General features: G+C 49.5%; 2 protein-coding genes across 2 annotated transcripts in view; one reads left to right on the top strand and one right to left on the bottom strand.

The window, feature by feature from the left end:
• Nucleotides 1-22130: 22130 nt before the first annotated feature.
• Nucleotides 22131-54602, bottom strand: ERH (ERH mRNA splicing and mitosis factor). The gene is made up of 4 exons (XM_075331206.1): nucleotides 54474-54602; nucleotides 50974-51061; nucleotides 28859-28979; nucleotides 22131-22578 (listed from the first exon to the last, which is right to left on the bottom strand). Exons 1-4 carry the CDS (start codon nucleotides 54474-54476, stop codon nucleotides 22476-22478), a joined length of 315 nt encoding a protein of 104 aa, XP_075187321.1. The 5' UTR covers nucleotides 54477-54602; the 3' UTR covers nucleotides 22131-22475.
• Nucleotides 54603-62637: 8035 nt separating this feature from the next.
• The window catches only part of SLC39A9 (solute carrier family 39 member 9), a 34793-nt gene continuing 25341 nt past the window's right edge, over nucleotides 62638-72089 (top strand). The window contains exons 1-2 of the mRNA XM_075330811.1: nucleotides 62638-62809; nucleotides 67581-67703. Of these exons, the coding sequence (XP_075186926.1) occupies nucleotides 67608-67703 (96 nt within the window). The 5' untranslated portion in view covers nucleotides 62638-62809; nucleotides 67581-67607. The remainder of the gene's footprint in view (nucleotides 62810-67580; nucleotides 67704-72089) is intronic.

Genomic DNA, 72089 nt, shown 5'->3' with positions numbered 1-72089 from the left:
TGCGGACACCACTTGCGGCCATGTAGAAGACACGCTGTGTCCAGGACGCAGCATGTCTGGATCGTGTGCACATACCATTATTATTATTATTATTTATTATTATAGCGCCATCAGTTCCATGGCGTTTTACATGTGAAAGGGGTATACATAATAGGGACAAGTCCAATAATCATAAACAATACAAGGCACAGACAGGTACAGGAGGAGAGAGGTCCCTGCCCGTGAGGGCTTACAGTCTACAAGGGATAGGTGAGGATACAGTAGGTGAGGATAGAGCTGATTGTGCGGCGCTGCATCAGACTGAGGGTTACGGCAGGTTGTAGGCTTGTCGGAAGAGGTGGGTCTTCAGGTTCCTTTTGAAGCTTGTCAAGGTAGGCGAGAGTCTGATATGTTGAGGCAGAGCATTCCAGAGTATGGGGGAGGCACGGGAGAAATCTTGGATGGTGGGAAGAGGAGATGAGAGGGCAGTAGAAAAGGAGATCTTGTGAGGATCGAAGGTTACGTGCAGGTAAGTACCGGGAGACGAGGTCACAGATGTAGGGAGGAGACAGGTTGTGGATGGTTTTGTAGGTCATGGTTAGTGTTTTGAACTGGAGTCGTTGGGCAATGGGAAGCCAGTGAAGGGATTGGCAGAGAGGAGAGGTCGGTGAATAGCGGGGGGGACCGGTGGATTAGCCGGGCACCATAGTTTAGAATTGATTGTAGGGGTGCGAGACTGTTAGAAGGGAGGCCACAGAGCAGGAGGTTGCAATAATCCAGGCGGGAGATAATAAGGGCACGTACTAGGGTTTTTGCAGCTTCTTGGGAAAGGAATGTACGGATCTGGGAAATATTTTTGAGTTGGAGGCGGCAGGAGGTGAAGCGGGCTTGGATGTGTGGCTTGAAAGAGAGATCAGAGTCTAGGAATACTCCCAGGCAGCGAGCACGTGGCACTGGGGAAAGTGAGCAGCCATTGACATTGATGGATATGTCAGGTGGAGGGGGTTGAGTGATGAGGAGGAAAGACAATGAATTCTGTTTTGTCCATGTTCAATTTTAAGAATCGAGCAGAGAAAAAGGATGAAATAGCAGACATACAAGGTTTTTATCAACATTTTATACCCCAAAATAGATGAACACTTGCAAGAACATCAGATCCGACATATATCACATCCAAATCGGAGAAAGGGTTTAGGAATCATAGCTCTGTAATGCCTAGCCTCCTCTTTTTCAAGGGACCAAAAGTAATTGGACAAGGGACTCTAAGGGCTGCAATTAACTCTGAAGGCGTCTCCCTCGTTAACCTGTAATCAATGATGTAGTTAAAAGGTCTGGGGTTGATTACAGGTGTGTGGTTTTGCATTTGGAAGCTGTTGCTGTGACCAGACAACATGCGGTCTAAGGACCTCTCAATTGAGGTGAAGCAGAACATCCTGAGGCTGAAAAAAAAGAAAAAATCCATCAGAGAGATAGCAGACATGCTTGGAGTAGCAAAATCAACAGTCGGGTACATTCTGAGAAAAAGGAATTGACTGGTGAGCTTGGGAACTCAAAAAGGCCTGGGCGTCCACGGATGACAACAGTGGTGGATGATCGCCGCATACTTTCTTTGGTGAAGAAGAACCCGTTCACAACATCAACTGAAGTCCAGAACACTCTCAGTGAAGTAGGTGTATCTGTCTCTAAGTCAACAGTAAAGAGAAGACTCCATGAAAGTAAATACAAAGGGTTCCCATCTAGATGCAAACCATTCATCAATTCCAAAAATAGACAGGCCAGAGTTAAATTTGCTGAAAAACACCTCATGAAGCCAGCTCAGTTCTGGAAAAGTATTCTATGGACAGATGAGACAAAGATCAACCTGTACCAGAATGATGGGAAGAAAAAAGTTTGGAGAAGAAAGGGAACGGCACATGATCCAAGGCACACCACATCCTCTGTAAAACATGGTGGAGGCAACGTGATGGCATGGGCATGCATGGCTTTCAATGGCACTGGGTCACTTGTGTGTATTGATGACATAACAGCAGACAAGAGTAGCCGGATGAATTCTGAAGTGTACCGGGATATACTTTCAGCCCAGATTCAGCCAAATGCCGCAAGGTTGATCGGACGGCGCTTCATAGTACAGATGGACAATGACCCCAAGCATACAGCCAAAGCTACCCAGGAGTTCATGAGTGCAAAAAAGTGGAACATTCTGCAATGGCCAAGTCAATCACCAGATCTTAACCCAATTGAGCATGCATTTCACTTGCTCAAATCCAGACTTAAGACGGAAAGACCCACAAACAAGCAAGACCTGAAGGCTGCGGCTGTAAAGGCCTGACAAAGCATTAAGAAGGAGGAAACCCAGCGTTTGGTGATGTCCATGGGTTCCAGATTTAAGGCAGTGATTGCCTCCAAAGGATTCGCAACAAAATATTGAAAATAAAAATATTTTGTTTGGGTTTGGTTTATTTGTCCAATTACTTTTGACCTCCTAAAATGTGGAGTGTTTGTAAAGAAATGTGTACAATTCCTACAATTTCTATCAGATATTTTTGTTCAAACCTTCAAATTAAACATTACAATCTGCACTTGAATTCTGTTGTAGAGGTTTCATTTCAAATCCAATGTGGTGGCATGCAGAGCCCAACTCGCGAAAATTGTGTCACTGTCCAAATATTTCTGGACCTAACTGTATATAACAAAAGCAGTATCCTGAAACGATATGTGCTGGAATTGTATCTAAATTACCCCGTGACTATATTAATCCTTCCTATCCCAAACAGAGCGTGCGATACATGAATCATTAATATTGCATATACCTCATTATAAAGCTCTTACTTGCCATATTGAAGTCAGTTATAGATATCTATGGTCTCAGATGCCGACGTCGTGTCTCTCGCTGTCAATCATCCGCTCTGCTGACACCAACTGAACTCTGGAAACTGTTGGCCCAGTGGAATTCTGAGGATGGCATCATTCAAACCGTTCAATCAGAAGCTGCCAACTCAGTCAGCGTTCAGTCCTCTGGGCAAGGCTCAGATAAAAGCAATGGCCATATCTACCCGTGTGTGATATTGTCACGCTGTATACAATTACTATAAGATATTTAATCACATTATTTTATAAGTGGCTAAATGTGTGGAGCTATGTAGCTTAACAAATTTAATTGTAAAACCATATTTGTGTATCCTTCTTATTATGCGGGGACTGAGGTGCGCATGCGTCCCATGTCTGACCCTCTCTGTGCCCTCAGCGGCGTCTTTCAGCCTTTGCATGCATTGGTAGCCCTATTGGCTGCTTTGCGCATGCACTGACGCCTGCTTGGGACACGAGCGATGGCTGCCATGTGTGCGCATGTGCCATACTTACTTGCTTTGGCAGTACGACCGATCACATGACCCATCGTCTGGGTGATTTAAGGTCCTGCAGTGCTAGAGGGTATATCCCCATGACTAAGCGTAGTTACAGACACGTGAAACGCGTGTCCTGACTTGTCTACCTCTGTGCTGGCACTTGCACTTTTACTGGGTATGTTTACCATTTAACCTTTCAATCACTGCCTACGTTGTCTTTGCATGTTTACATGCTGCAATGCTCTGTGATCCTTTCTGACTGTGATGCAATCATTGAATGCTTTGTATTGACCCAGCCACTATCTGCACAGATAGACTTTCCACCCACTATGTATTTACATGTATTGTCTTACAAGTTTGTATGCACTTTGTGCACTGTTTATCAGTTTATATCTCAATAAATCTAATAATTCTCCTGCTTTACAAGGATATATACTAATTAGCAGAGACTGATACTATCCATATAGATAACATTGGCTACAGTCTGGGTGAACTAAACAGGACAGAAGGAGGGTTCACATTTTTGGAGTATACAGTGCTGGCCAAAAGTATTGGCACCCCTGCAATTGTCAGATAATACTCAGTTTCTCTTGAAAATGATTGAAATCACAAATTCTTTGGTATTATCTTCATTTAATTTGTCTTCAATGAAGAAGAAAAAAAAACGTCAAAAAGCCAAACTGGATATAATTCCACACCAAACATAAAGGGGGTGGACAAAAGTATTGGCACTGTTTGAAAAAAGAGAATTTTGTTACTTACCGTAAATTCTTTTTCTTATAGTTCCGTATTGGGAGACCCAGACCATGGGTGTTTAGCTTCTGCCTCCGGAGGACACACAAAGTACTACACTTAAAAGTGTAGCTCCTCCCTCTGAGCTTATACACCCCCTGGTAGCCAGTCCTAGCCAGTTTAGTTCAAAAGCTGAAGGAGAATAGCCACCCACAAGTAGAACCGAGAAAGAACCGGAACAACCGGAGACTCTGTCCACGACAACAGCCGGTGATAACACACGGAACAAGAAAATTGCCAACAGGCAACAGGGAGGGAGCTGGGTCTCCCAATACGGAACTATAAGAAAAAGAATTTACGGTAAGTAACAAAGAAGGGAATTTTGTTTACTTACCGTAAATTCCTTTTCTTCTAGCTCCTATTGGGAGACCCAGACAATTGGGGTGTATAGCTTCTGCCTCCGGAGGCCACACAAAGTATTACACTCAAAAGTGTAACCCCTCCCCTCTGCCTATACACCCTCCCGTGCATCACGGTGTCCTCAGTTTTGGTGCAAAAGCAGGAAGGAGGAAACTTATAAATTGGTTTAAGGTAAATTCAATCCGAAGGATGTTCGGAGAACTGAAAACCATGAAACAATTGAACATGAACAACATGTGTACACAAAAGAACAACTAGCCCGAAGGAAACAGGGGCGGGTGCTGGGTCTCCCAATAGGAGCTAGAAGAAAAGGAATTTACGGTAAGTAAACAAAATTCCCTTCTTCTTTGTCGCTCCATTGGGAGACCCAGACAATTGGGACGTCCAAAAGCAGTCCCTGGGTGGGTAAAAGAATACCTCGATAACTAGAGCCGACACGACTCCCTCTTACAGGTGGGCCACCGCCGCCTGAAGGACTTGCCTACCTAGACTGGCATCTGCCGAAGCATAGGCATGCACTTGATAGTGCTTTGTGAAAGTGTGCATACTAGACCACGTAGCTGCCTGACACACTTGTAGAGCCGTTGCCTGGTGCCGCAATGCCCAGGACGCCCCCACGGCTCTGGTAGAATGGGCTTTCAGCCCCGAAGGAATCGGAAGCCCCGAAGAACGGTAAGCTTCAAGAATCGGTTCCTTGATCCACCGAGCCAAGGTTGAAAAAGTGCGTCTGCTCGCGCGGGGGGCGGGGATGTTCTGAAAAAACGAGTCGGAGGACGAGAGCTGAACTCTATCCTGTAACCGTGAGACAGGATGTCTCTCACCCATCGGTCTTGAACATGTGGCCACCAGGCGTCGCGAAAGCGGGAGAGCCTGCCACCGACCAAGGATGCGGTTCGGGGATGCCGTGAGTCATGAGGAGGCCGCCTTGGAGGCGGTGCCTCCGGCGGCCTTTTGGGGGCGTGACTTAGACTGCCACGCATAGGAGTTCCTCTGGCCTTTGTCCTGTCTATTGGACGAAGAGGACTGTGGCTTGGCGGAGGGACGAAAGGACCGAAACCTCGATTGTATTTTTCGTTGCTGAGGTCTCTTAGGTTTGGACTGGGGTAAGGAGGAGTCCTTTCCCTTGGATTCCTTAATAATCTCATCCAATCGTTCGCCAAACAATCTCTCGCCAGAAAACGGCAAACCGGTTAAGAACCTTTTGGAAGCCGAGTCTGCCTTCCATTCGCGCAGCCACATGGCCCTGCGGACTGCAACAGAATTAGCGGATGCCACCGCTGTACGGCTAGCAGAGTCTAGGACTGCGTTCATGGCGTAGGAAGAAAACGCCGACGCCTGAGAGGTTAAAGATGAAACCTGCGGGGCAGACGTACGTGTGACCGCGTTAATCTCAGCCAGACAAGCTGAGATAGCTTGGAGTGCCCACACGGCTGCAAAAGCCGGGGCAAAAGACGCTCCCGTGGCCTCATAGATGGATTTCACCAGGAGTTCTATCTGCCTGTCAGTGGCATCTTTTAGTGATGAGCCATCTGCAACCGAAACCACAGATCTAGCCGCCAATCTGGAGACTGGGGGATCCACCTTAGGACATTGAGCCCAACCCTTAACTACGTCAGCGGGGAAGGGGTAACGTGTGTCAGTAAGGCGCTTAGTAAAGCGCTTGTCCGGAACCGCTCTGGGCTTCTGGATGGCATTCCTGAAGTTAGAGTGATCAAAAAATGCACTCCGTGTACGTTTGGGAAACCGAAACTGGTGTTTCTCCTGCTGAGAGGCTGACTCCTCTATAGGTGGAGGCGGGGGAGATAGATCCAACACCTGAGTGATGGACGAGATAAGATCATTTACTAAGGCGTCCCCTTCAGGTGTATCAAGATTGAGAGCAACATCAGTGTCCGAGCCCTGAGCTGCAACCTCCGCCTCCTCCTCCAGAGAGTCCTCAAGCTGGGAACCCGAGCAGCGAGAAGAAGTCGGGGAAGATTCCAAGCGAGCCCGCTTAGCTGGTCTGGGACTGTGGTCCGTGGAGGAGTCCACCACATGAGACCTAGGGCCCACCCCGGCCGGGGTGTACCGAGAGGGACCTTGAGACGCCGATCTAACAGGGTCCGGGGCCTGAGTAAGGACCGGTCTGGACTGCAGGGCTTCCAGCAACTTGGCAGACCATTTGTCCATAGACTGAGCCATGGATTGTGAGAGTGACTCTGAGAGCTTTTCAGCAAAAACTGCAAACTCTGTCGCTGCCACCTGGACAGTGGAAGCAGGGGGGTCTGCCTGAGCCGAGGGGCCCACTAGTGACCGAGGCTCCGGCTGAGCAAGCGTAACAGGGGCCGAGCATTGCTCACAGTGAGGGTAGGTGGAACCCGCAGGTAACATGGCCCTACAAGAGGTACATGTCGCAAAAAAACCCTGTGCTTTAGTGCCCTTGCTCCTTGTGGTCGACATGCTGTTGTGTCCCAGGAGCGTGATCACTGAGGGTATATAGAAAAAAGGGTATACCCCAGCCGAACAGAAATAAGTATATATATACGTCTCTATACCGGCACCCAGGGGGACCCACACCGAGTGACCGGTGCGGCTTACCGACCGCTAAAAAGCGGGGTGTGTGTGCTCCAGATTCCCTGCCTTGGTCTCCCAGAGCTGCAAAGCTGTTCTCTGTGATTCTCCACCGGCAGAATGTCCTAAAGATGGCTGCCGGAGCTCTCAGGGGAGGAGTGAAGCCATGGGCGGCGTTATGAAAAGTGCGGGAATCTGGGGTCCCCACAGTGATCAGTGAGGGGGGAGGGAGCATACAGGATGCCCTGGCCCTCACATCCGACGTCAGGTCGGCTATCCCGCCCCTATCTCTGATAGACAGGCCTGGGGGCGGGAGTTTTTTTCCACTAGGCCGCGATGAAGCCGGGGACTAAATTTAATACCGCGGCCGACAAGCAGGCGCGGTAGTCCCCGGTCTTCACTATTCAGCAGTCAGATGCGGCGTCTGGGAACCAGGCGCTCCATACACCGTCCCCATAGGGATACAGAGTACCTCGTGGATGCAGGGCCCTGTCCCTGAGGATAGATAAGCTCCTGTCCAGCAGATTCCCTCAGGGGCTGCGGAGGGAGCACGGTCCCAGAACCTGGATGACCGCTTCGGATCCCACTTCTACCAGAGCCCTCAGGGATGGAGAAGGAAAGACGGCATGAGGCTCCGGCCGTCGTAACCGCAATGGGTACCTCAACCTTAACAGCACCGCCGACTTAGTGGGGTGAGAAGGGAGCATGTCGGGGGCCCCGTGGGGGCCCTCTTTTCTTCCAACCGATACCATCAGCAGCTACTGCTGACTAAAATGGAGATGTGTGAGTGGATGTGTGCCTCCTTCCACACAAAGCATAAAACTGAGGACCCCGTGATGCACGGGAGGGTGTATAGGCAGAGGGGAGGGGTTACACTTTTGAGTGTAATACTTTGTGTGGCCTCCGGAGGCAGAAGCTATACACCCCAATTGTCTGGGTCTCCCAATGGAGCGACAAAGAAATTCTCTTTTTCTTTATCGTTCCTTTGGGAGACCCATACCATGGGACGTTCCAAAGCTGTCCCTGGGTGGGAATAAACAGAAAAACTAAGAAGTAGGCGGAGCCTAACTTCACAAGTGGGCGACAGCCGCCTGAAGGATGCGTCTGCCCAAGCTCGCATCTGCCGAAGCATGAGCATGCACTTGGTAGTGCTTCGAAAAGGTATGCAGGCTAGTCCAAGTGGCAGCCTGACAGGCTTGTTGAGCCGTAGCCTGGTGCCTAAAAGCCCAAGAGGCACCGACAGCTCTGGTCGAGTGTGCTTTGATCCCCGGCGGGGGAGGCACCAGAGTACTCTGGTAGGCGTCCGAAATGGTCGATCTAATCCAACGGGCCAAGGTCGGCTTAGAAGCAGAGAGACCCTTGCGCCGCCCTGTGGTTAGCACAAAAAGAGAGGTGCACCGCCTAAGCGCAGCGGTGCGAGACACATAGATCCGGAGAGCACGCACCAGATCTAGAGTATGCAGCGCTTTCTCAAAGCGATGAACAGGGGCCGGACAGAAGGAAGGCAAGGAAATATCCTGGTTAAGGTGGAAGGGAGAGACCACCTTAGGAAGAAAGTCCGGGGTCGGACGGAGAACTACCTTGTCTTGGTGAAAAACCAAAAAAGGTGACTCCGAGTAGAGCGCAGCCAAATCAGAGACTCTCCTGAGAGAAGTTATGGCAACTAGAAAGGCCAGAGAAAGACGATACAAAGAAACCTCCCTAAGGGGCTCGAAAGGGGGTTTCTGCAATACCGTGAGGACCAAGTTAAGGTCCCAGGGATCCAAGGGCCGCCGATAAGGCGGAATGATGTGAGACGCACCTTGCATGAAGGTGTGGTCCTGAGCCAGCCGGGCGAGACGCCGCTGGAACAGCACTGATAGAGCTGAGACTTGTCCCTTGAGAGAGTTGAGGGACAGTCCTAGCTGCAGACCGGACTGTAAAAAAAGACAGAAGGGTCGGCAACGAGAATGGCCAAGGAGAATGGCCGGAAGAGCGACACCAGGACAGGAAAATTTTCCAAGTCCTGTGATAGATCTTGATGGAGGAAGACTTACGGGCCCGAGTCATAGTGGAGATGACTTCAGGAGGAATACCAGAAGCCGTCAAAATCCAGGACTCAAGAGCCACGCCGTCAATTTGAGTGCCGCAGAATTCGGGCGGAAAAACGGACCTTGCGAGAGCAGGTCTGGACGGTCCGGAAGATGCCACGGCATCTCCACGGACAGTTGGAGCAGGTCCGGATACCAAGCTCGCCTGGGCCAGTCCGGTGCAATGAGGATGACTCGACGGCCCTCCATTCTGATCTTGCACAGGACTCTGGGCAAGAGAGCTAGAGGGGGAAACACGTAGGACAGACGAAACTGGGACCAGTCTTGAACTAGAGCGTCCGCGGCGAAGGCCTGAGGATCGTGGGAGCGAGCCACGTAAACCGGAACCTTGTTGTTGTGACGGGATGCCATTAGGTCCACGTCCGGAGTGCCCTACTTGCGGCAGATTGACTGAAACACTGCCGGGTGCAGGGACCACTCGCCACCGTCCACGGATTGACGGCTGAGATAATCTGCCTCCCAGTTTTCTACGCCAGGGATGTGGACTGCGGATATGGTGGACTTGGAGTCCTCCGCCCATTGAAGAATGCGTTGGAACTCCAACATTGCCAGGCGGCTGCGTGTCCCGCCTTGGTGATTGATGTAGGCAACCGCTGTCGCGTTGTCTGACTGGACTCGAATGTGCCTGCCCGCCAACAGGTGGTGAAAAGCTAGGAGAGCTAGAAGCACAGCTCTGGTTTCCAGCAAGTTGATTGAAAGGGCTGACTCGGACGGAGTCCACGTGCCCTGTGCTCTGTGGAGATGTACCGCTCCCCAGCCGGAAAGGCTGGCATCCGTGGTGAGAATCACCCAGGACGGAGTCAGGAAGGAGCGCCCTTGGGACAGGGAGAGGGGTCGAAGCCACCACTGGAGAGAGCTCCTGGTCCGTGGCGACAGAGCCACTAACCTCTGTAAGGAGGAAGGCCGATTGTCCCAACAGCGGAGAATGTCCAGCTGCAGAGGACGCAGATGGAACTGGGCAAAGGGAACTGCCTCCATGGAGGCCACCATTTGACCCAGCACCTGCATCAGGCGCCTGAGGGAGTAACGGCGGGGCCTCAGGAGAGAGCGCACCGCTAGCCGGAGAGACTGCTGTTTGATTAAGGGCAACTTCACAAGTGCCGGCAAAGTCTCGAACTGCATCCCTAGGTACGTGAGACTCTGGGTCGGAGTCAGAGTGGATTTGGGAAGATTGACAATCCACCCGAATTGGGCTAGGGTGGCGAGAGTGAGCGAAACACTCCGCTGACAGTCTGCGCTGGATGTACCCTTGACCAGAAGGTCGTCCAGATAAGGAAGCACTGCTAACCCCTGGAGGTGCAGGACCGCAATCACTGCCGCCATGACCTTGGTGAATACCCGAGGGGCCGTGGCTAACCCGAAGGGGAGAGCCACGAATTGGAAATGATCCTCTCCTATCGCAAAACGTAACCAAAACTGATGTGACACTGCGATTGGCACATGAAGATAGGCATCTCTGATGTCGATGGACGCCAGGAACTCCCCTTGGGTCATAGAGGCAATGACTGATCGCAGAGACTCCATGCGAAAATGCCGCACCCGGACATGCTTGTTGAGAAGCTTGAGATCCAGGATGGGCCGGAAGGTACCGTCCTTTTTTGGAACTAGGAAGAGATTTGAGTAAAAACCTCTGAACCGTTCCTGAGCGGGAACTGGGACAATCACTCCGTTTGCCTGCAAGGACGCCACGGCCTGCGAGAAGGCGGCGGCCTTGGAGCAGGGGGGAGTTGAGAGAAAAAATCTGTTTGGAGGGCTGGAAGAGAATTCTATCCTGTAGCCGTGAGATATGATGTCTCTCACCCACTGATCGGAGACTTGCTTTAACCAAGCGTCGCCAAAGTGGGAGAGCCTGCCACCGACTAAGGACGTGGCTGGAGCGGGCCGAGAGTCATGAGGAAGCTGCCTTAGCGGCAGAACCTCCTGCGGTCTTCTGCGGACGCGCTTTTGGGCGCCAGTTGGATTTCTGATCCTTGGCTGAGTTAGCGGACGAGGCGGAAGGCTTAGAGGATGACCAGTTGGAGGAACGATAGGAACGAAACCTCGATTGATTCCTACCCTGGGCGGGTTTCCTGGTCTTGGTTTGTGGCATGGAAGTACTCTTCCCGCCAGTAGCTTCTTTAATGATTTCATCCAGCTGTTCACCAAACAGCCGTGAACCAGCAAAAGGGAGCCCAGCAAGAAACTTCTTGGAAGAAGCATCTGCCTTCCACTCTCGAAGCCACAAAATCCTGCGGATAACAAGAGAATTAGCTGAAGCCACCGCAGTGCGGTGAGCAGCCTCTAGCATGGCAGACATGGCATAAGATGAAAATGCTGAAGCCTGAGCAGTTAAGGTAACCATCTCAGGCATAGATTCCTTGGTGAGGGAATGCATCTCCTCAAGAGAAACAGAGATGGCTTTGAGGGCCCACACTGCTGCAAAAGTCGGGGAAAACGCGGCCCCCGCAGCTTCATACACAGATTTGGCCAGAAAGTCAGTCAATCTGACGGTCAGTGGAATCCTTAAGTGAGGTGCCGTCAGCCACCGACACAACGGTCCGGGCTGAGAGCCTAGACACCGGGGGTCTACCTTTGGGGAGTGAGACCACTCCTTGACCACCTCAGGTGGAAATGGAAACCGGTCATCAGAACCACGCTTTGGAAAGCGTGTGTCAGGGCAGGCCCTGGGTTTGGTCACAGCGGTCTGAAAACTGGAGTGGTTAAAGAACACACTCTTCACTCGCTTAGGCGAGGTAAACTGATGTTTTTCTGCCAAAGAGAGTTGCTCCTCTGACACTGGCGGATTGAGATCCAGCACAGAATTAATAGAAGCAATCAAATCACTAAGATCTGAGTCACCCTCAGAGAAATCGATGGGATACATAGCTTCCGAGCCCCCAGTGAGGGCATCCTCCTCATCTTGAGAGTCAGCTCTTGAGACAGAGCCGTGGGATGGGGAGGGGGAGGAAACCCTGCCCCTTCTCTTAGAAGGATGGGGTCTGGGATCAGATGATGAATCCTCCGTGAGCTCTGATGGACAGAGGTCAGAGGATAGGAGTCCTCTGTCAAGAGTATTAGAGGCACCCTGTGAGGGAGGCTGATGCATATTCATCAGTCCTGGACAAAAGTCCCATGGACTCAGCAAATGACTGGGATATGGACCTAGAAAAGGACTCTACCCAGGCCGGGGGTTCAGTCACAGGTGCAGCAGCAGCCTGAGTGAGACATGCTGCTGGAGTGGGGGCTTTGCAGAGAATGAACCCCAGGGAGAATATACAGAGGTCCACAACCGGAGACCGGCTGTGGCTTACCAGACCGCTGCGCGCGGTGTTGTGTGCCCTCCAGATCCCGAAGCCCGGTCCCCCAGTCGCAGCTCCTCAGCAGAGATGCAGAATGCAGGATGTCCCAGAGCAGAGTGAACTCTGCCTGAGAAATGACTAGGGGGCGTTCCTATAAAAGAGCGGGAACTGGAGGGCTATAGAGACCTGCAGGGAAGGAGGGACGCCCCAGCAGTGGGGAGTGTCCCTCCCCTGGGTAGAACGGCCGCCGGGAGGAGCCGAACCTGTCCCTCTGCATGAGTGACATGCGAGGGCAGGAAAATGAAACTAGGCCTCCGGCGAAGCCAGGGCCTAAATTTAAGCGGCGAGGCCGACGAGCAGGCACCATCGGCGAGGTTCTCAGGCAAAAGCTAGCGAATCCGCCGGAAAAGTTAAAACAATCACATACAGCATACTCTCCCCTTACAATAAAGAACCGGGACCCCCAACATAAACGTCTCAGGTACTTAGCTGCTGAGACGCAGGGCCATGTCCCTGGGGATGAGTGCTCCGGTCCAACAGAATCCTCAAGGGGCTGTGGATGGAGACCGGACTCCTGCCAGGCATGGAGACCGTGCTGGCTCCCACTTCAAGCCAGAGCCCAGAAGAAGGGAATTTTGTTTACTTACCGTAAATTCCTTTTCTTCTAGCTCCAATTGGGAGACCCAGACAATTGGGGTGTATAGCTCATGCCTCCGGAGGCCACACAAAGTATTACACTAAAAGTGTAAAGCCCCTCCCCTTCTGCCTATACACCCCCCGTGCATCACGGGTTCCTCAGTTTTAGTGCAAAAGCAAGAAGGAGGAAAGCAAATAAATTGGTTTAAAGTAACTTCAATCCGAAGAACCTCGGAGAACTGAAACCATTCAACATGAACAACATGTGTACACGAAAAAACAACAGGGCGGGTGCTGGGTCTCCCAATTGGAGCTAGAAGAAAAGGAATTTACGGTAAGTAAACAAAATTCCCTTCTTCTTTGTCGCTCCATTGGGAGACCCAGACAATTGGGACGTCCAAAAGCAGTCCCTGGGTGGGTAAAATAATACCTCATAATAGAGCCGTAAAACGGCCCGTTCCTACAGGTGGGCAACCGCCGCCTGAAGGACTCGTCTACCTAGGCTGGCATCCGCCGAAGCATAGGCATGCACCTGATAGTGTTTGGTGAAAGTGTGCAGGCTCGACCAGGTAGCCGCCTGGCACACCTGCTGAGCCGTCGCCTGGTGCCGTAAAGCCCAGGACGCACCGACGGCTCTGGTAGAATGGGCCTTTAGCCCTGAGGGAACCGGAAGCCCAGAAGAACGGTAGGCTTCAAGAATTGGTTCCTTGATCCACCGAGCCAGGGTGGATTTGGAAGCCTGTAACCCCTTACGCTGACCAGCGACAAGGACAAAGAGTGCATCCGAGCGGCGCAGAGGCGCCGTACGGGAAATGTAGATTCTGAGTGCTCTCACCAGATCTAACAAATGCAAATCCCTTTCACATTGATGAACTAGATGAGGACAAAAAGAAGGCAAGGAGATATCCTGATTGAGATGAAAGGTGGATACCACCTTAGGAAGGAATTCCGGAACCGGGCGCAGCACCACCTTGTCCTGGTGAAACACCAGGAAAGGGGCTTTGCATGACAGCGCTGCTAGCTCAGACACTCTCCGAAGTGAGGTGACTGCTACTAGGAAGACCACTTTCTGCGAAAGGCGAGAAAGAGAAATATCTTTCAAAGGTTCAAAGGGTGCCTTCTGAAGGGCCAGCAGAACCCTGTTCAGATCCCAGGGTTCTAACGGCCGCCTGTAAGGAGGAACAATGTGACAAACCCCTTGCAGGAACGTGCGTACCTGAGAAAGCCTGGCAAGACGCTTCTGAAAGAACACAGAGAGCGCTGAGACTTGTCCCTTAAGGGAGCCGAGCGACAAACCTTTTTCCAATCCTGATTGAAGAAAGGAAAGAAACGTGGGCAATGCAAATGGCCAGGGAGAAAATCCCTGATCAGAGCACCAAGAAAGGAATATCTTCCACGTCCTGTGGTAGATCTTGGCAGACGTTGGTTTCCTGGCCTGTCTCATAGTGGCAATGACCTCTTGAGACAACCCTGAAGACGCTAGGATCCAGGACTCAATGGCCACACAGTCAGGTTGAGGGCCGCAGAATTCAGATGGAAAAACGGCCCTTGAGACAGCAAGTCTGGACGGTCTGGCAGTGCCCACGGTTGGCCCACCGTGAGATGCCACAGATCCGGGTACCACGACCTCCTCGGCCAGTCTGGAGCGACGAGAATGGCGTGGCGGCAGTCTGACCTGATCTTGCGTATCACTCTGGGCAACAGTGCCAGAGGTGGGAACACATAAGGGAGTTGAAACTGCGACCAATCTTGAACTAAGGCGTCTGCCGCCAGAGCTCTGTGATCGTGAGATCGTGCCATGAATGCCGTGACCTTGTTGTTGTGCCGGGACGCCATTAGGTCGACGTCCGGCATCCCCCAGCGGCAACAGATCTCCTGAAACACGTCCGGGTGAAGAGACCATTCCCCTGCGTCCATGCCCTGGCGACTGAGAAAATCTGCTTCCCAGTTTTCTACGCCCGGGATGTGAACTGCGGATATGGTGGAGGCCGTGGCTTCCACCCACATCAGAATCCGCTGAACTTCCTGGAAAGCCTGACGACTGCGTGTGCCGCCTTGGTGGTTGATGTAAGCCACCGCTGTGGAGTTGTCCGACTGAATTCGGATCTGCTTGCCTTCCAGCCACTGCTGGAACACTTTTAGGGCAAGATACACTGCCCTGATTTCCAGAACATTGATCTGAAGGGTGGACTCCTGCTGAGTCCATGTACCCTGAGCCCTGTGGTGGAGAAAAACTGCTCCCCACCCTGACAGACTCGCGTCTGTCGTGACCACCGCCCAGGATGGGGGTAGGAAGGACCTTCCTTGTGATAATGAGGTGGGAAGAAGCCACCACCGAAGGGAAGCTTTGGCTGCTTGGGAGAGGGAGACGTTCCTGTCGAGGGACGTCGACTTCCTGTCCCATTTGCGGAGAATGTCCCATTGAAGTGGGCGCAGATGAAACTGCGCAAAAGGAACTGCCTCCATTGCTGCTACCATCTTCCCTAGGAAGTGCATGAGGCGTCTCAGGGGGTGTGACTGACCTAGAAGGAGAGATTGCACCCCTGTCTGCAGTGAACGCTGTTTGTTCAGCGGAAGCTTCACTATCGCTGAGAGAGTATGAAACTCCATGCCAAGATATGTCAGTGATTGGGCCGGAGTCAGATTTGACTTTGGAAAATTGATGATCCAACCGAAACTCTGGAGAGTCTCTAGAGTAGCATTGAGGCTGTGTTGGCATGCCTCTTGAGAGGGTGCCTTGACTAGGAGATCGTCTAAGTAAGGAATCACCGAGTGTCCCTGAGAGTGAAGGACCGCCACTACTGTAGCCATGACCTTGGTGAAAACCCGTGGGGCTGTCGCCAGGCCGAACGGCAGTGCCACGAACTGAAGGTGTTCGTCTGCTATGGCGAAACGCAGGAAGCGCTGATGCTCTGGAGCAATCGGTACGTGAAGATACGCATCTTTGATATCGACCGATGCAAGGAAGTCTCCCTGGGACATTGAGGCGATGACGGAGCGAAGGGATTCCATCCGGAACCGCCTGGTCTTTACGTGTTTGTTGAGTAGTTTTAGGTCCAGGACAGGACGGAAGGACCCGTCTTTCTTTGGAACCACAAACAGGTTTGAGTAAAAACCGTGACCCTGTTGCTGAAGAGGAACCGGGATCACCACTCCTTCCGCCTTTAGAGTGTCCACCGCCTGCAGAAGAGCATCGGCTCGCTCGGGAGGCGGAGATGTTCTGAAGAATCGAGTCGGAGGACGAGAGCTGAACTCTATCCTGTAACCGTGAGACAGAATGTCTCTCACCCAACGGTCTTTTACCTGTGGCAGCCAGGTGTCGCAAAAGCGGGAGAGCCTGCCACCGACCGAGGATGCGGTGTGAGGAGACTGCAAGTCATGAGGAGGCCGCTTTGGTAGCGGCACCTCCAGCGGTCTTTTTAGGACGTGACTTAGACCGCCACGAATCGGAGTTTGTCTGATCCTTCTGAGGCCTTTTGGACGAGGAGAATTGGGACCTGCCCGCGCCCCGAAAGGACCGAAACCTCGACTGTCCCCTCCTCTGTTGGGGTATGTTTGGTTTGGCCTGGGGTAAGGATGTATCCTTTCCCTTGGATTGCTTGATTATTTCATCCAATCGCTCACCAAACAAACGGTCACCAGAAAATGGCAAACTGGTTAAGCACTTTTTGGAAGCCAAATCTGCCTTCCATTCCCGTAGCCACAATGCCCTGCGTATTGCCACCGAATTGTCGGCTGCAACCGCCGTACGGCTCGCAGAGTCCAGGATGGCATTAATAGCGTAGGACGCAAATGCCGTCGTCTGAGTGGTTATGGACGCCACTTGCGGCGCAGACGTACGTGTGATTGCGTCAATCTGCGCTTGACCCGCTGAGATAGCTTGGAGTGCCCATACTGCTGCAAATGCTGGGGCAAAAGATGCGCCGATGGCTTCAAAGATGGATTTCGACCAGAGCTCCATCTGCCTGTCAGTAGCATCCTTGAGTGAAGCCCCATCTTCCACTGCGACTATGGATCTAGCCGCCAGTCTGGAGATTGGGGGATCCACCTTGGGACACTGAGTCCAGCCCTTGACCACGTCAGGGGGGAATGGATAACGTGTATCCTTAAGGCGCTTGGAAAAACGCTTATCAGGACAAGCTCGGTGTTTCTGGACTGCGTCTCTGAAGTCAGAGTGGTCCAGAAACATACTCGTGGTACGCTTGGGAAACCTAAAACGGAATTTCTCCTGCTGAGAAACTGACTCCTCCACTGGAGGACCTGAGGGAGAAATATCCAACATTTGATTGATGGACGCGATAAGATCATTCACTATGGCGTCCCCATCAGGTGTATCTAGGTTGAGAGCGGCCTCAGGATCAGAATCCTGATCAGCTACCTCCGCTTCATCATACAGAGAGTCCTGCTGAGACCGTGAACAATGTGATGATGTCGAGTGAGTTTCCCAGCGAGCTCGCTTAGGTGGTCTGGGACTGCGGTCCGTGTCAGAGACCTCACCCTGGGACCTATGAGACACCCCGGGAGGACATTGTTGCTCCAACTGAGGTGGACCATGGTGCAGTGATTCCACAGTGCCCATGGTCTGAGATGCCGGTCTGGACTGCAAAGCTTCTAATATCTTAGCCATAGTCTCAGAAAGTCTATCAGTAAAAACTGCAAACTCTGTCCCCGTCACATGGACAGTGTTAGCTGGTGGTTCCCCCTGGGCCCCCCTTAGCAGAGGCTCCGGCTGAGCAAGTGCCACAGGGGCCGAGCATTGCCCACAATGAGGGTCAGTGGAACCTGCCGGTAGTATAGCCGTACATGCAGCGCAGGCAGCATAGTAAGTCTGTGCTTTGGCACCATTGCTTCTTGTGGACGACATGCTGTTGTGTCCCCTGAGCAATCCCGGAGGGTATATAGCCAAAATTCAATCGTGCACCATACAGTGTAAAGTATAGCATATAAGGATATAATCTATATGTACACTACTGCACTAGTGGGGCCAGCACCATAGGTGCTGCTTACCGACCGCTCAAGCGGTTGTGTGGTCACCAGAAACGCTGCCTGGGTCTCCCAGAGCTTGTCTCCCCTCTCCAGCGGCGGAAGAGCTGACAGGAATGGCTGCCGGCGTCCTGAGGAGAGGAGGAGGCCGTGGGCGTGCCCGAAAAAGTGCGGGAGTCTGGTGCCCCACTGTGCACAGTGAGGGGGGTGGAGTATGCAAAGCACGCTCCAGCCCTCAGTGCTGACGTTCTGCACAACATCTCTCCCTTCCCCTGACTGACAGGCCTGGGGGCGGGAAAAGACCGAGACTAGGCCGGAAAAGCAGGGGACTCAAGTTATAAGCGCGGCCGGCGTATAAGCTCGGTCTGCGCGGAAGTCCCCGGCGTACAAACAATCCCAGGCGCGCTGCCGTGTTGCAATGGCAGCTCGCGGTCAGGCGGTAGTCTCTAGTAAACCAAGCACACCAGCACGCTGTAGTGTGTGATGACACAAACGCGGTCAGCGCCGCGGTCCCCGGTGCACTAACACACCCAGCAATGCTGGAGTGATTCTGTGCGCGGTCCCCACGGGGACACAGAGTACCTCAAAGCAGCAGTGTCCCTGACGATACTCGGCTCCTTGTCCAGCAGATACCTCAGGTGCTGTGGATGGAGCACGGTCTCAGTGTCTGGAGACCGAATTAGGATCCCACTTCCCCAGAGCCCATCAAGGGATGGGGAAGGAAAACAGCATGTGGGCTCCAGCCTCCGTACCCGCAATGGGTACCTCAACCTTAACAACACCGCCGACAAGAGTGGGGTGAGAAGGGAGCATGCTGGGGGCCCTGTAATGGGCCCTCTTTTCTTCCATCCGACATAGTCAGCAGCTGCTGCTGACCAAGCTGTGGAGCTAATGCGTGGATGTCTGACCTCCTTCGCACAAAGCATGTAAACTGAGGAACCCGTGATGCACGGGGGGTGTATAGGCAGAAGGGGAGGGGCTTTACACTTTTAGTGTAATACTTTGTGTGGCCTCCGGAGGCATGAGCTATACACCCCAATTGTCTGGGTCTCCCAATGGAGCGACAAAGAAATGATGGTGAAGGAGCGCGGCATGTAAGGCTGCAGCCTTGTAAATCAACCTTAACAACACCGCCGACACAGTGGGGTGAGAAGGGACATGCCGGGGGTCCAGACATGGACCCGCTTTTCTTCAAACTCTTTCCAAAAGTCAAACAATCAGATGCGAATGCATGTGTGGATGTATGCCTCCTGACACAAAGCAATAAACTGGCTAGGACTGGCTACCAGGGGGTGTATAAGCTCAGAGGGAGGAGCTACACTTTTAAGTGTAGTACTTTGTGTGTCCTCCGGAGGCAGAAGCTAAACACCCATGGTATGGGTCTCCCAAAGGAACGATAAAGAAAATCATGTGATGCTTCTCTAATTTGTGTAATTAACAGCGCCTGTAACTTACCTGTGGCACCTAACAGGTGTTGGCAATAACTAAATCACACTTGCAGCAGGTGACATGGATTAAAGGTGACTCAACCACTGTCCTGTGTCCTTGTGTGTACCACATTGAGCATGGAGAAAAGAAAGAAGACCAAATAACTGTCTGAGGACTTGAGAATCCAAATTGTGAGGAAGCATGAGCAATCTCAAGGCTACAAGTCCATCTCCAAAGAGCATGCCATTTGGGGGTCACAAGTGGGGTGGGCTTCTAATTTGTGACACCCCCAGTAATCAGCAACGTACTCACCCCTATGGATAGATCATAACTTGCTATAATCCGAAAAGTGTATGTAGGGTAAGGATGCCGGGATAATACCAAGTGTGATGTCGGGAAACACATTTTGGAACGTGAATTTCCATAAAGTTCCCCCCCCCCCGCCAAAACCCCTGCCACTCCAACATGTTCTGATGCTATACCCCCAGCTAATGTCTCAGCTGCAGCGGTGACATCACGTCTACAGTACGACTGCTGTGGCCAGTACTGGGACTCAGCACTGAAGTACACCAGACAAAAATGCTGAGCCCAGTGATCGACTGCATTGATGAAAAACTGATGGCACTTCATAACAGACAAATGTGAACAGGTGAAAACTGAACATGAAATATACGGCAAAAAAAAATATACAGCTGCACTCTGAGACGCTAGGGTATACAATCAGTGCAGCTGTATACTTGGCTGTAGTGACAGCACATCACTAACAATCTGAAGAAATCTAAAAAGGTGTTGTCCAGTCTAAATACAGTCTATATAGTCAAAAATGGTCTGCACTCAAAACTAGAATACTAGGAATGCCAGCGAAAAATGGGTCATCGACCCTGTAGCAATATGTCAAAAGAATTCACTGCACTCTTTAGTTATGTTGCAAAATAGTGTGTAATTTAATAAAAAAACTGAAACCATTTGACGTTTCGACCCACCCAGGTCTTAGTCAAGAGTTGCTTGAAGATGGGTAGCTGAAGTGTGTAAATGCAAGCGCGAAAGCGCTGCTGCATGTGTTAGGTAGGTGTCCTTGAGGTTAGCTGAAGCTGGGCTTGCAAGCGCAACGGTGCTGTTGCTGTTTGAAGTGTGTATGAGGATACCCATTTCAAAGAGTGCCATTTTGCATGCAAGCGCAGCTTCAGCTATCCTAAAGGACACCTTCCCCACATTTGCAGCAATGCCGTTGCGCTTGCATTTTTACACTCCAGCTACGCATCCTCAAGCGACTCTTGACTAGGACCTGGGCAGGTCGAAACGTCAAAAGGTTTCACTGTTTTTGTTACTAAATCCTACACTATTTTGCAACATAACTAACAAAAACAGTGAAACCATTTTACGTTTCGACCTGCCCAGGTCCTAGTCAAGAGTTGCTTGAGGATGCGTAGCTGGAGTGTAAAAATGCAAGCGCAACGGCATTGCTGCAAATGTGGGGAAGGTGTCCTTGAGGATAGCTGAAGCTGGGCATGCATGCGCAATGGCACTCTTTGAAATGGGTATTCTCATACACACTTCAAACAGCAACAGCGCCGTTGCGCTTGCAAGCCCAGGTTCAGCTATCCTCAAGGACACCTACCTAACACATGCAGCAGCGCTTTCGCGCTTGCATTTACACACTTCAGCTACCCATCTTCAAGCGACTCTTGACTAAGACCTGGGTGGGTCGAAACATCAAATGGTTTCAGTTTTTTTATTAAATTCCACACTATTTTGCAACGTAACTAAAGAGTGCAGTGAATTCTTCTGATGCACAAGTCTGCAGTCCCAAAGTGACTGCTGCCTTCTGAATCCTCACATCACACGCACTGTGCAGATTTGACAATGTTAGAGCCGGGAACGGTGGTCACGAATACGCGATATGCAACTTGCTGGCCACATTTTGACTTGACGGGTGCAGCTGTGCTAACTGCACTTGCATTCAGCGAGGCTGTGCCTTTCTAGTTGGAATATAGACGGGAGTCCGAATATCGCATATACGTGGCCATGTGACCGCTGTTCCCTGCTCTGACACCACAGGCTTGTGGATGCAGACCAGACACCCCTTTTAAAGGCTGGAATCAGTGTTGCAGCAATCTAATATATAAAGGTGTGTGTGTTTGTGTGTGTGTGTGTGTGTGTGTGTGTGTCCGCTAAAAGAATCCGCACCGTTGCACTTACGATATTTTGCACACACCCCATGTGACTCAGGGAACGTCAGACTATGTTTTGACAGCAAAGTTTAACCCCCCCGCGCTTTACAGTTATTCTCCAAAAAACATGCCTCCATTAAACTGAGTGGAGGTGGGAGCTACAAGCTATTAATAGCAACTGTCAGTGGTTGCTATAGGAACAAAATAAACTGTTAGTATAAGAAGCTTATGTGTGAGGTAATATGATGTTGGTGGGGAGACAGAGAGACTGCAACCTGGAAAAAAAAACAAACAAAAAGACCGCGACCTGGAAAAGAGACTGCCAAAGACAGACGGGGAAAGAGAGAGACAGACACACAGAGATGGAGACAGACTGATACAAATACAGACAGACAAGGACAGAGACAGACAGCGACACACAGACAGATTGGGAGAGAGACAGTTACTACCCCGGGCAACGCCGGGTACTACAGCTAGTAAAAAAATAAAAGTGGAAAACCTAGAAAACAAACAAACAGATTTTTAATTATCAAGTACTTTTATTTTTGTCTAAAATATTAAATTTAGGGCATAGTGATCCATTCAAAAAAAGGGGCTTTGAAAAATGTTGCACAATCCAGCCATCCTGAGAGGTACAGCTCAGATTTTGCAAGGATTATTAGGGGTACAAGCATACAGTCTCTAGTTTAATTCTGCTGGTCAACGCAAACAAAACTTAACAGAAATTATGTAAGTTTGTAACATATAACATTTCCATATTGGTCTAAAATATTGTCCCCTAGTACAAACAAAAACACAAAGCACTATATTACAAAACAAAAATCGCCCTCTACTGCCCGCTGTACACCGTCGTCCTCCGCCGTCTCATTTCCCCGCTTGCTGAGCCTGCCGACGGAGGAGGACATAGATCTTCTCTTTGATCCAATCTTTATTGTAGGGCTGATATGTCTGAGTGTCCGCCCGATACCTGGAAGGGAGAACAGCGCGGAAGCATTTTATTATTAATAAAAAGAAATAAGTATCAAAAAATTGGCAAATTTAATTTGTTACCCTTTTCAAAAATTGATGTCTTTACACCAGGATCATGTGGATACAGCAGTCAGTGATACATCGTTGCAAGTACTGACGGAACGTTCTAGAAGGCTGTGTTGCACAAGTGTTTTTGGATATCATTATGCCAGCAAAGTCTATGAGAATACCGAATTGCTTTGCACATGTTCAGGCTTTTTCCTTTTTTGGCAGCATTTTCACCATTGAAAGCAATGAAAACAAAACACGTAAAGAACCCAGACACATTAACGTGGCAACATTTGTGGTTTTGCCGCAGCGTTTTTGATGCCGGAACATGCAGATTTGGTTGCAGGTTGTCTGCAAATAGTCACAAGTTTGTATTCCTTGCTTTTGGCTTCATGAGACCGAACTGGAGAAACTACTATTGGAGCCCTTATGTGCACCTTATTCCTAAAATCAGTTTTAGACTAGTTAACCAATCATTCCTTGGAGTAACTGTTGTTTGGTAACAAGTGTCACAGTTGATAACTCACTACCGAGGGTTATATACCATATATACTCGAGTATAAGCAGAGCTTTTCAGCCCATATTTTTTTTTCCCCAAATTTATTTTATGCTGAAACCACCTTGGCTTATACTTGAGTAAGGTTTCCATATAAAAAAATATTCTTATCCTCCGTTCCTGCAGTGTCCTTACCTGCTTCTTACAAACTGCAGGCACACAGACTCCTCGGTGATCTTGTCCGGTGCACAGAGCCGCTACTGCAGTCATGGTTTTACTGCAGTTGAATGCTTTGCGCCGTAAAGCATTAAACGTCAGTAAAGCACTGACAGCAGCGGCGGCTCCGTGCACCGGACAAGATCACCAAGGGGTCTATGATCGCGGCCGGTGCACAGGTCCTCCGCCACTGTCAGCATTTTACTGCATTTAAATGATTTATGGCACTGCAAAGCATTCAACTGTAATAAAGCCATAAATGAAGCAGCGGGCCCTGTGCACCGGATGAGATCACCGAGGGGTCTGTGTGCCTGTGGACAGCAAGAATCACCCCTTGATGATTGCGGACGGTGCACAGGTACTCCGCCACTGTCAGCATTTTACTGCAGTTGAATGCTTTATGGCGCCGCAAAGCACTAAATTGCAGTAAAGCCATAACTGCAGCGGCGGCCCTGTGCACCGGATGAGATCACCAAGGGGTCTATGTGCCTATGGACTGCAAGAAACACCCCTCGATGATAGTGTTCGGTGCAGCCGCTGCCGTCATGTTTTACTGCAGTTGAATGCTTTACAGTGCCGCAAAGCATTCAACTGCTGTAAAGCCATGAAGGGAGCCTGCAGCAGCGGCCCCGTGCACCAGACAAGATCACGGAGGGGTCCGTGTGCCTGCAGACTGCAAGAAGCAGCTGAGGACACCACAGGAACGGAGGACAGGTGAGAATAATCGTTTGTGTGTGAACAACGACATAATAGGGGACCGGAATGAGAACATTACCAAAAAGGGCAGAAGGCCGGGGCACATTCATTACCAAAAAGGGCAGAAGGCCGGGGCACATTCATTACCAAAAAGGGCAGAAGGCCGGGGCACATTCATTACCAAAAAGGGCAGAAGGCCGGGGCACATTCATTACCAAAAGGGCAGAAGGCCGGGGCACATTCATTACCATAGGGCAGAAGGCCGGGGCACATTCATTACCATAGGGCAGAAGGCCGGGGCACATTCATTACCATAGGGCAGAAGGCCGGGGCACATTCATTACCATAGGGCAGAAGGCCGGGGCACATTCATTACCATAGGGCAGAAGGCCGGGGCACATTCATTACCATAGGGCAGAAGGCCGGGGCACATTCATTACCATAGGGCAGAAGGCCGGGGCACATTCATTACCATAGGGCAGAAGGCCGGGGCACATTCATTACCATAGGGCAGAAGGCCGGGGCACATTCATTACCATAGGGCAGAAGGCCGGGGCACATTCATTACCATAGGGCAGAAGGCCGGGGCACATTCATTACCATAGGGCAGAAGGCCGGGGCACATTCATTACCATAGGGCAGAAGGCCGGGGCACATTCATTACCATAGGGCAGAAGGCCGGGGCACATTCATTACCATAGGGCAGAAGGCCGGGGCACATTACATTTTACCTGTATATATTTTTATTTTTTTTAAATTTTCCAGTAGCTGCTGCATTTCCCACCCTAGGTTTATACTCTAGTCAATAAAGTTTCCTAGTCTTTTGTGGTAAAATTAAGATTCTCGGTTTATACTCAGGTCGGCTTATACTCCAGTATATACGGTGTGTTAGATAAATATTAAGAAGGCCACCCTAAATATCCCCAAATTTAAAAAAAACTAAAAAATTATATTATAAAATATATATATATATATATATATATATATATATATATATATATATTTATTAATTAAAATGTTGGAGTGAATGAGGGTTTAGCGATCCTAAATTACAATAGACTTAAAGAAGTTGTCCAGTTACCAAAACTGATTTTTTTTTTTTGATAAATCTTGCTATTATGTGCCTCTCCACACATCTATCACGGTATTTTACGAATATTACCTTTTATCATGCTCTAGCAGCACATCTTCATTTCTGGCTCCAGCTCTGATGGGGTTTATCGCTCTCTTGACTTCCTGGGTTCAGTTACTACAACTTCCATAATCCTTTGCAGTAACTAGCGATCTCTCTCACACCCACTCTGACTATTCTCTCCCCTCAGATCTCCACCACAACAGTTCCCTCCCCTCCTTCCTGTGTGCACTGCCTAATCATGGTAATCATGGTGTATACAGTTGGTACTATGCAGCAGAAGTCACAGAGTGGGGCAGTTAGTGACATGTAGCATCCGGTCACCTGCACAACAAGTCCCAGAGTGGAGACAGATAGTGACATGCAGCATACTGTGTGTCAGAGCAGAGCATGTCACTGTCTCCACTCTGGGACTTGTTGTGCAGGTGACAGAGTGGCGCAGATTGGTCCCATGCAGCGTCCGGTCACCTGTGCTGCTGGTAGGAGCACATGATCACACTGCCGACACCGCCCGCTCTCCTGACAGCTGAGCACAGCGGGCGGGTGGAGAGTGTGATCACATACTTGCGTGACAGGGGGGATTTCAGTGGAGGAAACCCCCCCTGTACGCTACACTGGAGCCCGTACCTCCCGCAGCTGACCGATGGTAAGCGGCGCGCTCTGCCTTCACCGCTCCACACTGGCGTCCTCCGGCTCCTCCCCTCGATGCTGGGCTGTGATGTGCAGTAGTCACCGCCCACAGCCCAGTCAATCAGTGTGAGTGGCGCCGGCATCCTCTGACGTAAGCGTCAAGTTTGAGAGCCCGGAAATGCCAGGACGTCAGAGGATGCCGGCGGCCACAGCTCCAGGGGGTCATGTGACAGGCACTGAGCGTGCAGGATAGCGCCAGAACTGGAAATACAAGCCAATGGAGAAGATACATACAATGGTAAGTGACACTCATTGGGAAAATAAAAAAAATGGGTGAACCACCCCTTTAATATTCCTTTGTTCTGCGAGTAAATGTATGGGTTGAGGATCACAAAAAAAAAATAAAAATAATAATGCCCAATAAGTAGTAGTGGCTTAGTTGGCTGTGCTTTGCCTTAGGTAAGGTTACTATTACACGTTTGTGGGGAGGTCAAGAGTAAAAAAAAATAAATTTTCCGCTTCCGTTTAAAGAGTAGTGTTACCCTTATAACAATTGGATTAATGGAGTGGGATTATAATTATTTGTCTGTATTCTCCAGGGTCTTCCTGTTGCAGTTTCAGCCCCTCTGGTTATGTTTAATGGTTATGTTTAATGCTAGAGACTATAGGTACCCAGTGATGCCACGGCCACGTGATGAAGTGGAATAAACTAACACAATATTAGAAGAACTTTTAGGACTGAAAGATAAGTCCTTCCACTCCCCTGAGACACAGCATTGAGATTGTTTGGGAACAGTCCACACTGTTTTTTTTTTGTTTTGTTTTTTTATTTACTCTGAGAGCAGCATAATTTGGGGGAAGAAATCCTGATTCCAGTGTCACTTACTAAGCTGTGTGCTACAGTGTCAATGCAATCAATAGGCGATCACTGCAGGACTAGGTGCCGCGGGCAAACCAGTCCACCTAGTCTGTATAACCCCAGCCCCACCACTGATTCACAGCTTACTGACAGTGCACACACGGAGTTGTCAATCATGAGTGTGGGCGAGATTATACACAGCTCAGCATTCATAGCACTACAAGATATAAAGCAGAGAAAACAGGGATTCTATTGAAACTGCACCAAACAGCACAGTACAGCGGGCTTTACACACTGCGACATCACTAGCGATGTCGCAAGTGATAGCACCCGCCCCCGTCGGTTGTGAGTCACGGGCAAATCGCTGCCAGTGGTGCACAACATTGCTCGGACCCATCACACTTACCTTGCTAGCAACGTCACTGTGGCCAACGAACCGCTTCCTTTCTAAGGGGGCGGTTCGTGCGGCGTCACTAAGCTGCCGCCTAATAGAGGCGGAGGGGCGGAGATGAGCGGCCGTAACATCCCGCCCATTTCCTTCCTTATTGCGGTGATGTTCCTTGTTCCTGCTGTGTCACACATAGCAATGTGTGCTGCCGCAGGAACGACGAACAACCTGCGTCCTGCAACAGGAATGATAATCGGGAAAGGAACGACGAGTCAACGATCAATGATTAGGTGAGTAATTTTGATTTCGTTAACGGTCGTTGCTGCGTTTCACACGCAACAACGTCGCTAACGAGACCGGATGTGCGTCATGAATTCCGTGACCCCGACGACATCTCATTAGCGATGTTGTTGCGTGTAAAGCGGCCTTAAGTGACACACTGTGGGCATCAGGGTCTATGCCCCTACAGGTATTACATACCAAAAACCTGAGATTCAGTTTAAGGCTATGCTCTTACACTGCATTTTTGAAACTTTTATTCATGAGTTTTATACAAATTAAAGCTGTTTTTTACAGGTCCAGCAAAAGCTTTGACATTTCAGAAATCTCTCACACGCTAAGTTTTTTTTCCAGACTGAAATAGAAAAAATGCTGCGTTTTTGAAAAAAGCAGCATGACAATGCTTTCAGCATTTTTTGACCAATGAAAACAATGAGAAAGTGCAAAAATGCAACAGCTGGTTTTTTGCTGCTTTTGTGGTGAATTAAACTATTTAAAGGGTAACTGTCACCACTTTTTCGGCGTATAAGCTGCGGCCACCACCACCGGGCTCTTATCTATAGCATTCTAACATGCCCGTATATAAGAGCCCAGGCCGGGGGTATAACATAAAAAACACTATGGTGGGCCTAATGGGCGTCTCCGGTGTCTGCGCCTCCTCTTCGCCCTCTTTGTGAAGCCTGTGTGGATGACACGTCTACGTCATATACACTCGCCGGTCCTGCACAGGCGCACTACAATACTTTAATCTGCCCTGCTCAGGACCTGAATGCCGGCGAGAGTGGACGACGTCGGACCCGTCATGCACCGCGGATAGAGAAGGAGAACAAATATGGCCAAAAGAGGAGGCGCCGGCACCGGAGACGCCCATATGGCCAACCGCGCGACCGTTAGGTAAGTATTATAAAGTGTTTTTTTATGTTATACCCCCGGCCTGGGCTCTTATATACAGCATGTTAGAATGCTGTATATAAGAGCCCGGGGGTGGTGGCCGCAGCTTATAGGCCGAAAAAGTGGTGACAGGTTCCCTTTAAACATGTACTGTAGTCAAATCAAAAACGCAGCAAACAAAAAAAAAAAAAAAAACAGCAAAATCTGCATTTTGCCAGCAGTTTTTTTCCGTGCTAAAAGACTAGGTTTTGCTGCAGAAAAAAAAAAAAAACCCGCAGCAAAAACGCAATGTATTAATATAGCTTAAAGGTAGAAAAGCACAGGTTTTCTGCACCTCAGCGCTCACTTACCCAATGGTAATAAGAGTTATTAAGCCTACAACCTACAATAGCCCTCAGCCCAGTAGACCACTGCGCAACCAGCTCTGTCCTCACCTATTGTACCATCACCCATTCCCTGTAGACTGTGAGCCCTCGCGGGCAGGGTCCTCTCTCCTCCTATACCAGTCTGTCTTGTACTGTTAATGATTGTTGTACGTATACCCTCTTTCACTTGTAAAGCGCCATGGAATAAATGGCGCTATAATAATAAATAATAATAATAATAATAATTATATTATGAAGGGAAACGCTGATCTACTTACACTAGACAACTAAGGTCCGCTAGATCATCAATGAAGTCAAACAGCTGGCTGATATCGTACGTGATGGACGGGCTGTTGGGATTCATCCTCTTTAAGTGTTCTTCATACATCTTACACACTCCTGGATTAAATAAAATACAAAAAAAAAGGGGATCAGAAAGTGTGGGAGAAATCTTATGTTGTTCTTCCGGAAGACTCACATGTACCTTGCTGTCCCAGAAACAAACAAAAAATAATCAAATCATTTCTTGCTACACACAGAGTACTCATTTTCTGTGTATGTAGACGCTATGCAGGCCTAGAAGCCTACTGAAAGTAACCCGTACCGTATTTTTCAGATTATAAGACGCACTTTTCCTCCCAAAAATTTGGGAGGAAAATGAGGGGCAAGTCTTAAAATCAGAGTATAGCTTACCAGGGAGTGCTGTCTGTGCGGCGACCAGCTGCGTGCGGGCAGCCAGGTGCCTCTCTGTCCTGGAGGCCGGCTGGCCTGCTGGCTGCCACTCTGCATGCATGTGGCTGTGAGGCAAGTGTCCCAGTGTGTCCGCGGTCCCAGTTTCAAATGATGGCGCCGCGGGTCAGCGCGTGCGCAGATGGAGCTCTTGGATGAGAGCTATATCTGCGTACACGCTGCTCTGGGCGCCATCATTTGAACAGGGACTGTGGACACACTGGGACACTCCCCACACCAGCCGCCGCTAGCACACCTCCTGTGACCCCGCTCCACCACCGCTGCCGCCCCCCTCTGGTAAGACAACACTAGAGTACAAGACAGACCCCATTTTTATTTTATCTTTAAATTTGGGGTGCGTCTTACAATCCAGTGTCTCTTATAAAACAAAAAAATACAGTAACTAATCAGAAACATAACCAGCTGCCCCCAATACCAACACACAGATGGCACAATTTACGGGTCTATCTGGATCGCTGGTGTCTCAGTCAACTTGAATACTGACACTCAACTACTTACATTAAATTTTCCTTAAAGAGGACCAACCACCAGGACTTTGTGATATGAGGAGAGGCAGTACCATAGAGGCAGTGAGATGCTGAATCCAGGCATACCTGATATACAAAGATCCGATGCTTGGTGATTAAAGATCTTTAAATCAAAGTTGCAGAATTGCACTGCCCTTTGGTTGATGTGTGCAATGGGGTGGGTCTTTGTGGATCAGATCCTCCCATTTATTCCTCTTCCGGCGTCCTCTGGCTTGCCCCCTTTTATTTGATATTGTGCCGCACTACCATCGCTGTTGTTGGCAGAGTGTGCGCATTGTCCTAGTACCTCGGTGTTCATTAACCCCACTACAACCGCATTACGTTTTAAAACGGCACCAAAAAAGGGTCCTTATTCCTTTCTGCAGTTTTAAAACGGCGGGCAGAAATAAGTGTATAGCGCCCCCCAGCGTCAGAAAATCTCCGGGGTTTCAGCTACCGGGGGTAGCTGAGACCCTGGAGATCATGATTCGGGCCGGTTTTTCCGGTCCCCACTCACGTGATGACCAGTATACACCGTATACCGATCATCAAAGTTATAGTAAATGACAGCGCCGGTAAAAAATGATTTATCTCCCATCTGGCATGATCAAACATATCAGATGGGAGATAAATCTCCTCCCCAATCCCCTCCAGTCTCCCTGTGTCGCCAAAATGCCCCCCCCCCTGACCCCCTCCCGATAATCCAAGATGGCCACGTGCACCGGCGAGCACAGCAGCGCACCGGCCGCATTCACCCTTTTCCTCTGGTTTCTGTCGTATGTGCCATAACACATGCGACAGAAACCTGCTCCCCAGGCCCTGCCAGGTCACCCCCTATAACCCCCTGTGTTCAGAGACGCTGGCTGCTGCTGCTCGGTAAACTGCAGCTGTGACCCGGGGAGAGTGGGTGCAAATTCTTTGCACCCACTCTCCTCAAATGGAGGGTCTGCACTCCTAGAAAATGGGGGATACGTTCCCTGAACGTGCCCCCCATATTCTAGAAGGTCCAGAGTAGACATGGGACGTCCAAATGGATTACAGCAGACCGGATTTTTTTTTCTTTTCAATAAATTGGTGAAAGAGGGAATATTTTGGGGAGTGTTTTTTGAAATGAAGGGAATTTTGTTACTTACCGTAAATTCCTTTTCTTCTAGCTCCAATTGGGAGACCCAGACGATTGGCTGTATAGCTACTGCCTCCGGAGGCCACACAAAGTATTACACTAAAAAGTGTAAGGCCCCTCCCCTTCTGCGTATACACCCCCCGTGGGATCACGGGCTGCTTCAGTTTTAGTGCAAAAGCAAGAAGGAGGAAAGCCAATAACTGGTTAAACAAATTCAATCCGAAGGAACATCGGAGAACTGAAACCATTCAACATGAACAACATGTGTACCCGAACAACCAAAAATCCCGAAGGAACAGGGGCGGGTGCTGGGTCTCCCAATTGGAGCTAGAAGAAAAGGAATTTACGGTAAGTAACAAAATTCCCTTCTTCTTCGGCGCTCCATTGGGAGACCCAGACGATTGGGACGTCCAAAAGCAGTCCCTGGGTGGGTAAATTAATACCTCAAGTTTGGACTGTAAAAACAGCCCTTCCCTACATGGAGGCAACCGCCGCCTGCAGGACACTTCTACTTAGGCTGGCATCCGCCTAAGCGTAGGCATGCACCTGATAACGCTTGGTGAAGGCGTGCAGACTCGCCCAGGTAGCCGCCTGGCACACCTGCTGAGCCGTAGCCTGGTGCCGTAATGCCCAGGACGCACCCACGGCTCTGGTAGAATGGGCCTTCAGCCCTGATGGAACCGGAAGCCCAGCAGAACGGTAGGCTTCAAGAATTGGTTCCTTGATCCATCGAGCCAGGGTGGATTTGGAAGCCTGCGATCCTTTGCGCTTACCAGCGACAAGGACAAAGAGCGCATCCGAGCGGCGCAGGGGCGCCGTGCGGGAAATGTAGATTCTGAGTGCTCTTCACCAGATCCAACAATGCAAATCCATTTCATATCGATGAAATGGATAAGAACAAAAGGAAGGTAAGGGGATATCCTGATTGTGATGAAAAGGGGATACCACCTTAGGGAGAAACTCCGGAATCGGGCGCAGCACTACCTTGTCTTGGTGAAGCACAAGGAAGGGAGCTTTGGATGACCGCGCTGCTAGCTCGGACACTCTCCGAAGAGACGTGACCGCTACCAGAAAGGCCACTTTCTGTGAAAGTGGAGAAAGTGAAACATCCCTCAGAGGCCCGCAGGGCGGCTTCTGGAGAGCAATTAGTACCCCGTTCAGATCCCATGGGTCTAACGGCCTCAGTACGGAGGGACAATGTGACAAACCCCCTGCAGGGACTTGCGTACCTGAGGAAGTCGTGCTAGGCGCTTCTGAAAGAATACAGACAGCGCTGGAACTTGTCCTTTAAGGGAGCCGAGCAACAAACCTGTTTCCCAACCCAATTGCAGGAAGGAAGAAAAGTAGGCAATGCAAATGGCCAGGGAGACACTCCCTGAGCAGAGCCCTAAGGTAAGAATATCTTCCACGTACAGTGGTAGATCTTGGCAGACGTCGGCTTCCTAGCCCGTCACATGGTGGCAATGACGTCATGAGATAATCCTGAAGACGCTAGGATCCAGGACTCAATGGCCACCCAGTCAGGTTCAGGGCCGTAGGATTCAGATAGAAAACGGCCCTTGGGACAGTAAGTTTGGCCGGTCTGGTAGTGCCCACGGCTGGCCGACTGTGAGATGCCACTGATCCGGGTACCACGACCTCCTCTGCCAGTCTGGGGCGACGAGGATGGCGCGGCGGCAATCGGAGCTGATCTTGCGTAGCACTCTGGGCAACAGTGCCAGAGGGGGAACACATAGGGTCGCTGGAACTGCGACCCATCCTGAACTAAGGCGCCTGCCGCCAGAGCTCGTTGATCGTAAGACCACACCATGAAACTCGTGACCTTGGTGTTGTGCCTAGACGCCATTAGATCGACGTCCGGCCTCCCCCGAAGGCCCCAGATTTCCTGAAACCCGTCCGGGTGCAGAGACCATTCCCCTGCGTCCATACCCTGGCGACTGAGGAAGTCTGCTTCCCAGTTTTCTACGCCCGGGATGTGAACTGCGGATATGGTGGATGCTCTGTCTTCCACCCACATCAGAGTCCGCCGGACTTCTTGGGAGGCTTGCCAACTGCGTATTCTGCCTTGGTGGTTGATGTATGCTACCGCTGTGGAGTTGTCCGACTGAACTCGGATCTGTTTGCATTCCAGCCGCTGCTGGAAGGCTTGCAGGGCAAGAGAACGTTGATCTGAAGGGTGGACTCCTGCTGAGTCCACGTACCCTGAGCCCTGTGGTGGAGAAAGACTATTCTCCACCCTGACAGACTCACGTCTGTCGTGACCACCGTCCAGGATGGGGGTAGGAAGCACCTTCCTTTTGACAATGAGGTGGGAAGAAGTCACCACTGAAGAGAGTCCTTGACCGTCTGAGAAAGGGAGACGTTACTGTCTAGGGACGTCGACTTCCCATCGCTTTGGCGGAGAATGTCCCATTGAAGTGGACGCAGATGAAACTGCGCGAAAGGGACTGCCTCCATTGCTGCTACCATCTTCGCTAGGAAGTGCATGAGGCGTCTTAAGGGGTGTGAGTGGCCTTGAAGGAGAGACTGCACCCCCGTCTGTAGTGAACGCTGTTTGTCCAGCGGAAGCTTCACTATCGCTGAGAGAGTATGAAACTCCATGCCAAGATATGTCAGCGATTGGGTCGGGGTCAGAATTAACTTTGAAAAGTTGATGATCCACCCGAAACTCTGGAGAGTCTCCAGCGCAAGGTTCAGGCTGCGTTGGCATGCCTCTTGAGAGGGTGCGTTGACAAGTAGATCGTCCAAGTAAGGGATCACAGAGTGACCCTGAGAGTGCAGGACTGCTACCACTGCAGCCATGACCTTGGTGAAAACCCGTGGGGCTGTCGCCAGACCTAAGGGCAGGTCTACGAACTGAAGATGCTCGTTTTCTATAACGAATCGCAGCAAACGCTGGTGCTCTGGAGCAATCGGCACGTGGAGAGAAGCATTCTGATGTCTCTTGATGCTAGGAAATCTCCTTGAGACCTTGAGGCAATGACGGAGCGGAGGGATTCCATCCGGAACCGCCTGGTTTACACTGCTTTTTGAGCAGTTTTAGGTCTAGAACGGAACGGAAGAGCCGGCCTTTTTTGGCACCACAACCAGATTGGAGTAAAAACCGTGATCTTGTTCCTGAATAGGAACAGGGATTATCACTCCTTCTGCCTGCAGAAGAGCATCGGCTCGGTCGAGAGGTGGGGAAGTTCTGAAGAATCGAGCCGGAGGACGAGAACAAAACTCTATCCTGTACACGTGAGACAAAATGTGTCTCACCCACCGGTCTTTGACCTGTGGCAGCTAAATGCCGCCAAGCGGGAGAGTCTGCCACCGACCGCGGATGCGGAGAGCGAGAAAGAGAGAGAGAGAGAGAGGGCTGAAAGTCATGAGGAAACCGCCTTGGTAGCGGTTCCTCCGGCTGCCTTCTTTGGTCGTGATTGAGCCCGCCAGGAGTCTGAGCCCCTCTGAGCCTTTTGAGTCCTTTTGGACTAGGAAAAATGGGACCAGCCCGAGCCTGGAAAGGACCGAAACGTCGACTGTCCTTCCTTGGGTTTTGTTTGATCTGGGCTGGTGTAAGGAAGAATCCTTACCCTTGGCCTGTTTAATGATTTCATCCAATCGCTCAGCCAACAGTCTGTCACCAGATAATGGCAAACTGGTTAAGCCCTTTTTGGAAGCAGGAGCTGCCTTCCCTTCCCTTAACCCCAAGGGTCTGCGCAAAACCACGGAGTTGGCGTATGCCACCGGCGTACGGCTCGTAGAGTCCAGGACAGCATGAATAGCGTAAGTCGCAATGCATGCGAGGTTAAGGACGCCACCTGCGGCACAGATGTACGTGTGACAGTGTCTATCTGCGCAAGACCAGCTGAAATAGCTTGGAGTGCCCATACGGCTGCGAATGCCGGAGCAAACGACACGCCGATAGCTTCACAGACAGATTTCAACCAGAGGTCCATCTGTCTGTCAATGGCATCTTTAAGTGAAGTCCCATCTTCCACTGCAACTATGGAGGATGGCGCGGCGGAGAAAAACTTGTCTGGATAAGCGTAGCGTTTCTGGACTGCTCCTCTGAGTCAGAGAGGCCCAAAAAGTACTGAATTTACGCTTGGGATACCTGAAATGGAATTTCTCCTGCTGCAGCTGCCTCCTCCACTGGAGGGGCTGAGGGAGAAATAACCACCAGTGTATTAATGGGCGCTATGAGATCATTCACCATGGCGTCCCATTAGGAGCATCCAGAATGAAAGCGGTCTCAGGATCAGAAACCTGACCAGCTACCTCATCATACAGAGAACCTCTCGCTGAGACCCTGACCAGTGTGTGAAGTCGAGGGTCTCTCCCAGCGAGCTCCCTTAGGCTGTCTGGGACTGTCGTCCGTGTCAGAGCCTTCAGTCTGGGATGTATGGGACCCCCTTGGAGCACGGATTAGTTCCAACTGAGGGAGACCGGGGAGCCTTGATTCAACAATGCCCTTGGTCTGAGTCACCGCCTTGGACTGCAAAGTTGCTAGCATTTTGTTCATAGTCCAAGACATTTTATCAGCAAAAAAACTGCAAACTCTGTCCTCTGGACAGTTTCACAGGTGGCCCTCTCTGGGCCACCACTAGCAGAGACTCTACCCATTAGGGGTTAGTGGAACCTGCCGGTAAAACAGACTCACGTGCGGTACAGACAGCATAGAAAGCCTGTGCCTTGGCCCCCTTGCTCTATGCTGACGACATGCTGTTGTCTCCTAAGAGCTATCTAGGGGTATATCGCCAAGAAGCGACCGTACAGCCACAAGTCTCAGCCGCGCCGCAGCCTCCAGCGCGGCAGTTTCCCACAGATAAACTCACTCAGCTAAGCTGCAGTGAGTATAGTCCAAGCGCGCAGCGCTGTTGTCCTCGGCGCACTAACACGCCCAGCAATGCTGGCGTGTGTCTGTGTATGGTCTTGCAAATATAAGCACAAGAATAAAGTACACAAAAAAACACTGTGGCAATAGTGGGATCAGCACCAAGGTGCTGCTTACCGCCCGCATAAGCGGGTAAGTGGTCGCCAGAATCCCTTTGCTGGGTCTCCCAGAGCCTGTGTCCGTTCTCCAGCTTAGATTGCCTGCAGGAATGGCTGCCGGCGTCCTGTGAAGAGGGGCGGGCCGTGGGCGTGCCCCAGACAAGAGCGGGAAACTGGCGTCCCCCTGTGCCCAGTGAGAGGGCTGGAGTATGTAAATAAGACTCCAGCCCTCGGCGCTGATCATTGTACAGCGTCTCGCCCCTTCCCTGACTGACAGGGCTGGGGGCGGGAACGAAACGTAACTAGGCCGCAGAAGCCGGGGACTAGATTTATAAGCGCTGCCGTCGTAAAAGCGCGGCAGCGCGAAAGTCCCCGGCGCACCACAAGTCTCAGCCGCGCCGCAGCTCCAGCAGCGGCTGGCGCGGTAGTTCCCGACACATAAACTCACTCAGCTAAGCTGCAGTGAGTAAAGCCCAAGCGCGCAGCGCTACTGTCCCCGGCGCACTAACACACCCAGCAACGCTGGAGTGTGTTTGTGTATAGACTGTACGGGGACACAGAGTACCTTAACGTTGCAGGGCCTGTCCCTGACGATACTCTGCTCCATTCCAGCAGGATCTCCGGGTCTGTGGATGGAGCCCGGCCTCAGAGCCTGGAGGCCGGTAAGATCCCACTTCACCAGAGCCCTTCAGGGGGATGGGGAAGGAAAACAGCATGTGGGCTCCAGCCTCCGTACCCGCAATGGGTACCTCAACCTTAACAAACACCCGACAAAAGTGGGGTGAGAAGGGAGCATGCTGGGGGCCCTAGTATGGGCCCTCTTTTCTTCCATCCGACATAGTCAGCAGCTGCTGCTGACTAAAACAGTGGAGCTATGCGTGGATGTCTGACCTCCTTCGCACAAAGCATAAAACTGAAGCAGCCCGTGATCCCACGGGGGGTGTATACGCAGAAGGGGAGGGGCCTTACACTTTTTAGTGTAATACTTTGTGTGGCCTCCGGAGGCAGTAGCTATACACCCAATCGTCTGGGTCTCCCAATGGAGCGCCGAAGAAAAATTTTTTTTTTGTTGTCAATTTTTTTTTTATTACTGTCAATTAGTTATGTCTGGTATCTGATAGACGCCATGACATCACTAATTGCTGGGCTTGATGCCAGGTGACATTACACATCTGGTATCAACCCCATATAATTACCCCGTTTGCCACCGCACCAGGACAACGGGATGAGTTGGGGCGAAGCGCCAGGATTGGCGCATCTAATGAATGCGCCACTTCTGGGGCGGCTGCGGCCTGCTATTTTTAGGCTGGGAAGAGTCCAATAACCATGGCTCTTCCCACCCTGAGAATACCAGACCCCAGCTATCAGCTTCACCTTGGCTGGTGATCTAATTTGGGGGGACCCCACATTTGTTTTTTTTTAATTATTTATTTATAAATAATTAAAAAAAACACAGCCTGGGGAGCCCTCCAAATTGATCACCAGACAAGATGAAGCTGTCAGCTGTGGTTTGCAGGCTACAGCTGTCTGCTTTACCCTAGCTGGCTATCAAAAATAGGGGGGACCTCACGTCATTTATATTTTTTTTTTGGGCTAAATACAAGGCTAGGCACTCTTTAGTGCAACATGAAAGCCACTAAAGGGCGCCAGCTTAGAATATGCAGGGGGTGGGACGTTATATATGTTTGACATTATCCATTCATCCATTGTAGCATTTTACGCTGTGTGCCCACAATCAGGGTTTGCAGTGTTTTGAGCGCAGAGTGTTTTCCCTGCGTCCATAACGCTGCGTTGTGCAGTACAAGCACAGTGGAAAGATTTTTAGAAATCCCGTGCCCACTGTGCTTCTTTTCTCCGCAGCATACACTGACCTGCGGCGTGGCTTCCCGAGCCTCAGCATGTCAATTTATGCTGCGTAGATGAGAATGTTCTCCGCAGGTAGAATGGAGCTAAAGTCCACAGCAGCCTCAACCCAACTCGTGGGCATGGGCAGCTGCGTTCTCCCGTGGACAACACTCACATCTCTGCAGGAAGGCTGACACTGGGTACTAGACGCCGTGTCACTCAATCATGGCCACATAGCCTAACAGTGAGAATATTGTTGCTACAGCAACATTTTTGTGAAGTAGCTGTGGATTCAAAATGCTTACTATACCCCTGAATAAAATCCTTGAGGGGTCCAGTTTCCAAAATGGGGTCACTTGTGGGGGGGTTTCTGATGATTAGCAAGGGACCCTGCTAATGTGACATGGTGCGCGCAATTTATTTCAACTTTTCCAAAATTCAAATGGTGCTCCTTCCATTCCAAGCCCTCCCATTTATCCAAACAAAGGTTTTTGGCCACATGTGGGGTATCCCTGTGCTCATAAGACATTGGATAACAACCTGTGGGGTCCAGGTTTTGTTGTTGCCTCTTGAAAAAGTGAGAAATGTGATGCTAAATCAACATTTTTGTGAAAAAAATGAAAATTTCAATATGGCAACTTCTGTGAAGTATTCGTGGATTCAAAATGCTCATTATACACTTAGATAAAAGCCTTGAGGTGTCTTGATTCCAGAATGGGGTCACTTGTGGGGGACCTCCACTGTTTAGGCACCTTAGGGGCTTTACAAATGCGACATAGCGTCCGCTAATTCCAGCCAATTGTTCAGTCAAATGGCACTTTTTCCCTTCAGAGCCCTGCTGTGCACCCAAACAGTTGATTTCCACCACACATAAGGTATCAGCATACTCAGGAGAAATTACACAATACATTTTATGCTGATTTTTTTCCTGTTTGTTAAAAAAAAAAAGCTACCTGGTTGAAGTAACAATTTTGTGGTAAAATTTTATTTTTTTATTTTCATGGCTCAACATTATAAACTTCTGTAAAGCACCTGGAGGTTCAGGGTATTCAAACATCTAGATAAATTCCTTGAGGGGCCTAGTTTCCAATATGGGGTCATGTGTTTTTTTTTTGCTGTTTACGTAGCTTAGGGGTCCTCCAAATGCGACATGGTGCTCGCAATCTTTTTCAGCCAAATTTCCTTTCCAAAATTCAAATATTGTTCCTTCCGTTCCAAGCCCTCCCATTTCTCCAAACAAAGGTTTCAGACCACACGTGAGGTATCATCGCGCTCATAAAAAAGTGGGTAACAAACATTGGGGTTATATTTTTGGAATTACCTCTTGAAAAAGTGAAAAAAATTGATGCTAAAGCAACATTTGAGAAAAAAAATGAAAATTTTCAATGTGACAATGTAACGTTATCAATATCTGTGAAGTACCTGTGGGTCCAAAATGCTCACTATACTCCTCGATAGAAGCATTAAGGGGTCTAGTTTCCAAAATGGTATCACTTGTGAGGGGTTTCTGCTGTTTAGGTACCTTAGCGGACCTGTAAATGCAACATGGTACCCGCAATCTATTTCAGCCAAATTTGCTTTCCAAAATTCAAATATTGCTCCTTCTGTTCCGAGCCCTCCCATTTGTCCAAACAGAGGTTTCTGACCACCATGTGGGGTATTGGCGCGTTCATAAGAAAGTGGGTAACAAGTTTTGGGGTTCATTTTTTTGTGTTATTTCTTCTAAAAAGTGAATAAATTTGGGGTAGAGCAACATTTTATTTTTTGCTTTTTTTCATTCCACTTTGCTTTAGTTCCTGTGAAGCACCTGAAGGGTTAATAAACTTCTTGGATGTGGTTTTCAGCACTTTGAGGGGTGCAGGTTTTAGAATGGTGTCACTTTTGGGTATTTTCTTTCACCCAGGCCTCTTAAAGTCACTTCAAATGTGATGTGGTCCCTAAAGAAGGGAATTTTGTTTACTTACCGTAAATTCCTTTTCTTCTAGCTCCAATTGGGAGACCCAGACAATTGGGTGTATAGCTACTGCCTCCGGAGGCCACACAAAGCACTACACTTAAAAGTGTAAAGCCCCTCCCCTTCTGCCTATACACCCCCCGTGGGATCACGGGCTCCTCAGTTTTAGTGCAAAAGCAAGAAGGAGGAAAGCCAATAACTGGTTTAAAAACAAATTCGATCCGAAGAAACATCGGAGAACTGAAACCATTCAACATGAACAACATGTGTACCCGAAAAAATAAAAATCCCTAAGAAAACAGGGCGGGTGCTGGGTCTCCCAATTGGAGCTAGAAGAAAAGGAATTTACGGTAAGTAAACAAAATTCCCTTCTTCTTTGTCGCTCCTAATTGGGAGACCCAGACAATTGGGACGTCCAAAAGCAGTCCCTGGGTGGGTAAAATAACACCTCGTGATAGGGCCGTAAAAACAGCCCTTTCCTACAGGTGGGCAACCGCCGCCTGAAGGACTTGTCTACCTAGGCTGGCGTCCGCCGAAGCGTAGGTATGCACCTGATAATGCTTGGTAAAAGTGTGCAGACTCGACCAGGTAGCCGCCTGGCACACTTGCTGAGCCGTAGCCTGGTGCCGTAATGCCCAGGATGCACCCACGGCTCTGGTAGAATGGGCCTTCAGCCCTGAGGGAACCGGAATCCCAGCAGAACGGTAGGCTTCAAGAATTGGTTCCTTGATCCACCGAGCCAGGGTGGATTTGGAAGCTTGCGACCCTTTACGCTGACCAGCGACAAGGACAAAGAGTGTATCCGAGCGGCGCAGAGGCGCCGTGCGGGAAATGTAGATTCTGAGTGCTCTCACCAGATCCAACAAATGCAAATACTTTTCACATTGATGAACTGGATGAGGACACAAAGAAGGTAAGACGATATCCTGATTGAGATGAAAGGGGGATACCACCTTAGGGAGAAACTCCGGAATCGGGCGCAGAACCACCTTGTCCTGGTGAAACACCAGGAAGGGAGATTTGCATGACAGCGCTGCTAGCTCGGACACTCTCCGAAGAGACGTGACCGCTACTAGAAAGGCCACTTTCTGTGAAAGGCGAGAAAGGGAAACATCCCTCATAGGCTCGAAAGGCGGCTTCTGGAGAGCAATTAGAACCCTGTTCAGATCCCAGGGCTCTAACGGCCGCTTGTAAGGAGGGACGATATGACAAACCCCTTGCAGGAACGTGCGTACCTGAGGAAGTCGTGCTAGGCGTTTCTGAAAAAATACAGATAGCGCTGAGACTTGTCCTTTAAGGGAGCCTAGCGACAAACCTTTTTCCAAACCGGATTGCAGGAAGGAAAGAAGAGTAGGCAATGCAAATGGCCAGGGAGAAACTCCCTGAGCAGAGCACCAAGATAAGAATATCTTCCACGTCCTGTGGTAGATCTTGGCGGAGGATGGTTTTCTAGCCTGTCTCATGGTGGCAATGACCTCTTGAGATAATCCTGAAGACGCTAGGATCCAGGACTCAATGGCCACACAGTCAGGTTCAGGGCCGCAGAATTCCGATGGAAAAACGGCCCTTGGGACAACAAGTCTGGTCGGTCTGGTAGTGCCCACGGTTGGCCTACCGTGAGGAGCCACAGATCCGGGTACCACGACCTCCTCGGCCAGTCTGGAGCGACGAGGATGGCGCGGCGGCAGTCGGACCTGATCTTGCGCAGCACTCTGGGCAACAGTGCCAGAGGTGGGAACACATAAGGTAGCCGGAACTGCGACCAATCTTGAACTAAGGCGTCCGCCGCCAGAGCTCGGTGATCGTGAGACCGTGCCATGAAAGCCGGGACCTTGTTGTTGTGCCGGGACGCCATTAGGTCGACGTCCGGCATCCCCCAGCGGCGACAGATCTCCTGAAACGCGTCCGGGTGAAGAGACCATTCCCCTGCGTCCATACCCTGGCGACTGAGGAAGTCTGCTTCCCAGTTTTCCACGCCTGGGATGTGAACTGCGGATATGGTGGATGCCATGTCTTCCACCCACGTCAGAATCCGCCGGACTTCCCGGAAGGCTTGCTGACTGCGTGTTCCTCCTTGGTGGTTGATGTATGCCACCGCTGTGGAGTTGTCCGACTGAATTCGGATCTGCTTGCCTTCCAGCCACTGCTGGAAGGCTTGTAGGGCAAGATACACTGCTCTGATTTCCAGAACATTGATCTGAAGGGTGGACTCTTGCTGAGTCCACGTACCTTGAGCCCTGTGGTGGAGAAAAACTGCTCCCCACCCTGAAAGACTCGAGTCTGTCGTAACCACCGCCCAGGATGGGGGTAGAAAGGACTTTCCTTTTGACAATGAGGTGGGAAGAAGCCACCACTGAAGAGATTCCTTGGCCGCCTGAGAAAGGGAGACGTTCCTGTCGAGGGACGTGGACTTCCAGTCCCATTGGCGGAGAATGTCCCATTGTAGTGGACGCAGATGAAACTGCGCGAAAGGGACTGCCTCCATTGTTGCTACCATCTTCCCTAGGAAGTGCATGAGGCGTCTCAAGGGGTGTGACTGGCCTTGAAGGAGAGATTGCACCCCTGTCTGTAGTGAACGCTGTTTGTCCAGCGGAAGCTTCACTATCGCTGAGAGAGTATGAAACTCCATGCCAAGATATGTTAGCGATTGGGTCGGGGTCAGATTTGACTTTGAAAAGTTGATGATCCACCCGAAACTCTGGAGAGTCTCCAGCGCAACGTTCAGGCTGTGTTGGCATGCCTCTTGAGAGGGTGCCTTGACAAGTAGATCGTCCAAATACGGGATCACAGAGTGACCTTGAGAGTGCAGGACTGCTACTACTGCTGCCATGACCTTGGTGAAGACCCGTGGGGCTGTCGCCAGCCCGAAAGGCAGAGCTACGAACTGAAGGTGTTCGTCTCCTATAACGAAGCGTAGAAAACGCTGGTGCTCTGGAGCAATCGGCACGTGGAGATAAGCATCCTTGATGTCTATTGATGCTAGGAAATCTCCTTGAGACATTGAGGCGATGACGGAGCGGAGGGATTCCATCCGGAACCGCCTGGTTTTCACGTGCTTGTTGAGCAGTTTTAGATCCAGAACGGGACGGAAAGACCCGTCCTTTTTTGGCACCACAAACAAATTGGAGTAAAAACCGTGACCTTGCTCCTGAAGAGGAACAGGGGTCACCACTCCTTCTGCCTTTAGAGTGCACACCGCTTGCAGAAGAGCATCGGCTCGGTCGGGAGGTGGAGAAGTTCTGAAGAATCGAGTTGAAGGACGAGAACTGAACTCTATCCTGTACCCCTGAGACAGAATGTCTCTCACCCAACGGTCTTTGACCTGTGGCAGCCAAATGTCGCCAAAGCGGGAGAGCCTGCCACCGACCGAGGATGCGGAGAGAGGAGGCCGAAAGTCATGAGGAAGCCGCCTTGGTAGCGGGTCTTCCGGCTGTCTTTTTTGGGCGTGACTGAGCCCGCCAAGAATCTGAGCTCCTCTGATCCTTTTGAGTCCTTTTGGACGAGGAGAATTGGGACCTGCCCGAGCCTCGAAAGGACCGAAACCCCGACTGTCCCCTTCTCTGTTGGGGTTTGTTTTGTCTGGGCTGAGGTAAGGATGAATCCTTACCCTTGGACTGTTTAATGATTTCATCCAAACGCTCACCAAACAGTCGGTCACCAGAAAATGGCAAACTGGTTAAGCACTTTTTGGAAGCAGAATCTGCCTTCCATTCCCTTAACCACAAGGCTCTGCGTAAAACCACAGAGTTGGCAGACGCCACTGCCGTACGGCTCGTAGAGTCCAGGACAGCATTAATCGTGTAAGACGCAAATGCAGACATTTGAGAGGTTAAGGATGCCACCTGCGGAACAGATGTACGTGTGACCGTGTCAATCTGTGTAAGACCAGCTGAAATAGCTTGGAGTGCCCATACGGCTGCGAATGCTGGAGCAAACGACGCGCCGATAGCTTCATAGATGGATTTCAACCAGAGCTCCATCTGTCTGTCAGTGGCATCTTAAGTGCAGCCCCATCCTCCACTGCAACTATGGATCTAGCCGCAAGCTTGGAGATTGGAGGATCCACCTTGGGACACTGGGTCCAGCCCTTGACCACGTCAGGGGGAAAGGGATAACGTGTATCCTTAAGCAGTTTGGAGAAACGCTTATCTGGATAAGCGTGGTGTTTCTGGACTGCCTCTCTAAAGTCAGAGTGGTCCAGAAAAGTACTTAATTTACGCTTGGGAAACCTGAAATGGAATTTCTCCTGCTGTGAAGCTGACTCCTCCACTGGAGGAGCTGGGGGAGAAATATCCAACATTCTATTGATGGACGCTATAAGATCATTCACTATGGCGTCACCATCTGGTGTATCCAGATTGAGAGCGGTCTCAGGATCAGAATCCTGATCAGCTACCTCCGCCTCATCATACAGAGAGTCCTCCTGCTGAGACCCTGACCAGTGTGATGAAGTCGAGGGCCACTCATAGCGAGCTCGCTTAGGCTGTCTGGGACTGTCGTCCGTGTCAGAGCCTTCACCCTGGGATGCATGGGACACCCCCGGAGCCCGGAGCTGTTCCAACCGAGGGTGACCAGGGAGCAATGATTCAACAGTGCCCATGGTCTGAGTTACTGGTCTAGACTGCAAAGTTTCTAGAATTTTAGTCATAGTCACAGACAAACTATCAGCAAAAACTGCAAACTCCGTCCCCGTCACCTGGACAGTATTCACAGGTGGTTCTCCCTGGGTCACCTCTAGCAGAGGCCCCGGCCGAGCAAGTGCCACAGGGGCCGAGCACTGCACACAGTGGGGGTCAGTGGAACCTGCAGGTAGAGTAGCCTCACATGCGGTACAAGCAGCATAGAAAGCCTGTGCCTTGGCACCCTTGCTTTTTGCGGATGACATGCTGTTGTCTCCTCTGAGCAATCTAGGAGGGAGTATAGCCAAAAATCACCAGCGACCGTACAGTGCAATGTATAGCATGTAAGCATAAAAATACAAATGTACACTTCGGCACTAGTGGGGTCAGCACCAGAGGTGCCGCTTACCGCCCGCTCAAACGCGGGTATGTGGTCGCCAGAATCCCGTGTCTGGGTCTCCCAGAACTTGTCTCCCCTCTCCAGCTCAGACTGCACACAGGAATGGCTGCCGGCGTTCTGTGAAGAGGGGCGGACCGTGGGCGTGCCTCAGACAAAGTGCGGGAAACTGGCGTCCCACTGTGCCCAGTGTGAGGGCTGGAGTATGTAAAGTAGACTCCAGCCCTCTGCGCTGATGTTCTGTACAGCGTCCCGCCCTTCCCCTGACTGGCAGGCCTGGGGGCGGGAACGAAGCGAAACTAGGCCGCAAAAGCCGGGGACTCGAGTAATAAGCGCGGCCGTCATATATGCACGGCCAGCGCGGAAGTCCCCGGCGCACCACAAGTCCCAGCCGCGCCGCAGCGTGAACTGACAGCAGCGGCCGGCGCGGCAGTTCCCAATACATTGACTCACTCAGCAGAGCTGTAGCTAGTAATGGCACAAGCGCGCAGCGCTGTTGTTCCCGGCGCACTAACACACCCAGCAATGCTGCAGTGTGTCTGCGCGCGGTCTGTACGGGGACACAGAGTACCTTGACGTAGCAGGGCCCTGTCCCTGACGATACTCAGCTCCATATCCAGCAGAATCCCCAGGGGCTGTGGATGGAGCACGGTCTCAGTGCCTGGAGACCGGTAAAATCCCACTTCACCCAGAGCCCTAAGGGGGATGGGGAAGGAAGCAGCATGTGGGCTCCAGCCTCCGTACCCGCAATGGGTACCTCAACCTTAACAAACACCGCCGACAAAAGTGGGGTGAGAAGGGAGCATGCTGGGAGCCCTAGTATGGGCCCTCTTTTCTTCCATCCGACATAGTCAGCAGCTGCTGCTGACTAAACAGTGGAGCTATGCGTGGATGTCTGACCTCCTTCGCACAAAGCATGAAAACTGAGGAGCCCGTGATCCCACGGGGGGTGTATAGGCAGAAGGGGAGGGGCTTTACACTTTTAAGTGTAGTGCTTTGTGTGGCCTCCGGAGGCAGTAGCTATACACCCAATTGTCTGGGTCTCCCAATTAGGAGCGACAAAGAAAAAATGGTTTTGTGAATTTTGTTGAAAAAAAAAAAAAAAAAATAATGGGAAATCGCTGATGAACTTTGACCCCTTCTAACTTCCTAACCCCGGAAAATTTTGTTTCAGAAATTGCGCTGATGTAAAGTAGACAAGTGGGAAATGTTATTTATTAAAGGGGCTGTCCGACAAAACAAAAATTTTTGAGTTTAAGCTAATCTGCGCTGTATTGTCATATTAATCACCCCTACATTGTTATTTTTTGTTTTCTAACTTTTGTTCCTCTTGAATTCACCTTTTTCTCTGCAGCTCTTTGTTTACATTCAGATCCAGCAAACTGACCACTTCCTGTGCAAAACCTCCCAGTCACAGCTGCACCGCCCGGCCTCAGTGTCCAGCCTCTCCCCCTGCACACACATTCCCTGTCAGTATTCTTCCCCAGCACCTGACCTGGTATCACTACAGCATTGCAAATAACAGCCCCACATCGGGCTCTGCAGCGCACACACACACACACACATCGGGCTCTGCAGCGCACACACACACACACATCGGGCTCTGCAGCGCACACACACACACACATCGGGCTCTGCAGCGCACACACACACACACACACACACATCGGGCTCTGCAGCGCACACACACACACACACACATCGGGCTCTGCAGCGCACACACACACACACACACATCGGGCTCTGCAGCGCACACACACACACACACACATCGGGCTCTGCAGCGCACACACACACACACACATCGGGCTCTGCAGCGCACACACACACACACACATCGGGCTCTGCAGCGCACACACACACACACACACATCGGGCTCTGCAGCGCACACACACACACACACACATCGGGCTCTGCAGCGCACACACACACACACACACATCGGGCTCTGCAGCGCACACACACACACACACACATCGGGCTCTGCAGCACACACACACACACACATCGGGCTCTGCAGCGCACACACACACACACATCGGGCTCTGCAGCGCACACACACACACATCGGGCTCTGCAGCGCACACACACACACACATCGGGCTCTGCAGCGCACACACACACACACACATCGGGCTCTGCAGCGCACACACACACACACACATCGGGCTCTGCAGCGCACACACACACACACACATCGGGCTCTGCAGCGCACACACACACACACACATCGGGCTCTGCAGCGCACGCACACACACACACACACATCGGGCTCTGCAGCGCACACACACACACACACATCGGGCTCTGCAGCGCACACACACACACACATCGGGCTCTGCAGCGCACACACACACACACATCGGGCTCTGCAGCGCACACACACACACATCGGGCTCTGCAGCGCACACACACACACATCGGGCTCTGCAGCGCACACACACACACATCGGGCTCTGCAGCGCACACACACATCGGGCTCTGCAGCGCACACACACATCGGGCTCTGCAGCGCACACACACATCGGGCTCTGCAGCGCACACACACATCGGGCTCTGCAGCGCACACACACATCGGGCTCTGCAGCGCACACACACATCGGGCTCTGCAGCGCACACACACATCGGGCTCTGCAGCGCACACACACATCGGGCTCTGCAGCGCACACACACATCGGGCTCTGCAGCGCACACACACATCGGGCTCTGCAGCGCACACACACATCGGGCTCTGCAGCGCACACACACATCGGGCTCTGCAGCGCACACACACATCGGGCTCTGCAGCGCACACACACATCGGGCTCTGCAGCGCACACACACATCGGGCTCTGCAGCGCACACACACATCGGGCTCTGCAGCGCACACACACATCGGGCTCTGCAGCGCACACACACATCGGGCTCTGCAGCGCACACACACATCGGGCTCTGCAGCGCACACACACATCGGGCTCTGCAGCGCACACACACATCGGGCTCTGCAGCGCACACACACATCGGGCTCTGCAGCGCGCACACACATCGGGCTCTGCAGCGCACACACACATCGGGCTCTGCACCGACCCCCCCTACCCCCATAGGGAACACATGTAGGGAATACATACTCACCCATCCTCGGTCCCCGCCGCTCCTGCACGTTCGCGCGCTGCCTGTGCTCTGGCCATATCAGCACAGTAGTGACGTCAGCGCTGTGCTGAAGAGAGCACCGACAGCGGGACAGTGATGAGAAGCGCAACGCTCCTTCTCATCAGCGCTTTCAAATGTACCGGCATCTGTGATCTGTGATGCTGGTACATATGAATGTGTGATCCTGAGCAGGGGGTCCGATGCTTGCACCACGGCAGTTGCCGCCAGGCCCCTCCCCCAGGTCACGGGTCCCACAGAAGTGCGGGGGAATGTGTAGGAGGGTGCAGGGAAGGGGGCGGGGACTCCACGCAGTGTACAGCCCAGCAGGGAGGCGACATGCTGTTTCCAGATTTGCATGTCAACATGGCCCTGCCCATGTTGACATGAAATGACAGGAAGCAGCAAAATCGCGGCAGGAGCGGTCACATGACCACTCTGAGTCGGGGGAGAGGGGCTGACAGCAGGGCAGGTAAGTGGTCTCTATCTACTTACCTGCCCCAATGTAGCCCAATAGGGTAATAATGAAAAAAAACTCAAAATAAGCCGGATAACCCCTTTAACTATTTTGTGTGACATAACTCTGGGTTAAGGGCATAAAAATTAAAAGTTTGAAAATCGCAAAATTTTCATCAAATGTCCGATTTTTTCACAAATAAAAGCAAAAAATATCGTTTTAAATTTACAACTATCATGAAGTACAATATGTCACGAAAAAACAAATGTCAAAATCACCGGGATCCGTTGAAGCGTTCCAGAGTTATAACCTCATAAAGGGACACTGGGCAGAATTGCAAAAAATGGCCTAGAGCATTAAGTACAAAACTGGCTTCGCCCTTAAGGGGTTAAAATGGTGCCAGACTGTGCATGCACGTATCGCTATCTCCGGCGACCTTTTATTAAACACACTGCGAGGGAGAGCATGAAAGGCATTGGCACATGTGCAAATGCTAAAAAAAAAAAAAAAATTAACCCTTTCACGACCGGCCGATTTTTCGCTTTCCGTTTTTTTTTTCCGCCATTCTTTTTCTGAGAGACGTAACTTTTTTTATTTTTCAGTCAATATGGTCATGTGAGGGCTCATTTTTTGCGGAACGAGCTGTACTTTTAAATGAAACCATCAGTTTTACCATATTGTGTACTAGAAAATGGCAAAAAAATTCCAAATGCTGAAAAATTGCAAAAAAAGTGCGATAGCACTATGGTTTTTGAGATATTTTATTCACTGTGTTCACTATATGGTAAAACTGATGTGTGGGTGTGATGCCTCAGGTCAGTGCGAGTTCGTAGACACCAAACATGTATAGGTTTACTTTTATATAAGGGGTTAAAAAAAAATCGGAAGTTTGTCCGAAAAAAGTGGCGCACGTTTTACGCCATATTCCGTGACAAGAAGCGCTCTCATTTTTCGGGATCTTAGGCTCAATGACGGCTTATTTTTTGCGTCTCGAGCTGACGTTTTTAACGGTACCATTTTTGCGCAGATGCTACGTTTTGATCGCCTCTTATTGCATTTTGCGCAAAAGTTGTGGCGACAAAAAAACGTCATTTTGGCGTTTGGAATTTTTTTGCCGCTACGCCGTTTACTGATCAGATTAATTGATTTTATATTTTGATAGATCGGGCGTTTCTGAACGCGGCGATACCAAATGTGTGTATATTTTTTATTTTTTTAACCCTTTAATTTTCAATGGGGCGAATGGGGGGTGATTTGAACTTTTAGGTTTTTTTGTTTTTTTTTAATTTTTTAAAACTTATTTTTTTACTTTTTTTTTTTATTTTACTAGTCCCCCTAGGGGGCTATTGCGATCAGCATTCCGATCGCTCTGCAGTATCTGCTGATCACAGCTGGAAGGCTGTAAACAGCAGATACGCTGTCTTTCTCTTTTGCTCAGCGAAAGTGAAACCAATTCATGTGTAGTACAGGAGTCATCACATGACCCTGTACTACCATGACAACTATCGGGAGTCACGTGATCGCGTCACGTGACTTCCGGTTTCGGCGGTAAGTAAAACTTTACCGCGATTGCGCTTATAATGGCGCTGTCATGTATTGACAGCGCCATATAAGGGGTTAATCGGCACGAGCAGATAACGATTCTGCTCGTGCCTAGCAGGCACACATCTCAGCTGTGAAAATCAGCTGAGATGTGTGCCGATCGCGGCATGCTGCCGCCGGAGGACCGAGGGCAGTAAGATTATGTCATTTAGGACGTAATTTTACGGCCCGCGGTCGTTAAGGGGTTAATATATAAAAAAAAAAAAAAAAAATAATTGTGCACACGCCGATGCTTCTCAGTCTTCCCCGCAGTGTGCTCAATAAAATGGTGCCGGAGATTGCGGTACGCGCATGCTCGGACTCTGCCGCCATCTTAATGAAGAACTAGTACTGTGACAATGCGCATGCGCCACCAACAACAGTGCAATATTCAATAAAGAAAAAGGGAAGCCAGACAAGGAATAAACGCAAGGACCTGACACGCGCATGTTGCACACATCAAAGTGCAGTGCTTTTCTGCAACTTTGAGTAAAGATATTTAATCACCCAAGCATCGGATCGTTCTACAACAGGTATGCCTGCAATCAGCATCTTAGTGTCTTGTATGGCACTGCCTGCACCTCATATACAAAAATCCTGCTGGTTGGTCCTCTTTCAGATAAGTGGACAATATCAGATCGGTGGTGGTCCAACGCTTCCAACGATCAGCTGTTCTCAGTGGCAACCAGATGCAGGATTGACCAGCACAGAAGCAGCAATTGTGCAGAGGCTGCTGGAGATCTGCTACTACTTCAGATCAGGCTGGTGGAAGTCACACACTCCGCTTCCCCACCGATCAGCTGCTCCTTGTGGCAAATGGATAGAAACACATAGATCTGACCAGCAAAACTACATCAGCTGCATAGTGCCCGCTAGTGGGTACTGCGGATCTGCTCCTGTTCATTATCAATAACTGATGTATGCAGCTGTGGAACTGAACAGCACAGCTCCATCAAGAGGGCGCCGGCCGCCACCGATGTGATACCAAGGACAAATCCTATGGAGAAGTCATCATTTACTGAGATACTGACAGTGAATCAATGTCATTACACGCTCGTACCTTCCATGCATTCATTCACAGATTCGTAGTCTGCATATGTTCTTCCTTCAGGCCTCTTCGTAGGCTGCACCAGCAAGATTGTGTGAGACTGGAAAGATAAATTATATAACTGTATAATATATATTATATACACATACATACTATGTGGAGACACAAGGGACGGGCGCGACTCCAATCAGGGTAGATGCCACCTATACGATACCTGGATGTAAACATTTTTGTGATACTGCCGAGTGTCATTAGTAACATGATTCCTGTATGCTCTGCAGTCTGAGGCTATGCGCACACGTTGCCTATTTACATGCAGTTACGCTGCGATCTGCACCGCACTGTAACTGCATGCGTCCTGCGTCCCCAGCACAATCTATGAAGATTATGCAGGAGACGTGCGCATGTTGGCGTCTTAGAGCGCAGCGCTTCAGGCAGCAGCCAAAGCGCTGCGTTCTAAGAAGTGACATGTCACTTCTTTCCTGCGCTCTGCATGCATCCCCCGCTCTGTCTATGGGAGGCGCTGCACTCAGAGCGCATGGAATCGGCTTTTTTTTTTCATTACGGACTCTTTCTGCAGCGATTAGAAGCGCACGTGTGCTGTTCAAATCGCTGCAGAAATTTCTGCAGGGACAAACGCTATGTGCGCACATAGCTTTATGGTGACGGCAGGTAACAACAACTCCCAGCATCTCCTTGCAGTTGTCAAGGACATACTGGGAATTGTAGGCTCAAGTGATACTATTATTAGGCTGATCAGACATTACATTTGATTTCTGCACTATGGATGATGCTGGAGACACGAACCGGCGGCAGGCCTGGCGCCATATTCACGAACCGGCGGCGGTCCTGGCGCCATATTCACGAACCGGCTGCGGTCCTGGCGCCATATTCACGAACCGGCTGCGGTCCTGGCGCCATATTCACGAACCGGCTGCGGTCCTGGCGCCATATTCACGAACCGGCTGCGGTCCTGGCGCCATATTCACGAACCGGCGGCGGTCCTGGCGCCATATTCACAAACCGGCGGCGGTCCTGGCGCCATATTCACGAACCAACTGCAGTCATGGCGCCATTTTCACAAAACGGCGGCGGTCATAAACTAACTATCTTGTCCGGTATCTTCTGTGCTTTTGTGGTTCTATGAAAAATATTTATATTAAAACCTCACAAATTTTGCAAGCAACTTGAGAGTGCGATGTTTTCTCTAACTGTACCAGGGATTTACCCAACTACAGGAAACTCAACCTCCCATAGTGTGCACGCCAGTTCCTCAGTAGCTATCTAAGTACCGAGCGGCGGCTCTGGCGCGGCCATCCACGTACCGAGCGGCGGCTCTGGCGCGGCCATCCACGTACCGAGCGGCGGCTCTGGCGCGGCCATCCACGTACCGAGCGGTGGCTCTGGCGCGGCCATCCACGTACCGAGCGGTGGCTCTGGCGCGGCCATCCATGTACCGAGCGGTGGCTCTGGCGCGGCCATCCATGTACCGAGCCGTGGCTCTGGCGCGGCCATCCATGTACCGAGCCGTGGCTCTGGCGCGGCCATCCATGTAACGAGCCGTGGCTCTGGCGCTGCCATCCAAGTAACAACGGCGGCTCTGCCATCCATGTACCGACGGCGGCTCTGGCGCGGCCATCCATGTACCGACGGCGGCTCTGGCGCGGCCATCCATGTACCGACGGCGGCTCTGGCGCGGCCATCCATGTACCGACGGCGGCTCTGGCGCGGCCATCCATGTACCGACGGCGGCTCTGGCGCGGCCATCCATGTACCGACGGCGGCTCTGGCGCGGCCATCCATGTACCGACGGTGGCTCTGGCGCGGCCATCCATGTACCGACTGTGGTGGTTCTGCTCTTGTAGGAATCCACAAAGTGTTGCATGGCCATGTTAAGACTTAAGGGGGCTTTACACGTTAGCGATATCGCTAGCAATTGCTAGCGATATCGAGCGTGTAAGTACCCGCCCCCGTCGCGCATGCGATTGTTTGTGATCGCTGCCCTAGCGAACATTATCGCTACGCAGCGTCACACATACTTACCTGATCGGCGTCGTCGCTGTGACTGCTGAACAATCCCTCCTTCAAGGGGGAGGGACGTTCGGCATCACAGTGACGTCACCGCAACGTCACACAGCGGCCGGCCAATCAATGCAGAGGGGCGGAGATGAGCAGGACGTAACATCCCGCCCACCTCCTTCCTTCCGCATTGTGGCCGGCGGCAGGTAAGGAGACGGTCCTCGCTCATGCGGTGTCACACATAGCGATGTGTGCTGCCGCATGAGCGATGAACCACAACGCTAAACAACCCTTACCAATTTTTGACTTTGGGACGACCTCTCCATGGTGAACGATTATCACCATTTTTGAGGTCGCCTAAGGTCGCTGGTAAGTATTACACGCTGCGATATCGTTAATGACTCCGGATGTGCATCACTAACAATTTGACCCCGGCGACCAAACATTAACGATATCATAGCGTGTAAAGCCCCCTTTAATCTCTAAGTTGAGTATTTCTTATGAAGATGATGTGGCTAGTTTTTGCTCCAAAAACTCACTTTACCTTAGTGTGTGTTCACACATCCTCAAATACTGCAAACTTGGTTCAAGTGATGTATTCTTGTACTGATGGTGGTTCTGGTGATGTATTCTTGTACTGATGGTGGTTCTGGTGATGTATTCTTGTACTGATGGTGGTTCTGGTGATGTATTCATGTAAATACCCTTTTTACATTCAGAAAGCAGCTGTTTGGGCACATGTGGAGAGGCTGCCGTGCAGGGACAGCTGTCTAGACGGGCCGGGTTTCTCTTAATTCACTTTGTATTGAGCGAGGGCTGCGAACGTCTAACCAGAGATCTGCAGATCACACTGGGGGCACCTGACAGCTGCACTGAACACTCTTCGGTGCGCCCACTATAGATTCATAACTACTGTAGCACACTGGACAACCCCTTTAAGGACCGGCTGCACTGTATGGTGTATTTTAGCAGCCTGTTGCGGTCACTCGGCATTGTAATATGAAATACATGTACGAGTTTCACATTTTTCCTCCAGATATCAACCAATAAACATCTGGATATAAAAATGGGCCCCCAGATATATCAGAGAAATATATTCTAGAGCTGAAAACACTAAATGTATAAAAAAATGAAAATGTCCCCGGTCACAAAGTAGGGAATAATGGTAAAACAGGAGAATGATCGGCCGACCGCCTGCAGGGAGCGATAATTGTCGGGCTCGGTCGCATTATTAGCTGTAGGAGTCGGTTTCCCCTTGCAGCATACTGACGTCTCGCAGGTCAGCGGCTCCGATGCACAGCTGGAGTGTACGGGACGGCGGCCATGCTCCCTGCAGAGCCCCGTGCTGCGCTACACAGGCCGCAGGGTCAGCGCTGAGCGCGCGCAGGGCACCGCACGCGGAGACGCCGGGCCGGGGATCAGCCGGGAGCGCGCACCGCCGGAACACAAGGCGGGGCGGGTGCGGTAGTATCATAGGCCGCAACCATACTCACCATAGTGAGGCTCTGCACAAAACACAAACCAACCGTACACCTGCCCGAAAGCACTCTCTTAAACTTCCGGCGAAAATGAGGTCGCGAGTACTGATATAACCCGGAAGCGATGTACGAAGGCAGCCGGAACTGACGTCACTTCGTATGGCGTAATCTCGCGAGAGTTTATGTGCAGAAGTTAGTGACGAGCAGGAGGAGGGCGCAGAGTGATGGAAGGCTTACACTGATAGGGCGGATGAGCCCACGGTCAGCTGCGCCTATTGGCTGTCTGTGTCTCATTGTCTGCGGTACTGTCACATAGAGCAGCACTCAGACATGTGCAGAGCGGTACTGCGCATGCCCAGCCATAGTTTAAAGGGAACGTGTCACCAGACTGACTATAAGAGCCCATTGGTGGTGGCCGCAGCTTATATACAGCATTCCAACATGCTGTATATAAGAGTCCAGGCCGCTGTGAGAACAAAAAAATCACTTTATAATACTCACCTAAACAGTCGGTGCGGTGCAGACGGGTCAGATGGGTGTCTCCGTTCTCCGGGTGCAGCACCTCCTCTTTCTACCATCTTTGTCCTCCTTCTGAAGCCTGGGTGCATGACTCTTCCTACATCATCCACACTAGCCGGCATTGAGGTCCTGCACATGCCCACTATAATTCTTTGATCTGCCCTGCTCAGTATTATAGTGCGCCTGTGTCGCGGGCGGAGGAGGGGATGCCGCGCTCTCCCACTGCTCGGGTCCGGCTGCTGCGGCCTGCTGCTGCTCGGTGGCTCGAGCGATGGGCCGGATCCCGGGGACTCGAGCGGCGCTCCTCGCCCGTGAGTGAAAGGGGGTTTGGGTGTGGGGATTGTTTATTGTCCGTGACGCCACCCACGGTTGTGGTGATTAAGTGGACACCACCGCTGCTCTTTCTGGGGAGCCCGGGAGTGATGGTACGGAGCAGCCAGTTGTTGATTTGCCCCTCCGTGGGTAGGGGTCTTGGTGCTCCCGGGGCCCGGTGATGGGATTGGGATGGTGGACAGGCAGGTATGGGGCCTGTGGAGGTGCAGGGGCGCAGGGGCAGCGCTGTGCCGCACGGCACGGAGGTACTCACTCAGCCAGTAAACCCGACATAGTTCTCGGTAAACAAACGGCTGGTTGGACGGGTCCCTCGGACGGTTATGGTGCTGCTGTTCCCTGCAGTTAGTGGTGACGGTCTCTTCCCTGCACCTATGTAAGTCTCTTTGGTAGCGATGGGTCCCCACCGGTTACCCACTCCTCGGCTTCAATCTGGGCCGAAGGAGCTCTACTCTTGCCTGCAGGCGCTGGCCCTGGGAAACTGGTGCCCTGGCGGTGTCTCCCTTTCACGGTCGGGCTGTTGCCTTCAATCGGGACTTGGTTGTTAGAAGACAGACGTCCCCTTCACTGACGGATTTGGCAAATTATGGCGACTCTTAGCCTTACCGGGATCCGAAAGGCCCCTGCCCTGGTGCTGACTGTTCTTCGTATACTGCTCCAGTACCGCCGGGTCACCACCCGTCCGCGGTCCTTCCAGCAACCTCCGAGCAGTCCCCCTGCAGACTATCACTGCCGTCTGCTGACCTTGCTGTCACTGTCCGGGGCACACACCCGGACCAACTTCAGGCTTGCTTAACTGTCACTTTCTGTCGCCACTCTTAAGGCTGCTCTACACCAGACAATCTATCGTGCGATAGATCGTCGGGGTCACGGTTTTTGTGACGCACATCCGGCATCGCTGGCGATGCCGGCCTGGGTGACACCTGCTAGCGACGCAGTATCGCTCACAAATCGTGAGTCGTGTACTGCTCGTTAGGTTCCATAATATCGTTTAATTTGGTTGATCATCGTTTCCGTGGTAGCACACGCCGCTCCGTGTGACACCACGGGAACGATGACCAGCTCACCTGCCTCCCGCGGCCGCCGCCGGCTCTATGTGGAAGGAAGGAGGTGGGCGGGATGTTTACATCCTGCTCATCTCGCCCCTCCGCTTCTATTGGCCGGCGGCCGTGTGACGTCGCTGTGACGCCGAACGTCCCTCCCACTTCAGGAAGTGGACGTTCGCCGCCCACAGCGAGGTCGCACGAGAGGTAAGTATGTGTGACGGGGGTTACTGACTTTGTGCGACACGGGCAGCGATTTGCCCGTGACGCAGAAAGGACGGGGGCGGGTACGATCGATTGTGAAATCGCACAATCGATCGTACCATGTAAAGCAGGCTTTACTGTCCTCCTTTACCACTTCACTTCCTTCTACTTTCCCTTCCTCAACTCTTCTCTGTTCAAACTCCAAACTCTATCTGCCTGGTTTTCCCGCCTCCAGGGCTGTGAACTCCTCGGTGGACGGAGCCAACCACCTGGCCCACCCCCTGGTGTGGACATCAGCCCCTGGAGGAAGGCAACAAGGATTTTGGGTTTGCTTGGTGTACCTGCAGGGAATGTGGGGTGCATGTGATGTTGTGACCTGTGACCCCTGGCTTGCCCAGGGCGTCACACCTGCGCAGGACCTCAATGCCGGCTAGTGTGGATGATGTAGGAAGTGTCATGTACCCCGGCTTCAGCAGGAGGACAAAGATGGCTGAAAGAGGAGGCGCCACACCCAGAGAATGGAACCACCCATCTAAGGCTGTTTTCAAACATCAGTTTTTTGCCTCAGGCACGATACGGCGAAGAAAGTGATGCAACGGATCCGGCAAAAAAAAAAAACGGATCAGTCGCATCAGTTTTTTCCATCCGTTTATTCGTTTTTTTTGACGGATCCGTTTTGATACTGAGCATGCTCAGTTCAAAAAAACGGATCCGGCGGCCGTAATCCAGTTTTTGCCATATTACACCGGATCCGGCGTCCATAGGCTTCCATTATAAAACACGCCGTACGGCGCCGGATATGGCACAATACGTTTTTTTCGCCGGAGACAAAAACGTTCACCTCAACGTTCCATCCGGCCGCCGGACAAGCAAATTTTGCCAGATCCGGCGAAAGTTGGATGGAACGCAAGACCATCCGGCACTAATAGAAGTCTATGGGGGAAAAAACGCATCTGGCGTCAACTGACGCCGGATGCGTTTTTTCATATTTCTGATGGATTGTGCCGGATGGCAACAAAATGATGTGTGAAAGCAGCCTAACCGATCTGCACCGCACCGACCGTTTAGGTAAGTATAACAAAGTGACTTCCACGTTCTACACAACGGCCTGGGCTCTTATGTACAGCATGGTTGAATGTTGTATATAAGAGCCCACTAGTTGTGACCGCAGCTTATAGTCACCAAATCTGGTGACAGGTTTCCTTTAAAGGAAATCACCAGGGTTTTTGTATATAAGCTAAAGCCAGTGCTATACTGGCACTATCAGGCTGAGTCTATACATACCTGTAGTGGGCAGCTCGGATGTTTAGGTTTTGAAATCCAAGAAAGTGAAGTGTATAAAATCGACAGCTGCTTGAGTGACAGCAGCTGAGGAGCAGATAATATCTGGAGGGTATTCCTACTTATCCCCTCCCCCTGTTAGAATTAACATAAGTATTATACAATCAATTTAACTTTTTACTAGCAGGACCTGTGTGATGTCATACTCATGTGACCACAATGGGCGGGGCCTTAGCCAATAGGAAATTGTTGCTTTCTGATATCCGCTTTGTTGTCTGATGCCCTTCTGGTCACATGAGTATGACCTGAGCACAGGACCTGGAAGAGAAAAGTTACATCGATTGTATAATACTTATGCTAATTCTAACAGGGGGAGGGGATAACTCTGAATTCCCCCCAAATATTATCTGATCCTCAGCTGCTGTCACTCAGCGTAGAAGGAAAAACAATCCAAACACCAAAATTACGTTTTTTGGTCGCCGCATATTTTGCGCAAGATGCGATAACAGGCGATGAAAATGTAGATTAGAAAGAGAAAAAAAATTTCAACTCACCCGAGTAGATGCGTTCCAGGACTTTGTGGAGTGCCCGCGGTCCACTGGACAGGCAGGTCCGGGCTCAGGAGCCAAAGGAAGGAGGCGGGAAGACCCAGCACCGATTCCAGTATGATAAAATCCAAAAAACTTTATTAAGTCATATTAAAAGTTATAAAGGTACAAAAATTTCCACGATAACGCCAAAGAATGGATACTTAAATATAGCATCTGTGCAAAAACTATACCATTAAAAACGTCAACTCGAGACACAAAAAATAAGCCATCACTGAGCCATGGATCCCGAAAAATGAGAACGCTGCGGATTGCGGATAATGCCGCAAAGAGTGCGGCATTTTTTGGACAAAATTGTGATTTTTTTTTTTAACCCCCTTAGATAAAAGCAAACCTATACATGTTTGGTGTCTACGAACTTGTACCAACCTGAGGCATCACACCGCACCGACACATTATTTTTACCATATAGGAAGCACAGTGAATAAAATATCCCACAAACAATACTTTTTTTTGCAAATTTTTTCACACATGGAATTTTTTTGCCGTTTTCCAGTACACTATATGGCAAAACTAATGGTTTAATTCAAAAGTATAACTCGTCCCGCAAAAAATAAGCCCTTATATGGCAAGATTGACAGAAAAATAAAAAAGTTACGGGTCTCAGAAGAAGGGATGGAAAAAAATAGAAGAACGGAAAATCGCCAAGGGGTGAAGGGGATAAGGATCAGCAATCTGATCGCTGAGTCATTTCTGTTGATCAGAGCTGCACAGGTGGTCAGTGATGAATATGGGGATTTGCATAGATCCTACAGTTATGCGAGATATGTTTTCAATGTCAGGACAGAATGACAAACGTAACGTACATTTTTCATATTTGTGACACATGCCTATGAGCTCCAAATTAACATCTGGCAGCTGGATGATAATACACATGTCATGTTTCATATCTAAAGAAAGATAAAGTTGTGATAGGAAACAAGATCACAATATCTTTCACCTGGGACTTCCTAAGGTGTAGATATCCTGCAAGTTGGGGATCTCCTAAAATTGTGAAGGGTTAAGCACATGCCACAAACAACCCCCACATGAGGTCATCAAGGGGAGGTAAGTGTATCTAATAAAATGCAAATATAAAATGTGACTCCTTTGTCAGTTCTTAGTGGTACAGCTCGATGTGTGTCCTGTCCATCTTTTCTAATCATGGGGGTGGGTGGGCCATGTCAAAAATTTACCCAGGGGCACATATAATTCCAGTTACAGTGCCTAGAAAAAGTGTTCATACCTCGTGAACTTTTCCAAATATTTTCATTTTAACCCAAAAATGTAAATTTAGTTTTCAGGGATTTTATGTGATATACCAACACAAAATAGCAAGTATTTGTGAAGTGTAAAGAAAATGATATAATGTTTTCTAAATATTTAAAAAACTTAAATCTGAAAATTCTGACTTGTACTCAGCCCCCCCTTCCCTTCATGAGTCAATACTTTTTAGGACCTCCCTTGGATGAATTTATTGCTGTTTTGGGGGATGTCTCTACCAGCTTTGCACATCTAGCAGCTGAGATTATTTGCCCATTTTTTTTTGCAAAATAGCTGAAGCTCAGTGAGATTGGATGAAGAGCATCTGTGAACAGCAATTTTCAAGTCTTGACGCAAATTTTCACATGGCTGGACTGTGACTGGGCCATGCACACACATGAATATGATTTGATCTAAACTATCCATTGTAGCTCTGGCAGAATGTTTAGGGTGGTTGTCCTGCTTTAAGTTGAACCTACTCCCCGGGACTAATCCGAGGACGCATATTGAGCTGAGGAGCTGAAATGTATTGGGTCCCTGCACTGCAATACCCACTGCCGGCCAACTAGAGGCATTGGTGTCGCATGGCAGTGACATCATGGATCACTCATAGCATACATGTCGATGTAAGATGTCGGCCTCTGCACCGGCTACAGAAGAGGACTCTGCACGTCCTGGGAGTGGGAGAAGATGAGAAGAATGTTTAGGGGACTTTTATGTGTTAGAGAACAAGGGCAGAAGGGAGATATATACCAGCAATGGGCCCTGGATGGAGGCATATATACCAGGATGGGCACACTTACACCAGGAAGGGACCCAGGATGGGGATATATATGCCAGAATAGGGATATATACCAGGAAGAGGCACAGAATAGGATATATATATATTTATATATATATATATATATATATATATATATATATATATATACACACACCAGGATGGGGGTCATATATACCAGGAAAGGGCCCAGAGTGAGGTATATATATACCAAGATGGTCCTTGGATGAGGAACATATATACCAGGATGGGGAACATATATAGCAGGAGGGGTATATATGTATATATACAATACAGACCAAAAGTTTGGACACACCTCATTCAAAGAGTTTTCTTTATTTTCAGGACTCTAAAAATTGTAGATTCACATTGAAGACATCAAAACTATGAATGAAAACATGTGGAATGAAATACAACCAAGCCTGTTTACGTGATGCCATTCAGGATCGTCACTTCCGTTTACAATACCGGAAGTGACGTTACGTTCAGTTTACTCGAGCGAGAGCTGATTACTTGTGCGCAGGCGTGAGCTTGCCAACCAAGCCGGCTTACGTATTGCCATGCAGGATCGTCACTTCCGTTTATAACATCGGAAGTGACGTTACCTTATACCATAATCACATGCTGATCATCCTATTAAGCGGTCTATTTAAACTCAGGCATCCCACAGGCAGGTCATATGCATTACGGACCCGGAGAGGCAGCTTCTTATCTCTAAACTGATAACATTCATTCACATTATTCTACTAACTTTGGTAAGTTCAATAGTTATATTATGCTCCTAATCCAGACATTATTGAAATTTAATCTGGTTGTTCCAGTCTTGATCACATTTATTTACTTGCTTTCTTACTTAATTATTGTTCTCCTTTTTTATAGGAGACAGTTTTCATTGTTCTCTGAACATAGATCCATGCTCCATAGTCCAGTGACAATATATTTTTCTGATATCCTGTTTGTTCTGTAGTTCCATTTATACATGATGTATATTTGACATTTTTTGACAATGAGATCCTCTTTGTATTAATTGAGGACACGTCTTTCAATTTATGTATAATGCATGTTAATGATATTCATGCTATATGATTTGTTCATTATTATGTTTATTATTACATTTCTTTCTTTCTTTTTGTAGTGTTATAAAACTTGATGAAGGTCGTGTGACCGAAAACGTTTTTTTGATAACACAATATTGCGTGACAATTATTGATAAATAAAGAAATCAATTTATTTCAATTTGAGTGCCGAATTTTGATATATTACTGATACGGGGTTGGACCCTATTCAGGCACCTCATTAAAGCAGGAGTGCCGCACTTCTATACCTAATTATATATATACACACACACACACACATATATATATATATATATAGACACACACACACACACACACACATATATATATATATACACACACACACACACACACACACAGACACACACACACATATATATATATATACACACACACACAGACACACACACACATATATATATATATATAGACACAGACACACACACACATATATATATATATACACACACACACAGACACACACACACACATATATATATATATAGACACACACACACAGACACACACACACATATATATACACACACACACACACACACACACACACACACACACACATATATATATATACACACACACACAGACACACACACACATATATATATATACACACACACACACATATATATATATACACACACACACAGACACACACACACATATATATATATATACACACACACACACACACACACACACATATATATATATACACACACATATATATATATATACACACACACACACACACACACACACACACACACACACACACACACACACACACACACACACACACTGACAACAACCAATCAGGTTGCAGCTTTCATGTTCTCCATTCAGGTGGTAAAATGAAAGAAGCGTTCTGATTGGTTGCTACGGGCAACACCTTCCCGTACACCCTGGCTGTGCTATGGCGGACAGAGCACACTTTCACACCGCACGGTATATAATAACCGTGAGAGGATACAATTATACTCTCATGTGGAAAAATAATCTCTGCCCCGCTGTTACTTTTATTTACAGATAATAACCCGGTGACGTCAGCAAGCACGTGACCCGGAAGTAGTCTGAGTAGTGACACCATGGCAGCTGGAGGCCCCGAGGTACCAACATGGCGGCCTGTGGATGTGTTACCCGCTGAGGCCTGCTGTCAGCAGCTGTGATCGGATTGCCGTCGCAGACACATCGTGCGACCCGGGTGTCCTTCTAGGACAGGACAGATCGGCCGAGATCCGGGGTACAGGTGAGGGTCCTCCTGCCGTCATTGTGTGAGGCGAGGGGAGAGCTGGCAGTGTGCTAGCCTCCCTCCATACAGGCAGTCAGGCTGCTCTCCTGCCATAACCCTGCAGGCAGTGATCCTATAGGGGGTGATACAGCTGTGGGGGTCCGCAGGGTTACCATGACAACCGGGGGTCCGATGAAGTTCACAAAATAAGTCACTGGGAAGGCGCAAAAGATGCCCAGATGCTTTTTGTTTTGTTTTTTTTGTTTTGTTTTTAATTTTCCAATATTTTTTATTTTCCAAAACTAGTAAGAAAACATTAATAACATCTGATTTTTTTATTATTTTGTGAGGGTGGAAAGGAGGGAAGTGACCCCCTCAGGTGGTGTGCACACGCTGCGTTTTTTTCTTGCAGGTTTTAATGAATACTACAAGGAAAAATGATCCCAGCAAAGTCTATGAGAATGGTGACGTGCTGTGCACACGCTGCAGATTTTGGTGCAGAAAAAGAAGCAGCGTGTCAGTTCTTTCTGCTTTTTTCCTGCGTCTGCTATAATCCATTGCGGTGCTCGATCACTGCAGTGGGTTATATCTGTCAGTGCTGCATTTGTAGCACTGACAGTTCGCCTCACACACCATGGATCTGGCATGGTGTGTGAGGCTCTCTGTAGATCAGTAAGGCTACTTTCACACATCAGTTTTCTGCATTCAGGCACAATCCTTTTTTTTTTCCTGATCCAACAGATCCGGCAAAAAAATGGAAAAACCGGATCCGTTTTTTAACGGATCCATTATGCCGGATGCGTAAAGAAACAGATCCGTTTGAACCGTTTTGCATCCGTTTTGTCCGTTTTTTTTTTTGCTGGATCCGTTTTTTCAAAACATTGGAGCATGCGCAGTTTACAAAAACGGATCCGGCAGCCGCATCCGTTTTTGCCACATTGCGCCGGATCCGGCGTCCATAGGCTTTTATTGTAAAACGCGTCGGATCCGGCGCAATGCGTTTTTTTTGCTGGACAAAAAAACGTTACAAGCCGCCGCTTTAATTAATTTTGCCGCATCTGGAGAAAAATTGATGCAACGCAAAGCCATCAGGCACAATCTGGTAACAATGCAAATCTATGGGGATAAAACAGATGCGGTATCGGATCCGTTTTACCTGTTTTTTTCCGGATTGTGCCTGATGGAAAAAACCTGATGTGTAGCCTAACTCGAGGTCGTCATGATAACAACCCAGGATTGCCATGGCAACAATCAGGTCCCTCTGATCGCATTACAGGGACCCGATCACCAGGGAGAACTAAGCGATCCCTCTCTCTGTCTCCTGAATGCTGTGATCACAATTGATCGCTTCATTTAGGGGGTTAAATTGCCGGAAGCAGCGCGGGCACCGCTCTTAGCAGTGAGAGCTTGGTCTCTGCTGTAACTTCAGCCAGAGACCCGGAGGCGATCGCGGGAACAGCACAGGAACCCCATCGATCTCTATGACGTAAAAACTCAGGGGGGAGAAAAAGCATAAAAAACCCATGCAAATGTGATAAAGTAAAGTGCATTTTTTCTGCCAAAATATTCAGTTTGTGTGCAGAAAATCTACACAAAAATCTGCTACATGGGCACATGTTCTTAATTGGAAAGAGAAGGATGGAGCAAAGGATAAGAAGATAAAAAGAACAAAAAACTCTCCAATTGTATTTTTTTTGCCATTGTTTTAGCTTTAAAACCTCCTAGTGGTTTCTTCTTTGTACAATAGAGCAGGGCTGGGCAAAGTGCGAGCCACATCTGTCTGCTCAAGTCTGGACCGAGACCGCTGTGAGACTGAAAACGGTGGGCCGCACCATGCCCTCCCCCGCCGCACAATGTCACTGCTATTTACAGTTATAAAAATAAAAAAAACCCTCCTGTGCTCTACTCACCCTCCCCAGGTTTTGTGCTGCTGTCTGCGGTTGAGCATTCCATCTACACAGGCAGAGCTGCCGAGCTCACTGATTGACTGCAGCGTTATCTATGTGGCGTCAGTGCTGCAGACATTAGCAGCGGTGGAGGCTCTGTGCTAGATCTGGGGAGGATGAATACAGCACAGCTTATTTGTTTTTATTAAACAATGGTATATGGATTTTTCTAAACTGGAAGTAAATAATTAAATGTGGGGTAAGATATGTCAGAAATGTGTCTGTTTTTGGGGCGCAGCCTGCGTGTCCGGGATTTCCCTCCAAAAAACATCATGTATCTGGGCAGAGCAGCTGATCTTATTGGTCTCGTATTAAAATATCCTAAATCCGTGTTTTTTTGCTGCTATTTTGCTACAGAACAACAAAAATGTCAGTATTGCCTCATCAATCCCATTAATGACACTGGCAGCGTCTTCTGGACTCTGTTAACTACAATGGGCTCTGTAATGATTCCATCGTGGGGTGCTTGATTTGACCTGTAGTTTGCACTATTTTTTTCTGGTATTTTTGACAGAATTTGTAACCAAGATGTAATCTCTGAATACACAATGTAATTGTCACAGAAGCCTCCGCAGCGTGCTGTGACATCTTCACCTCTCGCCTCCGCAGCGTGCTGTGACATCTTCACCTCTCGCGTCTGCACATTTTACAATCGGAGACTGGAGATTCCCACCTCGGCTCTTCATCTTCACTCGGACGTCTGCTGCCGATAAGATAGAAAGGAGGGACATGTAACGGAGGCCGCAGCTTCCCTGCGTCTGTGGAATGGATGCATTATTCTGTCCTAATGTTGGTTTAAAAAATAAAATAAATCCTTACTCCCTCCTCCTCAGGTCCAGCACTGAGTCTCTTCTCCTGGTGCCAGCTATTGTTTGCACCGCTGCAGACAATCACTGAGCTCAGCAGCTCTGTCTGAGTAGACAGGACGAGCCACTGAGGTCACATATTAGTGTCGGCGCTGGTGGGGGGGGGACGACGCGGGCGCTGGTGGGGGGGGGACGCGGGCGCTTGGGGGGGGACGCGGGCGCTGGTGGGGGGGGACGCGGGCGCTGGTGGGGGGGGACGCGGGCGCTGGGGGGGGGACGCGGGCGCTGCTGGTGTGGGGGGGACGCGGGCGCTGCTGGTGTGGGGGGGACGCGGGCGCTGCTGGGGTGGGGGACGCGGGCGCTGCTGGGGTGGGGGACGCGGGCGCTGCTGGGGTGGGGGGGACGCGGGCGCTGGTGGGGTGGGGGACGCGGGCGCTGGTGGGGTGGGGGACGCGGGCGCTGGTGGGGTGGGGGACGCGGGCGCTGGTGGGGTGGGGGGGGACGCGGGCGTTGGTGGGGTGGGGGACGCGGGCGCTGGTGGGGTGGGGACGCGGGCGCTGGTGGGGGGGGATGCGTCCGCTGGTGGTGGGGGGGGACGCGTCCGCTGGTGGTGGGGGGGACGCGTCCACTGGTGGTGGGGGGACGCGAGCGCTGGTGGGACGCGGGCGCTACTGAAGTGGGTGCTGGTGGGGGGAGCGTCCGCTGGTGGGGGGAAGTGGGCGCTGGTGTTGGGACGCGGGGGCTGGACGCGGGACGGCGGTGCTGGTGGAAATAACAGACACCAGGGGCAATGGTGGAAACTCTTAGCTGTGATATAAACTGCGCAGTGCATCCTCTTCCGGCCAGCACAGGGAGCAGCCGATTGTCGGGGTGTCGCACCCCTACCGATCACATAATTGATGACCTATCCTGAGGATAGACCATCAGTATAAAAGCCCCGGCCGACTCCTTTACATACTGGTTTTACAGAACAGACCAATGTATTGGAAATTCCAAGTTGTACATTTGAGTCAGAATTTGCTTCTTGTTTTCCCAACTCCTGGAATATTTTAAGCTGTAAAGAGATGAGTTTGAACGCTGCGCACATGAGATTATCCCATTACACAGGCCTGCGGTCACACTGCACACAGGTTGTGGTCTGTAAGGCTACTTTCACACATCAGTTTTCTGTATTCAGGCACAGTCCTTTTTTTTCCTGATCCAACGGATCCTGAAAAAAAGTGAAAACCGTATCCACCGGATCCGTTTTTTAACAGATCCGTTATGCCGGATCCGTTAAAAAACGGATCCGGTGGATACGGTTTGCATCCGTTTTTGCATCCTTTTCGTCCGTTTTTTGGCTGGATCCGTTTTGTTAATTACATTGGAGCATGCTCAGTTTAGAAAAACGGATCCGGCGGCCGCATCCGTTTTTTACCGCATTACGCCGGATCCGGCGTCCATAGGCTTCTATTGTAAAACACGCCGTATCACGCCGGATCCGGCGCGATGCGGTTTTTTTGCCGGACAAAAAAACGTTGCAAGCTACGTTGCCTCCGGCCGCCGCTTTAACTAATTTTGCCGCATCCGGAAAAAAACGGATGCAACGCAAAGCCATCCGGTACAATCCGGTAACAATGCAAGTCTATGGGGAAAAAACGGATGCGGTACCGGATCCGTTTTACCCGTTTTTTTTCCGGATTGAACCTGATGGCAAAAAACTGATGTGTGAAAGTAGCCTAACAATGGACAACAGCTCTGCACAGGTGATGGAGGCTCAAAAGAAAGAGTTAAAAAAAAAAAATCAATAATATTTCAAAGTTGCTTCATTTTTTTACTGTTGCGAAATGGTTGCAAAACTGTGCACTGCCTGAGGTTTACCGGGACATAGAAAAGTCCAAAAAAGACACCCATCAGATTTTACCCTTGACCCCCACTTGAAATCACCCCAACTTCAGCCGTGGTCAGTCTACTGGTCTTAGTGCTAGTGTTGTCTATGTCTTTGTTTTGGCACATGGCAGACATTATAAAGTCTACTTTTCTTTGTTTTATTTGCAGAGTGCAGCCTGAGTCCTCCCGGCCGTCATGGATGACTTCAGCTCCATCAGCCTGTTGTCGCTGGCTATGCTGGTGGGCTGTTATGTGTCCGGAATAATCCCACTAGCTGTCAATTTCTCCGAGGTATGGCCTAACCCTTTCTGTTTCCTAATTGTATCACATCACAGGTTCTTCATAGAACATTATAGTTGCACAATGTGTATTAATATATTTATGGACAGTCCTGTTTTTTTGTTGTTGCTTGAACCAATTAAAACAGTTTTTGCTTTAAAGAGAATGCGTCATCAGAAAATACGTAATTACTTACCGGTAATGTGTTTTTTCCGAACCCATGACGGCACCATGATGTGAGGGAAAAATACGTAATTACTTACTGGTAATGTGTTTTTTTCCGAACCCATGACGGCACCACGATATAAGGGTGCCGTCATAGGGTGAGGGAAAAATACGTAATTACTTACCGGTAATGTGTTTTTTCCGAACCCATGACTGCACCCTTATATCGTGGTGCCGTCATAGGGTGAGGGAAAAAGTACATGTTTTAAAGGGAGCCTGTCAGGTCCAATATGCACGCAGAACCACAAGCAGTTCTGGGTGTATATTGCTAATCCCTGCCTAACCGTCCCTGTATCTAGTAACATAGATAAAGAGATCTTTATAGAAAAAGTATTTCTAAAGATCCTTAACAATATGCTAATGAGCACAGGGACTAGTCACAAGGGCGTTTTTTCCCCTGACTAGTCCACCCTCTTATCATGTTAATAAATATCAAAAAACCTTTAAATAAGAATCCATAAGGATACAATAAATAAAGGAAATACTGATGAAATTGATATAAAAATTTAATATTTTTATTCAATAATTAAAATAAATATTTATTACAAATCCATAGAAATACTAGGCAGGAGAAAGCCCCATAAATTATAGCAGCGGTTTACCAGGAAAAATAAAGTGCTTAATGCAATGACCACTATTATTTAGATAAATATCTATTTATCATATATAACAAAGTGCATAGTGCAAAATTAAATATCCAAGTGATATGGTATATATGAAAGAGATGTGGTATAAATATCCTATATATCAGAAAAATAAAGTGTAAAAACACCTTCTGTGTGGTCAGTAAATCATCCAAAGCGTGCCGCTATGCCCCGACGCGCGTTTCAGCGATCCTTTCCGCCTTTCCTTCTTATCATGTTAGTATGCGCACAGGGACAGCAGATGGTAGAGATGTAATAACAGCTCGTACAGGGAAGGTATTCTGTCCTTTCCTAGTTTCTAGAGGACAAGAATGTGTCCCACTTATTTCTTGCAAGCTGGAATAGACTTGCAAATAAAAGGTTGTCTGAGACTTTATGAAATGGAAATTCATTGAATACATAATAAATATAAGATATAATATAAATGTCCAGTGACAAAAGAAAAATACAGTTTCAATACATAATAAATAATCATTGCGCAGCGTATAGATATCAAAATCCCGTTGTAGAAGTGATTAATTAGGAGACTGAGCCCATAATACCCAGGGCAGCCCCCCAGTCCGCTTCATCTGCGTCCCTTAATGGGACTTTTGATAGATATCAAAGTGCAATGATTATGTGGTTTTTGTCACTGGACATTTATATTAATTATAACTTTATATTTATTTATTATGTATTCAATGATTTTTATGCTCAATGCATTTCATTTACCAAATAATTTTGATAAATTTTAAAAACGTCCTCTAAATCATGGCACAAACATCACCCTAATCTTTAATAGTGATGGGCGGACTCGCAAATATCTGGGATCAGTGGGACTAACAGGACTTACAGTTAGGTCCAGAAATATTTGGACAGTGACACAAGTTTTGTTATTTTAGCTGTTTACAAAAACATGTTCAGAAATACAATTATATATATATAATATGGGCTGAAAGTGCACACTCCCAGCTGCAATATGAGAGTTTTCACATCCAAATCGGAGAAAGGGTTTAGGAATCATAGCTCTGTAATGCATAGCCTCCTCTTTTTCAAGGGACCAAAAGTAATTGGACAAGGGACTCTAAGGGCTGCAATTAACTCTGAAGGCGTCTCCCTCGTTAACCTGTAATCAATGAAGTAGTTAAAAGGTCTGGGGTTGATTACAGGTGTGTGGTTTTGCATTTGGAAGCTGTTGCTGTGACCAGACAACATGCGGTCTAAGGAACTCTCAATTGAGGTGAAGCAGAACATCCTGAGGCTGAAAAAAAAGAAAAAATCCATCAGAGAGATAGCAGATATGCTTGGAGTAGCAAAATCAACAGTCGGGTACATTCTGAGAAAAAAGGAATTGACTGGTGAGCTTGGGAACTCAAAAAGGCCTGGGCGTCCACGGATGACAACAGTGGTGGATGATCGACGCATACTTTCTTTGGTGAAGAAGAACCCGTTCACAACATCTACTGAAGTCCAGAACACTCTCAGTGAAGTAGGTGTATCTGTCTCTAAGTCAACAGTAAAGAGAAGACTCCATGAAAGTAAATACAAAGGGTTCACATCTAGATGCAAACCATTCATCAATTCCAAAAATAGACAGGCCAGAGTTAAATTTGCTGAAAAACACCTCATGAAGCCAGCTCAGTTCTGGAAAAGTATTCTATGGACAGATGAGACAAAGATCAACCTGTACCAGAATGATGGGAAGAAAAAAGTTTGGAGAAGAAAGGGAACGGCACATGATCCAAGGCACACCACATCCTCTGTAAAACATGGTGGAGGCAACGTGATGGCATGGGCATGCATGGCTTTCAATGGCACTGGGTCACTTGTGTTTATTGATGACATAACAGCAGACAAGAGTAGCCGGATGAATTCTGAAGTGTACTGGGATATACTTTCAGCCCAGATTCAGCCAAATGCCGCAAAGTTGATCGGACGGCGCTTCATAGTACAGATGGACAATGACCCCAAGCATACAGCCAAAGCTACCCAGGAGTTCATGAGTGCAAAAAAGTGGAACATTCTGCAATGGCCAAGTCAATCACCAGATCTTAACCCAATTGAGCATGCATTTCACTTGCTCAAATCCAGGCTTAAGACGGAAAGACCCACAAACAAGCAAGACCTGAAGGCTGCGGCTGTAAAGGCCTGGCAAAGCATTAAGAAGGAGGAAACCCAGCGTTTGGTGATGTCCATGGGTTCCAGACTTAAGGCAGTGATTGCCTCCAAAGGATTTGCAACAAAATATTGAAAATAAAAATATTTTGTTTGGGTTTGGTTTATCTGTCCAATTACTTTTGACCTCCTAAAATGTGGAGTGTTTGTAAAGAAATGTGACAATTCCTACAATTTCTATCAGATATTTTTGTTCAAACCTTCAAATTAAACGTTACAATCTGCACTTGAATTCTGTTGTAGAGGTTTCATTTCAAATCCAATGTGGTGGCATGCAGAGCCCAACTCGCCAAAATTGTGTCACTGTCCAAATATTTCTGGACCTAACTGTATAGCATAAACCGGCTCTGGGCCGGAATTGATCCCAGATATCTGGCCAGACGCTGGTCCCCATATACGTCTATGGGGACCAGAATCCGGCGCTTAAAAATGGTGGTTGAAGGGATAGGGGGATGAAAGCAAGGGCACTATACTTACCGAGTGTCCATAGCGGCTGTACACTGCTTTCAGGCCACTCACTCTTCCTCCGGGGCCATTTATTATTGCTCATCCATAATCACAGCTTCCGGCAGTCCTGGCGTCTGTGATTGGTTGCAGTCAGACGCGCCCCCAGTCTGTCTGACTGCAACCAAACACAGACCCTGTCTGCCGGTCACTATCATGGTATAAAATAAATAAAACATTTGGCGTAGGATCCCCCTGTTTAATGATACCCAGCCATGATAAAGCCTATGACTGCAGCCCCCAGCCGCGCGCTTATCTTGGCTGTGTATCAAAATAAGAAGCATATGCGATTTTTTTTTTTTTTTTTTTTATTATTTAAATAATTAAAAAACCCGCCCTACTGTCCCCACCCCCAATTTTGATACCCAGCCATGATAAAGCCCCCAGCCGAAAAATAGCAGCCTGCAGCCGCCCAGGATTGTTGCATCCATTATATGTGACAATCCCGGAACTTTACCCAGCTCATCCCGATTGCCCTGGTGCGGTGACTATTGGAGTTATAAGGGGTTAATGGTAGCTCACAGCTGCTACTGGGCCCTAGATTAGTAATGGTAGGCGTCCCCATTATTAATCTGTAAGTGAAAAGAAATAAACACAAACACCGACAAAATCCTGCCAGGCCCGAAACCTCGCCAATTTTGACTTTTACAGTCCGGGTCCGCCGATCACTAATCTTTAATCGATGAAGGATATATTTTGTATTATCTCCTATTTTTGAATACTTTATTTTGTTGTTTTATTTATTGTTGGTATTCGTGGGCAGTGTTACTTTTGGTATTTCTATCTTGTGTAGGCTTTCACTTTATGAAATGAGCCTTGCTCCAAAAAGTGCTATTCTAGAAAACACTACTTATGACTGTATATACCTAGC

This window comes from Anomaloglossus baeobatrachus, chromosome 12 (genome assembly GCF_048569485.1).
Source record: "Anomaloglossus baeobatrachus isolate aAnoBae1 chromosome 12, aAnoBae1.hap1, whole genome shotgun sequence".
In the NCBI taxonomy this organism is placed as follows: domain Eukaryota; kingdom Metazoa; phylum Chordata; class Amphibia; order Anura; family Aromobatidae; genus Anomaloglossus; species Anomaloglossus baeobatrachus.
The sequence above is the reverse complement of the archived record's forward strand: the minus strand, read 5'-3'. Positions and strand labels throughout refer to the sequence as shown.

Bases quoted from the DNA above. Each gene is read 5' to 3' on its own strand.
- ERH (XM_075331206.1), bottom strand. The intron at 28,980-50,973 runs GTACGAGCGTGT...TATTTAATCCAG, and splicing joins TGTGAATGAATGCATGGAAG to GAGTGTGTAAGATGTATGAA. The intron at 22,579-28,858 runs GTAAGTAGATCA...TCTCCCTTCCAG, and splicing joins GCGGACCTTAGTTGTCTAGT to GTATCGGGCGGACACTCAGA.